At 40.8% G+C, this 72,089-nt stretch overlaps 5 protein-coding genes and 1 long non-coding RNA gene across 6 annotated transcripts in view; 5 read left to right on the top strand and 1 right to left on the bottom strand.

Annotated features, from left to right (window-relative positions):
- Positions 1 to 6,542, top strand: part of LOC119726054 — a 45,694-nt gene extending 39,152 nt beyond the window's left edge. Inside the window, exons 12-15 of the mRNA XM_038197670.1 lie at positions 4,862 to 5,045; positions 5,496 to 5,598; positions 5,884 to 6,144; positions 6,379 to 6,542. Of these exons, the coding sequence (XP_038053598.1) occupies positions 4,862 to 5,045; positions 5,496 to 5,598; positions 5,884 to 6,144; positions 6,379 to 6,542 (712 nt within the window). The remainder of the gene's footprint in view (positions 1 to 4,861; positions 5,046 to 5,495; positions 5,599 to 5,883; positions 6,145 to 6,378) is intronic.
- A 335-nt stretch (positions 6,543 to 6,877) lies between these two features.
- On the top strand, positions 6,878 to 8,041 carry LOC119725348. Its single transcript, XR_005270707.1, has 3 exons — positions 6,878 to 6,955; positions 7,331 to 7,430; positions 7,903 to 8,041. It is a non-coding gene; the product is annotated as an uncharacterized LOC119725348 (long non-coding RNA).
- Positions 8,042 to 8,153: 112 nt separating this feature from the next.
- LOC119726053 (repetin-like) lies at positions 8,154 to 9,956 on the top strand. Its single transcript, XM_038197669.1, has one exon. It carries the CDS (start codon positions 8,154 to 8,156, stop codon positions 9,954 to 9,956), a length of 1,803 nt encoding a protein of 600 aa, XP_038053597.1.
- Positions 9,957 to 21,163: 11,207 nt separating this feature from the next.
- LOC119726052 lies at positions 21,164 to 27,043 on the top strand. Its single transcript, XM_038197668.1, has 3 exons — positions 21,164 to 21,329; positions 23,323 to 23,523; positions 26,934 to 27,043. Exons 1-3 carry the CDS (start codon positions 21,164 to 21,166, stop codon positions 27,041 to 27,043), a joined length of 477 nt encoding a protein of 158 aa, XP_038053596.1.
- A 2,202-nt stretch (positions 27,044 to 29,245) lies between these two features.
- On the top strand, positions 29,246 to 47,803 carry LOC119726051 (trichohyalin-like). The gene is made up of 12 exons (XM_038197667.1): positions 29,246 to 29,481; positions 36,120 to 36,312; positions 36,599 to 36,701; positions 36,886 to 37,146; positions 37,387 to 37,514; positions 38,222 to 38,321; positions 38,755 to 42,660; positions 43,190 to 43,450; positions 44,485 to 44,723; positions 45,906 to 46,004; positions 47,112 to 47,428; positions 47,725 to 47,803. Exons 1-12 carry the CDS (start codon positions 29,246 to 29,248, stop codon positions 47,801 to 47,803), a joined length of 5,922 nt encoding a protein of 1,973 aa, XP_038053595.1.
- Positions 47,804 to 49,657: 1,854 nt separating this feature from the next.
- Positions 49,658 to 56,189, bottom strand: LOC119725350. The gene is made up of 2 exons (XM_038196748.1): positions 55,781 to 56,189; positions 49,658 to 51,684 (listed from the first exon to the last, which is right to left on the bottom strand). The coding sequence occupies exon 2, from the start codon at positions 51,512 to 51,514 to the stop codon at positions 50,546 to 50,548; it is 969 nt and encodes a 322-aa protein (XP_038052676.1). The 5' UTR covers positions 51,515 to 51,684; positions 55,781 to 56,189; the 3' UTR covers positions 49,658 to 50,545.
- Between the last annotated feature and the right edge of the window lie 15,900 nt (positions 56,190 to 72,089).

The raw sequence follows: 72,089 nt of genomic DNA, 5'->3' as shown, positions 1-72,089 counted from the left end.
AAATAGGGTACGTTGCAATTGCAACATCATCTGTCTTCGATTTTGTGATTTTTCCACGGCTGTTCTTTTTTTCGATCGACATCGTGAAGTCGTAATAATTTGTTTCTTCTGAATAATAACATGTGGATGTAGTTAACTCGTAAAGTCTGGTAGGGATAAAATGGAGATGGAACTTTACAAGGCATGGTGATGATTTATCGCTACAAAGAGTGCAGTTTTGCTGTGAAAGTGACCGAAAGAGAGATAGCAGGTAAATGTCATAAACAAGGGTTTCAGCTTGTTGTGGGGCTGAGGTGGGCTGGGCTAGGCTGACGGTGGGGATGGGGAGGGGGACACTGCTCCTGAAGGGGTTTGTTTTTCTGAATTATTACTCGGACAGCTCTGAGTACACAGTACTCGTGTAATGACGGCAGTGAGGGGCAAAACCCAATGTGGAATTCTCTGATTTACGTGGCTTTGAAAGATATGTACATGATATGATGTAATTTTGTATTTCTTAATTGCAGTTCTTAACATGTATATACATGTACATGTACTTCAAATGCATACTTGTGTTAAATTTTACATTTTTATTTAAAATGGGGACTTTCCTGATTGATGTCGGGACGTTTTATTGCATGCTTATACGTTTGCATATTCATGAGCAAAACCATGATGTCATATTACGGCAGAGGCAACCAAGTTTGCATGGTGCCAAGCACTATTGAAAAGGAGTTTTCAAATAAATAATACAATGCTAACGAGGTTGAGGCAGAGGCCTCGGTGTCACAGCTGTTTACCCACCACAAATTGCCAGCATTTGGGATTTTGCCGCATCAACTTTCTGTTATTACTGTTTCATTTTTTTTTCTCAATATGTTCATGACAGTCGGATGTTTTCAATGAGGCACATCATAGATTCATAATTTGTGAACTTAAATCATAAAACGTGAACGGTCTATTCCCTGAAGTAACACCACAGAAACAACACTTAGAATGACAGTAATGAGGCACTTCCAAAGATAATAAAAACAATACAACAACAACAGACTGATAAAAAACAACAACAACAGACTGAAAAATGTTTCCAAAATTGCAAGGAAATACTTGAAATGACTCTCCAAAGACGTTGTACACAATTAAGCGCGGAAGTGGCGTCAGGTTGCAACATTGTTTCCTGGCGTGTTTAGCACGTATATCGCCACACCAGTGCAACCAAGTCATTTTGTGTGTATAGGCTCCAATGGATAGTTCAGACGACGATTTCTTTCTGACTAAAAGCAGATTTGCAGTCATGTTCAAAGTGTGGATTCGTAATTCCGAATCCACACTTTACTAAAGATTCGTCGTTCCGAATCCACACTTTGTGACCAGTGTAAGAGATTCGTAGATCCGAATCCACACTTTTTACAAAAGTGTGACGTCATAGCAATGGTTTAATTTTGAATAGAACATTTCCCCGATACATGAGGGCTTGATGACACTCTTTCGACTGTGGTCACAGAAGTCGTAGATTTGACAGTCAGTGGGTCATATGAATAAAAACTAGAATTTGCTTTTGCTGCCAATTTTAAAGTGTTCGCTTGCACCTGTATGAATAAAAATGAAGCGAACGCTTTTACTGGAGAGCATGAATTCAATGGAATGAATGATTCCGATGTGAAGCATTAACTGGTTAAAATATTATTTTTGGAGGTTGGGCAGGAGCCACCTTGAAAATACGAAGCAAAAACACTTCTGCGCTAAAACTTGCTGCATATATGATATGTTATCAGCGTAACATCATAATAAAATATGTTAAGTAAAATATTATTGATACCATATACTTTATTTCAATCACATTCAGCAAAAGTAATACAGTTTTTTTAAATAATTAATTATATCACTAGAAAAAAAAGTATTTCGTGATTTAAAGATCTGAGAAGTGTAATTTTGGAGTCAGAAGAATAAGGAGAAGTTTTTATCAAACAGCAATCAGGGAACTGAACAAACTGAAATAAGCGTCCGGTTTATTTCTGAATGAATAAATATTTTTCGGCAACCGTGACTTAGTCTACAGGACACTTGTGTTTTACATTTTTCGCGAAATTACTTTCGGCATTCTGCAAATGTCAAAAATATTTTGTATCATTTGAGTTTTATTGAAAACTCAAAGTAATCACAGCATTGTATGCATCACCTGCACCATGATGTTTTGGACTCGGTTAGCCTACATGTAAACCCCGTGTGTGTGTGAATTCGTGCACATACAAGAGAGCCTATTGTTGGCAACCACTCGTCCGTGCAATCGATCCAACAGTAAGGACGCATATCTGCCGCCTACTGTATAGTGAATGCCTAGCAGTAAAAAAAAATATCTGTTTGAAGAAGCGTCTGTACTAATGAAGTAACACTTTGTTTACATGTGCACCTTACTATGGTGCTCAGTGGACCGTGGGCCCCCACTGGCTCCATAGGAAAGTGCTCATGAAAACAAAGTGTGACGTCATTAGTACAGAAGCTTATTGATTCATTGCATTTGCTTTTCATAAATGAGCTTACTCCTCAGAATTTTTTTTCTGTGCTTGTGCTTCTAAGCATTTCCTAGTTTTGATTCATTCGACCCAAATATTGTTACTTTTCAAGCGGATTTCTCAGACTGTTCTTTTGTTTTCTAAACGTTCAGTCTTAATTTGCATTTTATTTACAACACGTGTTACTTCGATTTTTCTCACATATAAACATTGAAAAAAAAAGGAATCGTAAATAAATCACAATTCAAATGTATTTATTATAATTGACATTGGTTAAAAAGAATACTAATCAAACATCGATTTTCTATGCCTTGGGTTTAGAAATTGGTCTTGGGGTCCCAGAAGTTATTTGTGGACCTCATTATGCTGTAGCATAATGATTAAGACAATGGAAATGGTTTCTGAGGAAAATCTCTAGAATTACTGAAGGGAGTCCGTCTCGGGGTACCCCAAAAGTCTATTTGTTTTAGGCACGATAGGGTTAAAGGTCAAGGTCGTCATGGTTCAAAACGTTAGAAATACATTAAGCCGAATGTCCAACAATATACTTCGCATATAAACCTTAAAGTTGATATTAAACATAACATATCAACTTCGAAGAAGGTATATGTGGGGTGGTCTTTGGCATTGTTGTATTTGAGTCCCTGTAAGTATCCATAAGACCATCACAAGTTTATCACAGGTCCATCAGAAGTCCATCAAAAGCCCATCACAAGTCCATCACAAGCCCATCACAAGTCTGTCACAAGCCCATCACAAGTCTATCACAAGTCTATCACAAGTCCATCCCATGTCCATCCCGAGTCCACCCCAAGTCTATCACAAGTACATCCCAAGTCCATCACAAGTCCATTACAAGTCCATCACAAGTCCATCCCAAGTCCATCCCGAGTCCATCCCAAGTCCATAACAAGTCCGTCCCAAGTCCATCAAAAGTCCATCACAAGTCTATCACATGTCCATCCCAAGTCCATCCCGAGTCCATCCCAAGTTCATCACAAGTCCATCACAAGTCCATCCCAAGTCCAATCCAAGTCCATCCCAAGTCCATCCCAAGTCCATCCTTGGTTCATCACAAGTCCATACCAAGTCCATCACAATTCCATTACAAGTCTATTACAAGTCCATCCCAGATCTATCCCAAGTCCATCACAAGTCCGTCCCAAGTCCGTCCCAAGTCCATCACAAGTCTATCACAAGTCCATCACAAGTCCATCCCAAGTCCATCCCGAGTACATCCCAAGTCCATCACAAGTCCTTTACAAGTCCATCACAAGTCCATCCCAAGTCCATCCCAAGTCCATCCCAAGTCCAACCCAAGTCCATCCCAAGTCCATCCCAAGTCCATCCTTGGTTCATCCCAAGTCCATCCCAAGTCCATCACAAGTCCATCCTTGGTTCATCTTAAGTCCATTACAAGTCCACCACAAGTTCATCACAAGTACATCACAAGTCCATCCCAAGTCCAACCCAAGTCCATCCCAAGTCCATCCCAAGTCCATCACAAGTACATCCTTGGTTCATCATAAGTCCATCACAAGTCCATCCCAAGTCCATCACAAGTCCATCACAAGTCCATCACAAGTCCATCATAAGTCAGTTACAAGTCCATCATAAGCTGTGCATTCTCAAGTCAACTAACCTGCTATTAAAAGTCACCATCCTCGATGTACATCGTAGTATCTTCGATGTGATGGGATGCGTTGCTATATTGAATTGCCCCCTGAACACAAATTTAAAGATTGCGGTATTCGTGAAATGGCTTATATGTACAGCTCCTCAGAAACGGTGGATAGTATTGCACTGGTTTTAACTTGATTTTTTTTTCTATTCTTTCAGTAAGGATACTTTAACTCGTGCTGATCTCTACCAAGATGCCGCGAAAGACCGTTCAGCAGTTGAATGCATACATTAAGGCAACAGCCGTCGTGTGCGACCACTCCAACGCCAAGCTCATCAGCAGGAAGACTAAAGTCAAACCAAGGAGGAAACAAGCTTTCCTGTCTGTACTGCATTACAGGAAAACGTCATCGGATGATTGCTGTGCAAAGAGAAGACCATCGAAAAGATGGACTCGAAGACAATCAAAGCAGAGACATGAAAGTCAGAGGTAAACAGCAATGACATTATTCATTTAAAATGAGGGTTATAATTGTAAGTTAATATCGAAGGATTTGTTTGAATCATTGACTCTTTCCAGCTACTTGTGTAAAAGTTGAGTGAACTTGTGCAATTCTTCTAATTTTGCGAGACTCATGACCGTGGATGTAACTTTGGCTATAGCTTTAAAATAAATTATTCACTGATCCCATTCTATTTTAGAATAATGCATTTCTAAAACTACTCGGGATTTCCCCCTATTTTCACAGTAACACCAAAGACGTAAAACAGAAACTGCAGGTCTTTGTCCGGACTCCCTCCTCGCATAGATCCAAGACACTTTATTTCGAACTCCATCCTGAGACATCCGTCTCATCTCTCAAAAAAACAATCCAGAGGAAGATTGGTGTGGAGGCACGACATCAGCGTCTGTGCATCAGGGAAAACGTCCAGGTAGATATCAATTTCAAATATATCCAAATCTAATGTTCGCATTGTGGGAATATATATTTTCCAACTGGGGGCATCACGAAGGGGTACATTTATGTCCGCACTTGGGTAAATCTTAGGGGGGGAGTTCCCCGCCACCCCCTCCCATCGTGTTCCGCCGTCCCTGAAAATCAGTATCCATTCCTTCCTACTAGGCTTGAACGAACGTAATTTGATGGCTGTTTAAACAATGCACAACTAAAATGTTCTCACTTTCTCTTCTGATTGTGTAATTTACTTTTTTACATGATTTACTTTGTTAGCTCTGTGACTTGCTCACACTTGAGGAGAATGGCGTTCCTACTAGGCTTGAACGAACGTAATTTGATGGCTGTATAAACAATGCACAACTAAAATGTTCTCACTTTCTCTTCTGATTGTGTAATTTACGTTTTACATGATTTACTCTGTTAGCTCTGTGACTTGCTCACACTTGAGGAGAATGGCGTTGACGAGGATAAACTCATCTCTCTTCGTCTATCCTTAAATGACGCACATGACGACGATGTACTAAAAGGTAAATGGTAGAGGGTACGAGTAAATGTCCTAGTAAAAAAAAACAATCTCAATTTGAAAATATATGATGAAAATAAGTTCAAGCAGTGCTCACCAAGAATTTGTGTCGCTAAATTTTGGGCCTGACTAGGCCTTCATCGGAGCTGGGAGTCGGACTGTCGGTAAATGCAGAAAATTCAACATTCAGACCAAGAGTCTCTTCTTGTTGAATCTGTTGTTGATAACTTATAAACCGTGGCGGTCGTATTTGAAAATGTCTCACTGACGTTACTCTTGCTTTGGACAGACGAAGCCAGCATTGACGATGAGTACCTCAGGGACTTGTCATCAAAAATCGAATCATCGTGGAAGGAACTTGCCAAACACCTAGGATATGAAGAAGCGGAAATTGCAGACATCCAAACCACCAACGAAGGCAGCACTGAAGGGAGCCGTCACATGCTACTCACTTGGTGGGAAAAGACGACAGATCACGAAGACGCAGCTCAGAAGCTGAGACGAGCATTGGAGGCCATCGGGCTGACTGATTTGGCCCAAAATGTACCGGGTGAGCTAAAATGCAAAACAAGCAGATAACATTTAAGGAGTGATTAGAGATGAAACTGTACATTAGTCACTATAATTTAAGGATAAAAAAATATACGGTAACCTGCTCTCACTTCGGACTCTTTAAACAAATAAGCAACTAAAAATACCTAATTGTTAATTTTAGAAAACAAACCACCAAAACAGTAGAGATAGTTTAACATATATGATCGCTCTATATTTGTTTTTACATCAGTAACGGGCAAATCAAGAGACGAAGCAAATGGAGCCAAGCCAAACAGGCGTCAAGATGCAGGAGTAGACGAGGAGAGCAAACAAAACGGGGTGGCATCAACCGAGGAAAAGAAACTGAAAAAGGAACAAGTTGGCGATCAAGACAAACCTCAGCTAATCAGGTAAAAGACGATTAAACGCTGGCATACGTATTGCACCTCGTGTTTGAAAAATTACATAGGCATCAAATTTCGGTGGTTTTTTAGACAATTTAACTCCCTTGGAAAACAAAATTTCCTCAGTTTAAAAATAGCGAAGAGAGTGCTTACAGTGAAAGTTGATGGTCTTTACCTTTATTCATTTAATATGTCAATTCAAACTATTGAGAGACCCTTAGCATGCAGTACTGCTTTTTTGACAGTCGGAGATATGTGCAAGTCTTCATCCAAAGTCGTCGTTCACAAAAACCAAAGATAATGTGCTTGCAAGTGGATCCAGAGACACCTGTCTTGATCTTAAAAGTGATAATAAGTGAGAAAATTGCTGTGCAGCCTCAACAACAGCGACTGTTCATCCGAAGAAACTTTCGTAACTTTGAGGTAAAAATAGCTCTGTATTTTACAAAGTAACCGTGTTGTAAATTCCCAATCTACATTCCATCGAAGTAAAGACTATGCAGTGTGAGTTTTAGTGCCAACCTCTTCTGATTCTCATTACATTATTCGTGCATATTAAACCAGTGCTGCTTCTAATGTCGGTGCAGTGGCACTTAAGCACTCAAGTAATAGATTAACAACGATTATATATAGCCCCACCGATTCAGTCTCACATGATTTCATTGCACCCGGATGAAAGTTAATTTTACAACTTTTGTTTAGCCAGGTTGTGTAATCACATCCACCCAACTGGCATCGTTCAACTCTTTGTTTCAGAGAGTGCACTGTGTGTAACATCAGGATGTTATTTTTTTCCAGCTCCATAATTTGCTGACACTTCACGACTGTGGAATTCATCAGGACGAGAACATCTCACTCCGTCTGTGCACTGATGGCCTACTGGGTGGTGGACTAAAAGGTATATGCTTAAGAAAAAAACACTCTTTCGAGATGGTGATAAACCTGAGTAATTTAGATAGGTATTTAGATATTCCCTCGTAATTTAGGAGGGGATGCCACATCCACCTTAGTATCTATATTCATGTCACAAAAATGAACGACCTAAGCAACTTTAGCGAAGCCTTTGCACTGGTATATCAAATTTTCAGATCAGGATCCATGCTCTTGCATTCTGCTGTTTTGTGAGTCTGGTGAATAGCAAGTACTTGTAGTTTAAATTGTGTTGCGCCACCTCCGATGTTATTCTCAAAAGAGAAAAAAAATCATTGACATTGATATTTAAAGCGGCTGAATGAAATCCGATTAATTATTTGCTTTTTTTCAACCAAAGCATATGTATCGTCTAAAGTTATAATTGCCTTTCAATCTTAAAAGGCAATTACATGCTTTTAGTTACATACTGACGAAAAGGTTTCTTTTTGTTTTGGCAGACAAACACCCTGTCGATGATCAGTTCTTTCGGGACTTGGCTTCGAGCACTGAATCATCCTGGGAAGAACTGGCAAAACTACTGGGATTTGAAGAAGCAGAAATCAAGCAAATCCAAACCAACTCACAAGACAACAAAAAAAGGAGCCAACAAATGCTGCGTTCTTGGTGGAGAAAGCAAACATATCGAGAGGAAGGATTCCAACGTTTGCGAGATGCATTAAATTCGATCGGGCGTGCTGATTTGGTCTTAATGATTCCATCAGATGAGCAACAGAGGATGAAACAACTTGGTCATCGAGACAAGCCTCATCTAGAGGTACAATTGGGAGGGGCTAAAGAACAGAGCAAGCACAAGGTGGCTACGTCATCTGAAGACCAGAGACCGAGACATATGGTCGGTCACAGAGACAAACCTAAGCAAGAGGTTCAAGTGGGAGGGGCTAAAGGAGAAAGCAAACAGAAAGGGACTACATCATCGGAGGACCAGAGTCCAGGACAGGAGGAAGTTGTTCATCGAGGCACACCTCAATCAGAGGTACAAGTAGGAGGGGCCAAAGAACAAAGCAAGCAGAAAGAGTTTATATCATCGGAGGACCAGAGACTAGGACAGGAGAAAGTTGTATATTGCGACGAACCTCAATCAGAGATACAAGTGGAAGAGGAGAGCAAGCAGAAAGGGAGTACAGAAAGGGAGGAGCAGAGACCGAGACACGAGGTACACGGCCGACTTCACAGACATGAACCAGGAGCTGTTGAAGAGCAGGGCATACAGAAGCATATCAGACCATCAGATGAGGAACAGAGACCGAATCAGGAGGAAGTTGGTCATCGAGACAAACTTCAATCAGAGGTAAAAGTTACAGAGGTGAGCAGGCAGACAACGAGTACAACATCTGAGGGACAGAGACCGGAACATGAGGAACAAGATCATCTTCAGAGACATGATGAGGAACAGAGAGCGAGTCAGGAGGAAGTTGGTCATCTAGACAAACCTCAATCAGAGGTACAAGAGAAAGAGAAGAGCAGGCAGAAAGGGAGTACAACATGTAATCGACAGAGACAGGGACACGAGGAACAAGACAATCTTCAAAGACATGATGAGGAACAGAGACCGAGTCAGGAGGAGGTTGGTCATCGAGAGACGGTTGAGGTACAGAATCAAGTTGCAGGTGCCGGAGAAAAAAATTCCCCAAATGTTTCAATGACATCATCCCAATCACCCTCATTTAAATATCGTTTAAAAAGGTCTATTCTCTCATTATTGCCGAAAAGGAAGAAGGCAAGAGACCAAAAATTAGTACAAGAGCAGATGGGGGATGAACACAGTAGGCAGGCAGACAACCAAAGGGCTGGGTTTCACGAAGAGCGGAAAACGCAGGAAGGGACCTTATCATCTGATGGACTTTGTCCGAAACAGGAGTATGTTGTTCATCGAGATAAACTTCAACAAGACGTTTTAGTGGAAGGGGTTAAAGAACAGAGCAAGCAGAAGGGGACTTCATCAATTGGGGACCAGAGACTGAGTAGGGAGGAAGTCGGTCATGAAGCCAAACATGAACCAGAGGTAGAAGTGAGAGTGGCTAGAGAACAACGCCAGCAGAAAGGGACTACATCATCTGAGGGACAGATACAAAACCAGCGAGAGGGAGGCGGCACAGAGCCGAGTATTCAGAAAGAGAGGATACAATCATCCGAGGATTATGGACTCAAAAGGTTAACACACCAAAATCCAAGTCATGGGCAAGTGGATGTTGTACCTAGAAATCCTTCAGAGATACAAGAGACATTGGTCAGAGAAACGACATCACAAGTCGGACAGATAATGCAGAGTCCAAGTTCAGTTCAAGACATCGCACCTGTAGGACTCCAACTAGGAGCCTCATCCCCATCAGCTGCTGTACTCAGATGTGGACCTGTGCAAGTGCAACACGTTTCAGTGGATTCCATGCATATTGGCGGTGCAAATAATCCGACCTTCCTGGGACCCGTTAATGATCCTACTTTCACCATCATTCAGAACGTGGCTATGCCAGAAAGCAGTCCAGGTAAATAATGATACGCAGAGTCGTATCTTCTCTCGCTTGCCATTTTCACTGTTTTCCTCTATCATAAAGTCAAAAATTGTTTTCAAGATATACTGTCCGTGCCCAACAAATGTTCGCTGTTTCTCCAACCGAATACTCCACTAAAATGCTATAGATATTTTTTTAAATGCTATAATTAAAAGACAAAACAGGTTCGTAGCAAGGTCATTTTGATTGGGGTGGGGGGGGGGGTGGCATTGTAGACGTACACAAAGGGCACATTGTTCTTTTCCTTGGTAACCCGACCTCCGTAAAATAAAAAAAAAAAAGAATGGGGGGGGGGGGAGGGGGACTGGACACCATTTCCTATTGGGGCCATGTGCCAAGCGGACGACTATGGGAACTATTGGGCAATTTAATAGTCAGTGTTCTTCGTGCTGGCACAATTGCTGCGTTCATGGGACGATAAATATAAAGACAACTCGTGGACAATAAATTCTTAAAACTCTCCAGGGGGAGTAATAACCACCTTACCCACCCCAGATGCTACGCCACTGTACTCCAACAACTACTTTAATTCTATTTTAGGCAACAAGTAGACTTGTTCCCAGTCCTTACATTATCGACACTTAAAATACATTTTTCGATGAACGTGGGATTATTTTCGATGTCTAAAAATACTGTTTGTATTACAAGAAAAATGGCAATTTGCAAATAAAGTGTATTATATGGGATTAACTAGAATATAATACATCTTTAAATATTCGGCTACAAAAAGTGACGGAGACGCCAATTGTGCCACTAATTGATAATATGGTTGGGGAAAAAACGGCTAAAAGGGGTCATAGGAAAATCAACAACATGAAGTGCGATTGTATACAGTTGCTTCAAAGGAATTCTGGTTTAATAACGGAGGGGTGGGGACGCTGGATTTAAGTGCATCATTTATTTTTGTTACGCCGGTGCCGCTGCAAGATACACAAGTAATGTTGCATCTTTTCTTTTAATAGCCGAGATGGGAAGAGCTAAATCCAGTCCGAGTGATTCTGCTAGTCAGTGCAGGAGCGAATTGAAAGACCGGTATACTGCCACAGGTAGTTACGTTCAGTTAATACCCTGGGTCGATGACGACATGAAACATATTAGGGACATATATACAGAGTTACAATTCGGACAGGATGACCAGGATGACATAGAGGGGTTTGTTAAAGAGTATGGGGACATTTTTCTCGTTAAAACTAAAGACGGGAATGTGATTAAACGCGCCATTTTGTGTGGGTCAGCTGGGATGGGGAAGTCAACCATTATTGACAAAATGGCATACGACTGGGCTACAGGTGTTGCACTTGGAGAGTTTCCACTTGTGTTTGTATTAAAAATGTCCGCTCTCGAACAAAAGTCGGATCTTGTTGATTCAGTGTTTGACCAACTTTTATCAGATGACACAAAGGTTAACAAGCGTGATTTGGAAGCATTTATCAAAGACAATGGTAGTAGTGTGCTCATTCTGATAGATGGTTTTGATGAATTCGGGACAACTAGCCTGGAACCAGAGAAATTTGGGTCCATTCTAAGAATGCTCAATCGAAAATTTGGCAAAGAATGTTTTGTAGTTGTAACAACACGCACCTCACACTTTGCTAAATTGGCAAGCAAATCACTCATTTCCAAACCTTTCACCCATGTGAAAGTTTTGGGATTGAGGAAGGAAGATATTGGGCAGTATGTGAGAAGGTTTTTCTCTAAAAAGCTTGATATTGCTGAGGGACTTCTTGACAGGATTCAGTCATCAGATGTGCTGTCTGATTTGTCAAAAAGTCCCATGTTTCTTCTGCTGATGTGCTTATTATGGAGGGAAAAGTCAAAGCTACCCGAAACTTTATCGAGATTGTTCAGTCAGGCAATTGGATACATGTTTCGAAGAAAAATGCCTGAAATATCAGAAGAAGCAATATCGAAAGTACTAATTGCAATCGGCAAAACTGCATTCAAAGGGCTTGTTTCCCCAGAGCAAAGACTATCATTTCAAGAGGAAGAGTTTGAGAAGAGTGCACTTGATAAAGCAAAACAAGCGGGTATTCTCACTAGCCAGCGGGTCATGAATTGGCTTGAAACGCACAATAACGTGCAGTTCATTCATAAGACACTTCAAGAGTATTGCGCAGCTATGTACTTTCAGTGTCTTTTAAGCAAAGGAGACGGGACATTTCAGAAGATTCTTGATAAACTTGGAGATCCTATAAATTTTGAGTACTTGATGCGCTTCTGCTGTGGCGACAATGAGCATTGCACACGGCATGTACTGCGAATGCTGCATGATAAGGATATCGATAGCGGGAATCTGTATAAGGATATGAAGGAATTGGGCTTAAATTGCTACTTTGAAAGTCAAGCAAGAGATTTGTTATCAGTTGATTTCATTGAGTCTTTTTTGACTGGAGGCATAGAGTTAAGTGGCAACGACAGCGTAAACTCGTTTGTGTGGTTGCTGCAGCATGTTGCCGAGCAGACAGAGTTATCGGAAGTAGATTACTTCGATAAAGTAAGTGAAATTCACTTAGAGGCGTGTAACCTGTCAAGGTTGAGTGAAGTCGTAGCTTCGCATTTGATCCCAATGAGAAACGTGCGCGTTTTGCATTTCGAAGAATGCGCACTAACTGGTAGCAGTGCTAACAAACTTTTGTCATCATTTCGTAATGGAGGTAACTTGATTGAAATAAACCTTGGAGGAAATAATTTGGGCGGCTCAGCCAAAGACTGGGCGGTCCACTTGCGAGGGATGAAAACCTCGCGACACTTCGTTTGAATGAATGTTGCTTAGACTCGCGTGATGCAGTAGACATTGCATCATCGGTTGGGAATATGCCAAACTTGGCCGATCTTGGTCTTTCAGGCAATAAGGGATTGGGTGGTAACGTAGGAACGTGGGCGGCTAGTTTGCAGTCGATGATTCACTTAAAGAAGCTTGACATGAAACACTGTAGCATTTACAGTCGCGATTTGAAATATATCGCTGAATCAGTAAGTCGCATGCGGAATCTGGTGGATTGTGATTTCGGTAGTTTCTTTGAGGAGTGGCGGGTACAGTCAATGGGAAATGGCATAACGTTGATCATCAAGGGGTTAACACTCACTGTCAAGGATTTCGCGGATGTACTGCAGTCATTCAATAAGCGGAGCGATTTAGTCGGATTGACTATTCATGGCATTTGTGGTCTGGGTGGTTCTGCAGGTATCTGGACCCCACTCTTGCAAAACCTGACGGAACTTCAGGAGTTAGAGTTAAGTGATTGCGCACTGCAATGCGCTGACATTGAACACCTTGCTGCATCATTACGTCAAATGCCAAACCTGACCGATCTCAACATCTCAGAGAATTCGAACTTGGGTGGTCACGCAGGAACTTGGGCGGCTTGTTTGCAGGAAATGATTCACCTGAAATCACTCGATTTACGGGAATGCGACATCAATGAACAAGATCTATCACATATTGCATCATCAGTAGGGGACATGCCCAACTTGGCCCATCTTAGCCTTGCAGGCAATGAGGGATTGGGTGGTCACGCAGGAACGTGGGCGGCTTGTTTGCAGAAGATGATTCACCTGCAATCACTCGATTTATGGAAATGCGACATAAATGAACAAGATCTATCACATATTGCATCATCAGTTGGGGACATGCCCAACTTGGCCCATCTTAGATTTCCATGGAATGAGGGATTGGGTGGTAACGCTGAAACGTGGGCGACTAGTTTGCAGTCGATGATTCACTTAAAGAAGCTTGACATGAAACACTGTAGCATTTACAGTCGCGATTTGAAATATATCGCTGAATCAGCAAGTCGCATGCGGAATCTGGTGGATTGTGATTTCAGTAGTTACTTTGAAGTGTGGCGTGTACAGTCAAGGAGTAATGGCATAGAGTTGAGCCTTCGGGGGTTCTCACTCACTGCCAATGATTTGGCGGATGTACTGCAGCCATTCAATAATCGGAGCGATTTAGTCAGATTGACTATTCATGGCATTTGTGGTCTGGATGGTTCTGCATGTATCTGGACCCCACTCTTGCAAAACCTGACGGAACTTAAGGAGTTAGAGTTAAGTGATTGCTCACTGCAAAGCACTGACATTGGACACCTTGCTGGATCATTACATCAAATGCCAAACCTGACCGATCTCAACATTTCAAAGAATTCGAACTTGGGTGGTCACGCAGGAACGTGGGCGACTAGTTTGCAGTCGATGATTCACTTAAAGAAGCTTGACATGAATTACTGTAGCATTTACAGTCGCGATTTGAAATATATTGCTGAATCAGTAAGTCGCATGCGGAATCTGGTGGACTGTGATTTCAGTAGTTACCCTGAAGTTTGGTGTGTACAGTTATGGGGTAATGGCATAGAGTTGAGTATCAAGGGGTTCTCACTCATTGTCAAGGATTTGGCGGATGTACTGCAGCCATTCAATAATCGGAGCGATTTAGTCAGATTGACTATTCATGGCATTTGTGGTCTGGGTGGTTCTGCATGTATCTGGACCCCACTCTTGCAAAACCTGACGGAACTTCAGGAGTTAGAGTTAAGTGATTGCTCACTGCAAAACACTGACATTGAACACCTTGCTGCATCATTACGTCAAATGCCAAACTTGGCCGATCTCAACATTTCAGAGAATTCGAACTTGGGTGGTCACGCAGGAACGTGGGCGGCTAGTTTGCAGTCGATGATTCACTTAAAGAAGCTTGACATGAAACAGTGTAGCATTTACAGTCGCGATTTGAAATATATCGCTGAATCAGCAAGTCGCATGCGGAATCTGGTGGTTTGTGATTTCGGTAGTTATCCTGAAGTGTGGGGTGTACTTTCATGGAGTAATGGCATAGCGTTGCGCTTCGAGGGGTTCTCACTCACTGCCAAGGATTTGGCGGATGTACTGCAGCCATTCAATAATCGGAGCGATTTAGTCAGATTGACTATTCGTGACATTTGTGGTCTGGGTGGTTCTGCATGTATCTGGACCCCACTCTTGCAAAACCTGACGGAACTTAAGGAGTTAGAGTTAAGTGATTGCTCACTGCAAAGCACTGACATTGAACACTTTGCTGCATCATTACGTCAAATGCCAAATCTGACCGATCTCAACATTTCAAAGAATTCGAACTTGGGTGGTCACGCAGGAACGTGGGCGGCTTGTTTGCAGAACATGATTCACCTGAAATCACTCTATTTAGGGAAATGCGGTATAAATGAACAAGATCTATCACATATTGCATCATCAGTAGGGGACATGCCCAACTTGGCCCATCTTAGCCTTGCAGGCAATGAGGGATTGGGTGGTCACGCAGGAACGTGGGCGGCTTGTTTGCAGAAGATGATTCACCTGCAATCACTCAATTTATTAAATTGCGACATAAATGAACACGATCTATCACATATTGCATCATCAGTTGGGGACATGCCCAACTTAGCCGATCTTAACCTCTCACGCAATATGGAATTGGGTGGTAACGCTGAAACGTGGGCGACTAGTGTGCAGTCGATGATTCACTTAAAGAAGCTTGACATGAAACACTGTAGCATTTTCAGTCGCGATTTGAAATATATCGCTGAATCAGCAAGTCGCATGCGGAATCTGATGGATTGTGATTTCAGTAGTTACCCTGGGGAGTGGCGTGTACAGTTACTGGGTAATGGCATAGAGTTGAGCATCAAGAGGTTCTCACTTACTGGCAAGGATTTGGCGGATGTACTGCAGCCATTCAATAATCGAAGCGACTTAGTCGGATTGACTATTCATGGCATTTGCGGTCTGGGTGGTTCTGCAGGTATCTGGACCCCACTCTTGCAAAACCTGACGGAACTTCAGGAGTTAGAGTTAAGTGATTGCTCACTGCAAAGCACTGACATTGAACACCTTGCTGCATCATTACGTCAAATGCCAAACCTGACCGATCTCAACATTTCGGAGAATTCGAACTTGGGTGGTCACGCTGGAACGTGGGCGGCTTGTTTGCAGACGATGATTCACCTGAAATCACTCGATTTATCGGAATGTGGCGTCAATGGACAAGATATACCACATATTGTATCATCGGTTGGAAAGATGCCCAACTTAGCCGATTTTAACCTCTCACGCAATGAGAGATTGGGTGGTAACGCTGAAACGTGGGCGACTAATTTGCAGTCGATGATTCACTTAAAGAAGCTTGACATGAAACACTGTAGCATTTACAGTCGCGATTTGAAACATATCGCTGAATCAGCAAGTCGCATGTTGAATCTGGTGGATTGTGATTTCAGTAGTTACTCTGAAGTGTGGCGTGTACAGTCATGGAGTAATGGCATAGCGTTGAGAATCAAGAGGTTCTCACTCACTGTCAAGGATTTGGCGGATGTACTGCAGCCATTCAATAATCGGAGCGATTTAGTCGGATTGACTATTCATGGCATTTGTGGTCTGGGTGGTTCTGCATGTATCTGGACCCCACTCTTGCAAAACCTGACGGAACTTCAAGAGTTAGAGTTAAGTGATTGCTCACTGCAAAGCACTGACATCGAACACCTTGTTGCATCATTACGTCAAATGCCAAACCTGACCGATCTCAACATTTCAAAGAATTCGAACTTGGGTGGTCACGCAGGAACGTGGGCGGCTTGTTTGCAGAAGATGATTCACCTGAAATCACTCGATTTATGGGAATGCGTCATAAATGAACAAGATGTATCACACATTGCATCATCAGTTAAGGACATGCCCAACTTGGCCCATCTTGGCCTTTCATTCAATAAGGGATTGGGTGGTCACGCAGGAACGTGGGCGGCTTGTTTGAAGAAGATGATTCACCTGAAATCACTCGCTTTATGGAAATGCGTCATAAATGAACAAGATGTATCACACATTGCATCATCAGTTAAGGACATGCCCAACTTGGCCGATCTTGGCCTTTCAGGCAATGAGGGATTGGGTGGTCATGCAGGAACGTGGGCGGCTTCTTTGCTGAAAATGATTCACCTGAAATCACTCGATTTATGGAAATGCGACATAAATGGACAAGATCTATCACACATTGCATCAACAGTTGGGGAGATGCCGAACTTGGCCGATCTTAACCTTTCACACAATGAGGAATTGGGTGGTAACGCCAAGACGTGGGCGGCTGGTTTGCGGAAGATGATTTACCTGAAATCACTCAATTTATCGAAATGTGCCATATATGAACAAGAACTTCCACATATAGCTTCATCTGTTGGGGAGATGCCGAACTTGACCGATCTCAACCTTTCAAGAAATTGGGACTTGAGTCGTATCGTAAGAACGTTGCCAGCTAGTTTTCAGAGGATGATTGACATCAGCGTTTCTCATCGTTTGATGAGAAATTATGGCATTTACAGTCGCGATGGGTCCGATGAGGAGTGTGGTGTTGAGCCATGCGTTAATGGCATACAACTGAGCATTCAGAGTCTCTCAGTATTAACGGGCAAGGGTATGGCGGATATTTTACAGTCATTCAGTAATCGGAGAGATTTGGTCAGGTTGATCCTTTGTGACGTTGTTGGGTTAGGTGGTTCCGCAGAAATATGGACCCCACCCTTACAAAACATGACAGAACTTCGGGAGCTGAATTTAATTAAATGCTCATTGCAGAGCACTGACATTGAACACATTGCTGCAGCAGTAAGTAGAATGCCAACCGTAGAATCCCTCAGCCTTGTGGGAAATGATTCTTTGAGAGGCTTTGCACAAACATGGGCTCGCTGCCTGAATCAGATGAAACATGTAAGTAGCCTGAAATTGGGCGGATGTGCACTGACAAAAGAAGATAAGAAGCATATATCTGAGGCATGGGGAAGTGGAGTTGATTTTGAGTCTTCTGAAGATGACTAGATGTCCAATGTATATCTGCGCTGAGATCAGTTATGTGCATGCCCAAATAACCTATAAGATGAATGCGCACGAGTATATGATGCAATTTAAACGTCATTTGCTTCGAGTCAGTCTCGAACTCACATCTGTAATTCAAGTAAACCCCAAGTCCCACGTAATCTAGTTGGAGTCATAGTCACAGATAGGAGTCACTTGAATCGATGCCTGGGTCAATTCACGAATCACCTGGATCGAGTCAGGCTGCAAGTCACGAGTAGGGTCCCGAGTCACACGTAATCCAGTTGGAGTCATAGTCACGGAAACGATGAGTCACTTGAATCGATCAAACAATCCCAGGAAACGAAGCACTCTATTGGATCCAGTCATTTTGGAAACAAGCTGAGACATGACGCAATATTCTTTCGATATCAAGCTACCCAATATCTCACAATAAGTAATAGGTAAAATATAAAGCGGGTATTCTTATTGATATAAAAATACGCTTTAATGAAATTCACGCTAATCTGAAAGCGCTTGTCCTTATTTTTCAATGATTTGTAGAATTTTGGAAATAGTTGTTGCATCGGATCATTGAAAATTGTTCAGAGTTTATCATGTAGTTACTAAATCATCATAGCAACATTCAACTTCATGAGTCAAAATATTGAAACCTGTCATCTATTGATGAAGCATTTTTTTTTTCAAAAAAAATAATAAAATACAAGTAACAGTGAAAGAGACTTCCGCTGTTTGAATGGGCAAAGCCTTGTTGGTGAAGAGCCTAATAGAAATACTTTCAGCTGAATAAATGTATATGCATGTGTGTCTAATCACCGGGTCACGTCGCCGCTGACTTTTTGCAACTCTGGTAACTATATAACTCAGTATGGAATATATTAGAATATTAATCTGTGTCGCAATGACAGTATGACATGGAATCAGTAACGAAGCTCAAGATTTTCCTGATAATGGTTCATGCTGTTTATAACTTGTACATATCTTTGTGTTACCCATTTTTTTCATGAGAAATCGAACTGCAAGTTTGAAGTGTACATATTTTTACCTTTCATATTGTGCCACACGAGTTTATCACAGACATTAATTTTTGTATGCAACTGATTCTAACAAAACTGAGAAAAGTCTCTTGGATTGAAAAGTTTACATACCATTCAATGTGTGTATTTATTTATTGGACAGAAGCCACCTGATTAATACGGTCGGTATTAAATGTATTAAACTCCTTTGGACAGTACACCAAAATTGAAGCCAGTCCTTTTGGTAACTGCGATAACTGCGCATGTCATGTTTACCTGTGGCTTCACTTCATAAGTTATATAATATAATACTTATATCAGATATTTAATATTGATGATTCCAAATTTGTTTTCTGAAACATTTACTGTTAGAGTTCCACACTTACTGTGAAAGTAACCAATTGTGTTGTGTAAGTGCATCTTATGTCACTGGATTGTCTTATTTTCACTTCAGAACAAGTCAGATTTTGTTGGGTTAACACCAGGTTTTGTGAGAAATCGATATTGAAGAGAACTTGACATTGATTTTTTTAAACTGTTCCAAGTCATGAAGTTCTACAAAGATTTCAAGAAAGCTGTGTCAGAGTTGAAAGATATGCTTTCTTGGAAACTGATTAAAACAAAAACACTGTGTCTTTATGTATGGTAACAGTTTTTTTTTTATAAGCCTTGCTACTTTTACACGTTTGAACATGACATTATATTTAACATATGACTTGTATGATAGTGATCATATTTTCACTCACACAAGGTTTTAATTTTTGTTTTATCAATCGCTTAACTCGATCCATATTCAAAGTTATTAAGGGGACGAATGATGATGATAACTAAATATGAAGCACAAACCAAGTGAAAGTTGAGTCATGATTGTTGAGTCTGTAGATCATCCAACATGGCCCAGTAAGGTTAGATGCTGTGTGATACATGGAGAATATTTGCACTTAGTGTTTTAACTACGAAATACTGGGTTTATTGAATTTAAGTACCGGTAACATGTATTGATGAGAAACATTGGACGGGTATTTTTGACAGGTCAGATTAAGTGTTGTAATCGATTTTAATTGTGGAAAATATTTGTTCTTTTCCCCCTTATATCGGACACGAATAGCAAAGTGTAAAAAGGATCAATCCAGTTTAATACTGAAAATCATTAAATACAGTTGATTTTAATTTGATATCAATTTTTTCCAGTTCCAACTGTTTATCGCCCGAGAGTGAGTGTCAGTGCAGGAGTTATTGTAACAACAGGTTTCATTATCTTTTAATCAGTTGATGGACATATGTTTGAGGTACGAAATAAAGTTGTAATAAATATTTTGTATCCACTTTTGTCATCTTGCTTATTTATACAGTATTTGGTTGATGAAGTAGGGCTGTTTGAACCTTTTGTAAGAAAGTATTTGTTGTGTTGATTTCTGGTTAAAAATAAGATGCATGACCCGCGCGATTGCAGAAAGTACACCACTTGTCTGATCTGGGCATCCCCCTGGTTTCTTCTCCATAAATGTATAGTCAGACGGTTAAGGCGATCGGTCGTTGCAGCATGTTGTCGCAACATGACAGCTTGCTGCTTTATCAATTTGTCCAACATGGAAGTGAGGGCCTTTTGGCTTTCAACCAAGTTATTAAGTACCTTTATGGTAATCGAAGCCTTGGCTACCACCTTGTTAAGGTCATATTCAGCAAGCTCTACTTCTCCATAACTGTATAGTCAGACGGTTCAGGCGGTCGGTCGTTGCAACATGTTGTTGCAACATGACAGCTTGCTGCTGTATCGATTTGTCCAACATGGAAGTGGGGGTCTTTTGGCTTCAACCAAGTTATTAAGTACCTTTATGGTAATCGAATCCTTGGCTACCACCTCGTTAAGGTCATATTCAGCAAGCTCGACAAATCAAACCTGCTCATGCCAAACTTTATCTACAGAGGGTATATTCACATCTTGGAACAGCTTGAGGGCAAGGTTTCCAATTTCAAAGAAAGATGATTTAGGGTGATCGACCACTAACCTACGTAGTTCTCTGCGCACTGCCGCATCAGTAGCCCCCCCCCCGGCATCAACTGTTCTTTCAGGGCCCCCTCGACCGGCCTCTCGAAGTTGGGACAAGGCTTCCATTTTCTTTGGAAAAGTGGCTACGGCCTCCATCCATCATACCATCGGATGATGGATCTACTGAAATCAGTCAAACTGTATTAAACGCTCCCGCATGCCCCCCCCCCCCGCCCTGCCCCGCCGGTCTGCAAAATCATGAATACACCAAGCTACCATTATATTAGTCAAAGCGTTTAAACTAAGAGCTGAAGCTAGTGTATGGACTGGTTTCAACTTGAAAGACAAAATGAAGAGCATCCTAATGCGAAGATCGAAGAGGCAACTGAGACCGAAGGAATACCGTCTTGAAATGCTTCTCAAAAGCATTGTCATCATCTTTTATGCGATCTGGTCTGCCAGTGTAATCAATGACAATGAGTTGAGCATCTTGTCGAGTGAGCTATCTGATGAAGGTCAGTTTGTTTGTGTTTGTTTATGGTGTAAACATTGATCTCCATAATAGTAATACTAATGGAAATCAATGGGTGTAAATCTAGCCCAGGTTGGACGACGTCTTCATTGCATTACAACGGAGTCCAACCTGGGCTAGGTGTAAATCGGGGACACACACGTGCAACATAATCGGTGAATCGAGGATAGATACCAAATTGAGGACGACCTCGATTAGAAAAAGTGTACAAAACAGTGGCGTAGCACGGTCATTTTTATTTGGGGGTAGCCTAAAAATAGTTTGAAAAGGGCACTTGCACATCCGTCGATGGGGGCGCTGTTCAAAACTGACGATTATGTACACTAACGGACAATATTGAATTTTAAATTCAAAGGCAACGTTTATTTCCATACTTTCCACAAATAAGTCAAACTAAGTTTTCAAATAAAAAGAAGGTAATTGTATGGTTGAAATAAATAATCATACAACAATGTAATACAACAAATAAATATATTAAATTAGGGTGAAGAGTATGGGGCTTTTCATATAAACCGAAGCTTGTAGAGAACAGCCTAACACGTAAATGTAGAGAACAGGATCAGGGAAAGACAGGTGTGAAATAAAAAAAACAGGCACCCAAAACGAAATATGCCTTAAAAAAGGGCCCCACTTCTTTATAAAAAGGGCACTTGTTTTGAAAAAAGGCACTTCTCAAAAAAGAGGACACTCTCCACAAATTATTGAGGGGGGGGGGGGGGGGGGTTAAGCGGTGGTGAAAAAAGGCATTTGAATGGAAAAAGGGCAGTCTTTACAAAACATTTGGGGGTGAATACCCCCCTTACCTCCCCCTCCTTGTTCAGTAAAAAAGGGCACTTCTTAAAAAAAAGGGCACTCTTTACAAATTATTGGGGGGGGGGGGGGTGGGGGGGGGGGGTAAAGCGGTTGTGAAAAAAATGCATTTGAATGGAAAAGGGCAGTCTTTGCAAAATATTGTGGGGGGGGTATAAATGCCCCCCCCCCCACCGCTGGCTACGCCTATGTAAAACCAAAAACAGCTGTTGCGAAAACGTTAGGGTACAAACAAAGGAAAAAAAGGGAAAAGGAACAAAAGAATATCCTTGATTTACACCATAAACGAACGTGCAAGTGCTCTTACACATTGGCACTTATGGGGTACCGGGGGCAACAATAGGGACAATAGTACCCCACAAGTCTGTCTTTAGAAATTGAAGTACCCCATATCCATAACACTATGTGTTTTGAGATTTCTAAGGGGACAAAGGAAAACAAAAGAAGGAAATAAGGGTAGAGCAATAGTGGTACCCCATAAACCCCAAGGTGCTAGAGACGTGTACGTGTATAAACACTGCCTTATGGGGTACCGGAACAATGGGAGGTACCCCACAAGTCCATTTTGTGACCTTGTGGGGTACTACAGTGGTACCCCACAAGTTTTTCACGAAATAGATATATGGATTTTACTCCAAAACTAGAAATTTCCAAGGTGGGTTGATGTGTCGCGAATGGACGAGTTTAAGAAAAGGGATAATAAGTCCGAATTTCAGCCCAGGAAATTAATTCTAGTAAAATTAAGAGCATTTTGAAATTAGTGCCATCGCCAAACATTGCACAAATTTAGTACACGAACAAAGGAAGTACCCCACTTCTATGCCTGTGTAAGGTGTGTGCGTGCTGGTGAGCGGGCCGTCGTCGGGTCGTTGAGAGGTGGTTTTTTTTTTTATTGATAAGGCAATGAAGACCAAGTTATGGGGACTTTCTGTTGCCCCATAGCGTCTTTGGTCCCCATATTACCATTTGACAGCACGTGTGTAGTCCCCATAGTAACGGAACAAGAATTTTTATTTTCTTTTTAAGGTTTTACGTTTAATCTGGCAGAAGTTAATTAAACCAAAAGTCAGCATTGGACCCGTTCAGAAATGCGTCACCGCATGCGTTTGCCTGCTTTCAATGGTGCTTTTCAAACCAATTTGTAATTACTGCCAAATCTTTGACAGAATGTCGGAATCTGTTGTCCGTTCTTTACGAGCGTCGTCAGTCACTGCCAGCGAGGAGTCGTCTCCAGCGCACCCAGGACATCACGGGGCGATGTGTGCTGGACCTGGAGCGATGGTTGGACAGCGAGGCCAAGGAGGGTCTAGCGCTCACCGAGCTGGATGAAGCCCTCCGTGACATCGCCAAACCAGCACTCGGTCACCGTGAGCAGTAGAACCTTTCTTTTATAATTTATCAGCATCATCGCAGTCGCAAGCGAGATCTCGTTCACAACGCCATGTCAGGTGTCTTTATCCCTCATTATTTATAAAAGGTCTTCAATAATCTGGTGTCTCTGTCAATCACAAAAATGTAGTTGAACGGTCTTCGTTCTCTATTACTAGGGCATGGAAGTCTCCCACATAATACATCACGTATGGCCTGGTCTACAGCACGGTAGCCAGGCCCAGATTAAGTGTTTCGTAGGCCCTAGGCACCTGCGTTCCGAAGAATGGAGAAGGAAGGGGAAAGGAAGAGGGAATAAGAACAAAGTTGAGAATGTAAATAATAAACACTGTTGCTCAAAATCTCCGCGTAGCTGAAATCAGTTTCTGAAACCCATGGCAAAAGTTTGTACATTCTGTCATATCGGCACTAGCTACCGCGCGAAGTCGCTTCATATACGGGGGTTAGCAACTACAGCTGTGCAAAACACAAGCACGTGCTCGCTCGCACGCAGTTACGAATTGAGCTGATTCTTATATTAGTGACGACTCAAAATAACGAGGGCGTATTTCGATAGAGAGTCAAGCTACAATTTTTATATTTGCGCTACGGAGCATCTGCAATCCACAAATTTCCCGGGGCTCTTAAGCGTTCCCGTAACCCACGCCTTCAGGGCTTCGCGGTCGCATATGAAAAAAAAATCCACAAAAAAGGATTTATAGAACCCCCCCCCCCCGCAGTCAGGGATTAGGAAACAGGCCTGAACAAGGTATGCGCAAAGGTAATGAGCATGTACATGCAGTTTTGCGACAATGAAATAAAAATATTATAGCTGGATTGATATGATTGGTATGATTGGATTGAATTTCGTATTTTCGAGCAATTTTAAAAAATCAATTTCGAACGATTACAGTACAAGCTCTCAATATAACAAATTAACCATTCTTAGAAAAGACAGAAAATAAAACAAAAAGTTATGTGGCGATGGCCAAGTCTTCAGGAGTCGGACTTATGACCCTAACTCAATGAGCCCCTTACCGACTTCCATATAGAACTCTTCCGGGACTCGGTACCCGGCCCACCACACCTCCTTCCCTGTCCATCCATGTAACTCGAAAGTCAGGCACCATAAAGGGAGGAAACGAGGTGGCACCCTAAGCCTTGCTGCCGAGTCAGCAAAAGAACCCCGTACCTATACGCAGACGCCAACCTGGACTTCGCAGACAGTCCCAACTTGTGAGTCAGCTTACCGACCGACCGAGCTAACTGCTGTTGGTAAATGACGACGGGAAATTAATACTCTTAAATGACAGAACAGCGGGCATCGAAACCCAAAAAATGACACCAAGTGGATTCGAACCCCTAACCCTGGGTCCGCTGTCAGACAGCTTAACAACTAGGCTGGTTCAGTAGGTGCTTTTCTCTTTGCGTTCAAAACATAATCATTATTTCCACAGTGGGAGAGTTACTTTGTGTTTCAAAGATGCACGAAAGACGCACCAGCATAGCGCTATACACATGAATGCTGTTACGTAATTCTTTTCAACAATCATTCTTATGTACGGAGCAGTTGACTATTCAGAGTCAGTGCGAGCAATTAACCTTTATATACCAAGCTCGTCCTTATTCTGTCTCATCAATTGTTTCGCGTCACGCGTCTTTCGGCCTGCACTGACATATCGCGCTGATTGAGTGAAATTCTAGCAAGTTTCCACCACCTCATTATATTTATATCAAACTATACTGACCCGTTTACAAAAAAATTACGAGGGAATATTGTTTGTCTGATTCAAATTCAGCTCCTTTAGCTAGCTTGGGAAAATGCATCTTTTCTTGTACTTACGCTAAGTCTAGGAAATGATGCCAATATAATACAATATCACATTTACGTCAGCCGGTGGCATGATTAGAATCGTGACCATGCGAGTGCAATGACGGCCAGTGGTGTAAATCCGTGCTGGCGAGTGGGGGGGGGGGGGGGGGGGGGGGGAGATGACCCAAATCCCACAATGCAGAGCGCCAGTAAGAGTTAGACATGGAGAGTCAGTTTTTTTTTTCAAATTACGGTCGACAAAACCAGGCCCATTTGAATGAGAGTCATTAAACAACTTTAGCTAAGTGGTTATAAAGTCGGGTATAGCGTTCTGCCGCCTTAAAAAAAACCATATTGATACAAGGAAAAGAAAAAGCCAAATTTATAGTCGAATCATACGATTACGAAACTACTCACGGGAACAATTTCAAATGTCCCGCTCTGCGAATTTGTCGACCATCTCTCATAATGCACTATGAACAATGAACTCTCCGTGGCAAACTCCTGGTGGCACATGAAACGCCCGAATTGCCCGGCCGTGGACATTCGAAAAAAAGGGGGGGCTGGACACCACATTATACTGGGACGCTCTTTATCAATGTGTATACTCGCGCTTACATGTTTAACCGTGAGCAGTATATCCTTTCTTTTCTTACTGGGGGAACAGAGCTAGCCCAGGTGGACTCCCCTACCGCACTACGTACGGAGGGAGAATGCAATGAAGTCTGGGCGTCCAACCTGGGCTACGAGCACACCATAATGCCCCGAGGCACACACAATAAATCTTCCTCTTAAAAAAAAAAAAAAAAAAAAAAAAAAAAACCTTACTCTCACAGGTGATCAAGGCATTCATCAAATTCAAGTTCGATTCATCCACTTTCACAAATTTCTGTTCAAAGTTTTGTTGGTTATCAAATCCCTCACAACATTATCACCCCTGAAAGCAATCTTGACGCCCATCGCCATAGCCGAAATGATGCCTCCACTCCATTGCAACATAGAGCAACTTTCAGGAGGACGTCGCTATACCACTTTCAATTCGCTCTTTTCACACTCCGCCATTGGGCATTCACAGCCTCGCTCTGGCAACTTTACACAATAACAATAGCTGGTTCAGTGATCTGAACCCCGACACGGGAATCACTGAACCGGCTATATTTATTGCGTAAAGTTGCCAGATCGAGGCTCTGCATGCCCATGGCGGAAGTGTGAAAAGAGCGAATGGGGGGGGGGGGGTTGACTACAAATTTGCCGACAAGACATGCCTGTTGAATGGTACAAAGGATTGTTCACCCGGTCACCCTGGCCTCTTTAAAATCGAAAAGTGTCTTCCTGATCCTATAAGGTGCGCTGTTCAAAGCGGACAGTCATGGGCATTAGATCAGACAATAGATCATCCCTGCAAATTTGCCGACGGACGCATTACTTTTCCCGACAGGAGGACAATGCAGCCGACAACATCGATTTATGTGGGGGTTCACACCCCATCTGTGCATGGACGAACACGGCGAATGTCCAATCTAATTTAATTCCTGCGATACTTATCATTGGATTCATGTCTGCTTGTTTTCATCTGTCTTTCTTTTTTTCCCCCAGAGATTGCAAACGAAGTTTTCGCAGAGAAGACCCACAACCTCCGGGATTTGTTTGGCCGAGACGGGCTTCTGGCCTCCAAAGATTTTTTTTTCCAAAAACGCCATCATTAACAGGAGCTTCCCCAGAATTCATCAGACAATGCATCGTTTGTTGTGAGGATGATAGATAGGATACGACTTGGGCCCTACAATGTCACGGACAGGTGTTAACACAGAAACTAACTATGAGCACTGTCCGACACTCGTGGCGCTGTTCATTGCAGACACCCGAATACAACCAAGTTCGGCAGACGACTATGAGCTCCGTGCAACAGCACCCACTCAACGGTTAGACTTCGCCCAAGTCTGAGTTACAAGTGGTATGTCAGTAAACGCACTAGTGACTACTGCACGGTTAACAACCTTAACGCGCAGAGCTTCAGGGCCGCCTTGCTCCACCCACATGTGGAGCAGTAGCACCCACCCGGGGTCACGCCTCATATTCCTTGCCCCTATACAATAGCATCTCGCTACATTTAGGTTTACGTATAGGCTAGTTTCATGTGAGTTCAGAAACCCAGAGTTGGTCAATCTTACCTGGTGCTTGAGCACAGTCGATGAGCTTTGCATAATATTCATTCTTAACACTCAATCAGCGTTGTTTGCCCATTCGCACAGATAGAGCGTGATTCGTCCTACATGTATCTTACAACTCATCTTAGGACATATAAAGCGATAAACAAAACCAAGACTTGGGACAAGTCTAGAGATAGGATATGATAGGATATGATAGGATAGGATAATCTATGACAGATATATTAAAACGAGTCCGACCGTGTTGCAAAAAAAAGTTATGACGCATTGAACACATTTTACGTTTGATACAATTGTTCCTTGGACAAGTACAATTGTTCCTTAGACAAGTTGCGATTTAAGACGCGTTTTAGCATTTCCTGAAATCGCCCCAGGTTTTGCGTTCGGGAGGGGAGCAGAATTGGAACTTTTGTTTTAATTGAAAAGGGTCCCCAATTTTTTATGTCGTTCATACAAATACTTGGCTGGTGCATAATTAAAATGGGGGTGGTAAGACAGGTGGTGAAAACATCTGAGAATTGGGGGCGCTGTTCAAGTAGGATGCTTTTGGACCCCCCACCCCTCTTCGACGGTAGTGTTTGAAGGGGATTACTATTATATGTATTGTCGGTTGTGAAATTTTGATTTCCCTACAAAATGTCACATGTGGACCATCAAAATTACCCAGAATCCCTTTGGGGTAACATGTATATATTACGTAATCAAGATGGCCGACTATAATTTATATTGCCCCCTGAATATACCACTAATTTCACTACATGTAATAAATATTTAAAAAAAGAAAAGAAAATATGTCTCTTTGAAAACGTTGAATTCATATTATTTCACCTATGATCATTTCCCACTGTATTTAGCACGGACCTGCTGACACAGTCGTTTCGACTTTGTTAATGCCATTGCGGTCTTCCAAACGTTTTACCTGATACACAGGTTTTTTTTAAGCTATTCCTCTTTGATTTTTTTTTTAATGAAGTGCTCTCCCGACATGTTCTACAAATACATGTCAGGGTATAGTGTCTGGTAATATAGTGTCTGGCTCTAGTGGTTCATGTATAAAGCAGCATACGTGCGGTCTGACAACGCCAATATTTTTCATGGCCGCTTATCTATTCACGCCATGTTCCAAAAGTCCAATTCTGAAGTGTTTACGGCACTCACAAGTTTACTGATGCACCTATCTAGATAAAGTCAAATACTCATGGGTTTCCAGTGCACAGCTTCGGTTCTGCTTTGGTTTCGGGAGAGTTTGAGGCCCCTGACTTAGGGGAATCAGCCTCTATCCGGGCCCTTGTTCTGTTTCATCAACAGCATGAAATATTATAATATGAAACCAAACTTGGAAGAATATCCATTTGCTGTTGACATTAAAAATACACTCCTAGAATGATCCTCAAGTCAGAGACGAAGCCAAAGCTGGAGACGAATCCGTGGCTTGGAAAGCATCCAAAGATAAACCAATGATCTGGTGTCCTACCTCGTCATGTACTAACCAGTTCAAACAAGACCAGGTCATGTATAGTCTGTTCTACCTTGAAAGGGTTCATTACCGACACGAGAATTATGCGCATTTTGCATAGCTAGTTAAAGTCCATGTTTACTTATGGGGCGTATAGCTGATTTACATACAATCCATTGCAGTAGGGCATATTGCCAGTACACGGACGGCTTCTGACAACGTCTGGTTGATTTTCCTTTCTGTGAGTTAATCTTCACTTCTTTCTTCACCGTCAACACGGCAAGATGCCGCAAAAGACCATTCAGGATTTGGATGCCTACATCAAGGCAACAGCCGTCGTGTACGACCACTCTAACGCCAAACTCGTCAGCAGGAAGACTAAAGTCAGCAGGCGTAGGAAGGAGGCGTTTCTTTCTGTGCTTCCATACAGAAAACCGTCGTCTCAGTACCACTCCCATGAGAGAAGGACATCATCATCATTAAATACCCGCAAAACAAGAAGTAAACCTGCGACAGAAAGGTAAGAGAATTCCCGCAAACGATCTACATTAAAACAACTTTAGCCCCCAAAACAAATGCATTTTGTGATCAAATTTTACCAAGGCAAGTTTGAATTGAGTTACATTTTTAAAATCATTCAGAGGCCTATACTCAATTTCCATCTCCAGGCTTGGCCAACTCCCAAGGGATTGATCGTCGGTAGTTCCACCAAAACATGAACTGAAGAGCACTCAGAAAACAAATTGGAAGGTGATGCTGCATTTCCCAGTATGGCTACAGTATTTACAATTTATTTACAAAATGTCCGCCAAAATCAGCGCATCTTCCATGTTTGTTTTCGAATTGTGTATAACAACCAATTTGTACTGCCACTATAGTTTGATTCAAGCAATCATATCAAAAGAGCAAAACATTATTCTCTTAAAATCGCTCGAAAACCAATTTTCTTAAATGCTGTTAAAGTTCCTTGATGCTTTGTAACTTCAAAAGGATCAAAGACAGTTATTATTATCTCAATAACTTAGCAAATGTGTTTGGATGAGAGTTTGCAAAAATCTCCTTTTCCATTTGATTTTAAAGTCTACAGAATTTAAAAAAAACTTCCGTTACCGTTGTTAATAGTCCGGGATCCAGAATGCCAAAATCGCTTTAAAAAGTTTGACCCTACACCATCTCCTCCCCTTCATTTCTTGTTTGTATACGATTCGTGTATTTTTTCTTATTAAGAATCGGGACGGTGGAAGAAAAATTAACCCGGCGAAAGTGTTTTTTTCAGAACAAAATCGTAGTGAAAATCCAACGTAAACGATAAGGAATAAAATGGTCCGGTACCCCTATTACAAAGGCTCGTTTAACAACGCGTTATTTTGGGTACCAGACTCTGTGAATGCATGCGGCCAACCTCGTTGTTATAGTCAGCGCGGCGAGCGCGCCGTACGTGTCTCTTCCCCTACCGAGTAGCGCAGTGGGGTCAAATGAATGGGAAGGAGGTTAATTTGAAAATGGCAGTGTAGCAGAAGCAGTTCTACAACAGACGACCGAGAAATTGGATTCTGTTTTGAGATGTATTAAGTATTAAGTTGATCCTGTATTATGTCACTTTGAACCATGACTTATTAAATCATTATAAATCTTCAAGAAAATGTCTTTTGTAGGAAAACTGTGTTGAAAGAACACTACAGATGAATAAAAATTGCTCCACGTTACACGTGCGAGCTGACCGTGAATCTGTCATTTCTGGTCGGGGTTTCCGCAGCGACAATCGGTATGGTTATCGTGTCCACGCGGTGCGCGCAGAGTTCGTATCCGATAGTCATACTTTGTATCGTCTTGTGAATATCAAACTTAAGTGACAAGAACAACTTTCTCCAAAGAGTGAAGACCACATCTTACAGCAAATATGGTAAGAAATTATTGTCATGAATTAACTAAGGCCTATATGGCTAGGCTTAGTTTAGTTATTTCCTTTAGTTTAGGCCTAACTTGTCAAATCTGCATTGCGATTGTGTAGTTTAGGACACCTTTTTCATTTTCAGTTCTTATCATTCCAAACTTACTTTTGCAATCTCAAGTAATCTTCATTAAACTCTAATAAGCCTAGTTTTCATTTTTTTTTTTATCAATGCCATACGTTCGTTTAGTAGTAGACCCAGATAAAGTTGAGTTGTTAGGGCCTACATAACACTGGAGTGACAACCATTTGGGTGAGTTTTATTTTCCAAAAATGGGGGAAAATAGGGGAAATTGAAAAAAAAAAGGAAATGTAGTTGCCAGCCAGCCTTGAAATATTTTCATACGAAGTAATTTTTATTAAATTAGGCCTATATGTATTTTTGTTGCCGTTCTTTTTATTTAATTTCATTGCTCAAACAATCCAATGCTTTCGTGTGGGGGTCGATATGGTTATAAATCGTGTTAGTATTTCTGCACATTCTTTTTGTAAATAAAGCTGATTCATTTTTCAGAATGAATATCTGGTTCAGTGCTAAAATAGAATTGTATATCAATGATAATTCTCACTAAGACAGGGTGGGACTAGATAGACTCCTGCAGCGGCTGTTTAATTTTCTTGTTTGTTATTTAGGTTTTTGCTTAGTTAGAACGCTATTAATGCTCGTCATAAATTCTGAACAATGGCTCCACCACCAACGGGGGAACTTTATTTAATGTTTAATCATTCTATTTGTTCATCTTGCCTGCAGTGGTTTTGCTATTGTGTATATCAATGGGTTAAGGATAGGCGTGACAGGAGAACCCCTGGCCTTTTTTTTGTCATGGAGATTTCTACAATGATCTCATTCCTACTTTTGTAACCTATGCATGTGTTTTTTTCCTTTTAGTACATCTATGGGTTAGCCACCCATAGGAAAACCCTGGCCATTTTTGTTCACGGTGATGTATTCAATTATAGTTTCAATATAATTTTAGCACTGCCAAAAATGTTTTTTTTAACATCCTTTTATCACAATGGGTTACCTACCAATAAGGGAAACCCTGGCCATGTTTTTCTTCCTTGGTGATGTCCATGTATACAAAATGTACACTTATCTTAATTTTGTCTAACCTCTGCACATAGTTGGGTTTTTTTGGGTTTTTTTGTAAACTTATTCCGTCCATTATTTTTTTTCCAAGTGATGTATCCAGTAATCTTATTTCTACTAACTGGAGTGGGTTTGCTTTGTAACATCATTCTGTATCACACTGGGTTGGGACCCCTGGCCAAGTTTTAACATCATGGTGATCTACGTGAATAGTAACCTTATTTCTTTTTTTCTATTTTTCTTTACAGGTGCGCGCTTTATAAAGACTTTCTTTATTATACGGTGCCACTCTGTATGGATATAAAGCATCAACATTTTGGGAAAGTCGTGACTTAAATTTAAAAGCCGCAGAGTTTTCGCAGCGGAAGGATCTTTGTTCACTTTGTTCACCCCAGTCTTACATGATTCTCCCCGTACATCATTATATAAACATATAGGAATAACTACATGAATCTCCCAATTCATGACAAAATCTCCATGATTATGCCGTAAATGTATGCATGTCAAGTCTTTACTTAGAATGGAACACACACAGCAGTCACTCAGGATGAGGCTTTTTACGAAATAAGTTATGCTCTGCGACTTAAATAACCAAACAGATTTAACAATCGAATACAGTGTGAGTAACAAATTTGATTGTTTTATTAAAAAGCAATCAAATTTGAAACATCATTAAAATTTGTTTTAAGCATTTTCTTTATAGAGCATGTTCTTGAACACATGATTTGAAAAAAAAAGAGTTACTGAAATTGACCAATGCTCTCCGAGGTTATGCATGGCTTACTAAACTTACCCATTTTCATAGCTGCCCATGGAATGCCATTGGAAGCTGTTGAGCTTATTTTGAATTACAGATTAAAAATAAGCATTCATATAGGCAAACCTTATTTTTACCGTCATGTGAGTTTCGAATATGACGAACAAGTAAACTTTTCCCACCGAAATATTGAAGTCGAATTTTGTATGTTTTCCTTTACAAGTCCTCGTTCATGCATGAAGGTGGAGGAAAATGTCAATGTTTCAACTACTCAACGGGTATTCATCAGTTTCTAGAACGGGGTCCGCTCATAAGTCCAACGCCTCATAGGTCCGACAGAATCGCATCCCCTAACCAAATAAAGGCCCCTAAGTCCGACGCCTCATAGTTCCGACGCCTCATAAGTCCGACGCCTCATAGGTCCGACGCCGCATAGCTCCGACGCTTCGTAAGTCCGACAAATTAAACGCTTCGTTTTTCCGTTGTCGGACTTATAAGCCGTCGGACTTATGAGGCGTCGGACCTATGAGGCGGAATAAATAAATTGTATGCCTCATAAGTCCGACGCCTCATAAGTCCGAAATTTCGGACTTATGAGGCGTCGGACCTATGAGGCGTCGGACTTATGATACGGCCCCTCTAGAACGGTAAATGATCATTTGGGGGACAGCCTACTTTTGTGATCTTTTTATTGAAATAGGTATAAAGTGGTAATAGAGTATGCAATTACGTGAAGTTTTTCACAGTTAAAAGTTGATAAGATGTACTTTATTTCAATTTTTTTAAATTAAAATGGGGCCAAATATTTTTAAAATATTTTTTTGAATTCGGTCAATTCTTTTAGACCCACCCTGTATAGCAGCTTTGTGGCTTCCGTCTCATGAACTGCTTGAGTTGTTGGAAAGCTCATGTGTGGAACCAGATTGAAAGAGTTATTTGTCGAAGGGAAGTTGTCGGTATCTCGCTTGTTTCCTCTTGAGTGAGTTAATCTGCTATTGCATTTGGACCTACTCCGTCTGGTGTTGCTCAATCAACAGTTTCAATTCCCAAGTTCCAACATCCAGCCTCCGACTCAATTGTGACGTTTGCGGTCTAAATTTGTATGTTAATTGACCCCAGGTGCAACATACAATTTGACCGCAATTGTGGTTTCATTGTTGGCACATTTTGAAAAACGAATAATCATGAACGTTATATTACGTTTATGAATATTTTCATAAGGATAATGTAATATTTAAATATTAAAAGTCTGAAAGAAACAAATTTGCCAGGGAAAAGTATCCAGGTAATCATAAGAAAAGCCAATTCGAATACCCTATATAAGGTGTAAACTTTCCAAAAATCCACTTAACACTCAGTGATTTCTGTTGTAGATTAATTGTTTGTAGGTTAATCAGGTTGTTGTTTGGAATGAAGCTTGTTGTTAGGCAACGAACATAATTATTATTATGATCACATAGTCCTGGAGATAGGCTACCTTATTGAAATTACCCAAAGATCTCCTCTTTTTGGGTTCTTTTATTTATGTGAACTCATTAAGGAAATTATTCTTGAACATGGGCAGTTTTCACAATGCTGCGCATAGGCCATATTTTTTTCATTTGCTTGTGTGACGTCACGTAATTACTTCTGGCATCAAGGTCCACCACCAGGTAACCGTAAGACCTACCCATTTCAATATCCCGAAAGGTTACCTTTTTGGGACAAGAAATACCAACAATTACTTGGTCATTTTCGTTGTAGATTCATTTTCAGTAAGTTAATCAGGCTCCAAAGGGTTGTTGCTAAGGAGGATGCGGTTGCTAGGCAACAAACATTTAAACAAATATGATTAAATGATCCTTGGTGTCTTATATTCTATCCAAATTATCCAAATTACACATTGCTTCTAAATGTTAATCCGTTGATCTGAATTCATTTAAAAGTAAGTAATCTTTAACATAGCTTGCGTTCTTAATGTTGTGCATCAGCCGTAATTTTCATCTAATTCTTGCGTGAGTCGCATATCTGCCCCTGGTATCCAGGTACACCACCAGACTACTGTAAGACTAGCCAATTCGAATACCCCAAGGTGTAACTTTTCATAAATAACCCCAAATACTTTGTCATTCCCATTGTAGGTTCGTTTTTAGTAAGTTAATCAGGCACCAAATGGACGTTGCTAAGGAGGATGTGGTTGCTAGGCAACAAAAACCTAAACTACATGTAGCATTATCAAATGGTCCTTGGAGTCAAAAAGACCCATCCTATTCAAATTACTTGGACATCTATTCTAAATGCTCATATTGACATGAACTCCTTTGAAATGGAATTAAATCTCAAACATGGCACATAATCTTCTCAGTAATGCACATTGGCCATATTTTGTATTTCCTTGTGTGACGTCACATATCTGCTCCTGGTAACCAGGTCCACCACAAGGTGACCATAAGACTAGCCACTTCGAATTCCCCATGGTGTATCCAAGGTGTTTCCCAACATACCCACCAAACACTTGGTCATTCCCGAAAACGTAAAGGACCCCTGGGTCTTGGACTATAACCGCAAGTGTTCTTTTTGCTCGTTTTTTAAGGGAGGGGGGGGGGGGCAAAAATGGCCGCTATATTGGATTTTACTAAAATTCTGAATTTTGTACACATGATTATCTACCGCGAGTCACATTCTGAGCAAAATTTGGCTTCAATTGGTCGATTATTGATGAATTTATTTTAAAAAAAATTGGAGAAAATGGCGGCCATATTGGATTTTGACCTAAAAATGCGTTTTCGCCGGGTCAAATTTGAATCCACCGTCCAGATTCTGAATCAGCAGGTCTTACTGCATTAAAAAATGTAAAAATATTGTGGGGAGGAAATTGTGAAGGGTTAACTCATTTTTTGGGTTCTGGATCCGGGACTATAAATGGTATACTAGGATACTACTGAGCCCCATGTCGACCAGCTACAAAGTTTTCTTCTGCTTCAAATTCACCCCTAGTATTAAATACCAGTTATCGAGGCTGAGGATATTAAAGCAATGCTGAACAAATCCAGTAGGTGTATTAAACTCATTCAATATACCTATATTGTTGAAACTTTACTCGACCCCATCATTTATTGGATGATTCAACAGTTTCTAGGAAAGGTTGGGCGTGGCAACGTTTCTCTCAACTTTTACGTTAGACCGAAAATAGAAAGTGTATTGCCACATCAAATGAGTCGATGTTTATGTCTTCATTTCAAAAGTAATGTCTTTTAAAATCAATCACTGTACCGACCAAAGATGACCCCAAAACGAATACTTTCAGTGTATTTTGCTGGATCTCAATTGAAACATTTACCAAAGAGAAAAAACATATTGTACGATCCTTTTTTATTACAGTGTCATCAATAATCTGAAACAGAAGCTCAAATTCTCCGTCAAGACTCCCGAAAATGCCAACGATGATGCACCTCAGAGACTTAGCTTCCAACTTGATCTAGGAACATCCGTTCAATCGCTAAAAGAGCTCATAGAAAAGCAGATTGGTCTTGAGGCGCGGCGTCAGCGTCTGTACATCCGGCGGAACTTTCAGGTCGGTATGTTTCAATTTACAATATACGGACGCCTACATTAGATTTGCGCGTAGGGCTATTGTTAAAATGGATATATGCAGGGTACAAAAACTTCAAAATAATGTTCATGATTAACATAACTGTCTATTTATGTATACTGTATAAGAGGTAAATCACAAGTTATCTAAACCAAACATGGTCAAAACGAAGGTAAATTTGATAGTCGTTTAAACGAATACAAAACAATCCATAAATTCCGTAAATATTTTGTAACGTAGTTATATTTGTAACTTATTTTTATGTTAGCTCTGTGACCTACTCACACTTGAAGAGAATGGAGTCAACAATGATGAAATCATCTCTCTTCGACTATCAAAAGACGATCAGACTTGCGACGATGTACCAAAAGGTAAATGACAACTGCATAAACTACCTCCTACGGTGATTTTGCTTTCTTTAGTTGAGCCGTGGATATAGAAAAAATGTATCTTTTTGTTGTGGATGTAGTTAATAAGCTTACGTTGGTAACAATACGGACTTTGGCGCGCAAAGAAATGTTTCAATGAAGGCCAAGTTGAAATTCCTTTTGGCAGATAAAAGCATTATTAATGATGAGTACCTCAAGAACTTGTCCTCGAAAATTGAATCGTCGTGGAAGGAAGTGGCCAAACACCTAGGATATGAAGAAGCGGACATTGCAGACATCCAAACCACCAACGAAGGCAGCATTGAAGAGAGCCGTAACATGCTACGTACTTGGTGGGAAAAGACGACAGATCGCGACGAAGCAGCTCAGAAGCTGAGACGAGCATTGGAGGTCATCGGGTTGACTGATTTGGCACAAAATGTACCAGGTGAGCTAAAATGCGAACGAGCAAATTTCTTATACTCAGGAGTAATTTTAGACTAAACTTTACACTAGACGCTATAATTGTGGGAGAGAAAAAATACGTGGTACCCCGCTGTTTTACCGAACTCTTTAACAAATAAGCGATTAAAATCTCCCTGATTGATAAAAAAAACTGTTTATTTAGAACGTAAATTTCAAAACATAAGAGATAGTTTAAAACAATCTGTTTTCCTCCTTACATCAGCAACTAGCGAATCGAGAGACGAGACAGTTGGACCTGAGCCTGAAAGGCGTCAAGATGCAGGAGTTGACGAGGAGAGCAAACAGAGCGGGACGGCATCAACCGAGGAGGGGAAATTGAAGAAGGAACAAGTTGGTGATCAAGACAAACCTCGGCTTATCAGGTAAAACACGATTAAACGCTCCTGTTCGTAATGCACTTCGTGTTTCAATTACCTAAGCCAATAAAACTCATCAATATTTGCATTGTGTAAAACTGTACTCCGTTTGAAAACAATCATCTTTCGTCACTTTAAAATTTGTGTTAATAGAGAACGTTTTAAGACTAATTCATGGATTTAATTTTTAAAAAAATATTTAAAAGCCTTTAAAATGCAAAACCTCCATTCTAACAGTTTCAGATATGTGGCACTGCAGGTCTTCATTCGAAGTCACCTCCTGCAAAAACCAACTACGCTTTGTTTACAAACGGATCAACAGACATCTGTCTCATCCTTGAAACAGGAAATACAGGAGAAACTCGGTGTCCAGTCTCAACTACAGAGACTGTTCATTCGAAGAAAATTTCGTAATTTAGAGGTAAGGTTGGCTTCATATTTTAAAAGTACCCATAACGAAAAGACCATTACAATCCATCGAATTAAAGGCATGCATTGTGGGTTTTAGTGATAACCTCTTCTGATACATCATTCGTGTATGTTAAATAGTGCTACCTCTGATGTCAGTGTAATGGTGTTTTAGCACTAAAGTTTGCTGGTTTTAGCACTACCGATTTAGTCTCATGATGAAAATGGTTCCAAAGAGTGTGTTAAATCAGGATATTAAAAATTGTTTTACAGCTCTGTAACTTGCTGACACTTCACGACTATGGAATTCAACAGGACGAGAACATCTCACTTCGTCTGTGTACCGATGGCCTCCTGGGCGGTGGACTTAAAGGTAAATGCTCATGGAAAACATGTACAGTATCTTTCTAGATGGGGAACAACCTGCGGGCTTTTTACCTTCACGGGCCGGAGATACCGCATCCTCCTCTGTAAGTCACGGGGGGAAAGGCATAAGCAACTGCATTTGAAAATGTATCCTAGAAAGTGCAATGATGAGAACATGATTGACCCTGTAGCCTCTTCTTTTTTAGGGGGGGGGGGGAGGGGGTTTTGCATTATGAGGAGCACAGGTGCAAAAACCGATCTAACTTAATGTGAAAAAGAGCGATCTAACTTAATGTGCCACCTCCTCTGCTGTAATGTCTCACCTTACCCTGCATTTGCCTCCCAAAAAGATAGACAACTCAATGAAAGTGAAATAATAAATAAAATGATAAATGCATTGTACTTTTGTCCTTACGAAAAGGTTTCTTTTTGTTTGGCAGGCAAACATTTTGCTGATGATCCGTTCTTCCGGGATTTGGCTTCAAAAACCGAATCATGCTGGAATAAGTTGGCCAAATCCCTGGGATATGAAGAAGCAGAAATCAAGGAAATCCAAACCACCTTTCAAAACGACAAAGAAAGGAGCCTTCAGATGCTGCTTTCTTGGTGGAGAAAGCAAACAAATCGCGAGGAAGGATTTCAAAGTTTGAGAGACGCGTTAAATTCAATCGGGCGTGAAGAGCTGGCTTTTATGATTCCATCAGATATGCGACAGAGGATGAAACAGGAAGAAATTGTTAACCAAGAGAAAGCCAGAACATCAATACAAACAGGAGGGACTAAAGAACAAGACAAACAGAAAGGCACTACATCATCAGAGGGTCAGAGACCGCGTCAGGAGGAAGTTGGTCATCTAGTCAATCCTAACACAATGGGGCAAATGGAGGGTGTTAAGAAACAGAACATGCAGAAAGGGCCTACATCCTGTGGACAGAGACCAAGACAGAAGGAAATTACTGAACAGGACAAACCTCAGATACCTGAACAAGGGGTATTTGTGAAAGAACAGGGCAAGCAGAAACGAACATGGCAATCTATTGAGAAACAGAGACCGAGTAAAGAGCTTCCACAAAAAAAGCAGAAACTAGAAGAATTTGAAAAGAATGTTCAAAATGTAATGACATCAGCTGAAGAACACGGAACGAGGCATGGACAATTTCAGCTTCATCCAGACAAATCCGGACAAGAAGTTCAGATGGGAGGGGCTAAAGAACAGGCTAAGCAGAAAGATACTGCATGTAGGCCTACATCATCTGAGAGACAGGGACAGGAGGCAGTTGGGTATCGAGACGAACCTGAACAAGAGATGAAAGTGGGACGGGCTAAAACAAGGAGAAAGCGGAAAATGAATTCAATATCTAAGGAGCGGAGATTGAGACAGGAGGAAATTGGCCATCTAGAGAAAGCCAAACCATCACTACAAGAGAAAGGGACCAAAGAACAGAGAGAGCAGAAAGGGGCTTCAACATCTGAGGAACAGAGATTGAGACAGGAGGAATGTGGATATCGAGACAAACCTGAGCCAGATGTGACAGTTGGACGGGCTAAAAAACGAAGAAAGCGGAAAAGGACTTCAACATTTAAGGCACAAAGATCGAGACAGGAGGAACTTGGTCATCTAGAGAAAGCCAAACCATCAATACAAGAAAGAGAGGCGAAGAAACAGAGAGAGCGAAAAGGGACCTTAACATCTGAAGAACAGAGACCAAGACGGGAGGAAGTAAGTCTTGTAGAGAAACCCAAACCATCAGTACAAAAGAGAAGGACTGAAGAACAGAGCACGCAGAAATGGACTTCAATATCTACGGGACAGCGATTGAGACAGGAGAAAGTTGGCCATCTAGAGAAATCTAAACCATTAGTACAAGGGAGAGAGGCTAAAGAACAGAGAGAGCAGAAAGGGACTTCAACATCTGATGAACAGAAATTGAGACAGGAGGAATGTGGGTATCGAGACAAACCTGCACAAGAGATGAAAGTGGGATGGGCTAAAAAAAGGAGGAAGCGGAAACGATCTTCAACATCTGAGGAACAGAGACCAAGTCAGGAGAAAGTTTGGTATGGAGACAAACCTGAACAAGACATGAAAGTGGGACAGCCTAAAACACGGAGAAAGCGGAAAAGCATATCACCATCTAAGGAACAGAGACAAAGCCAGAAGGAACTTTGTCATCTAGAGAAACCCAAACCATCAGTACAAGACAGAGAGACTAAGGAACAGAGAGAGCGGAAAGGGACTTCAACATCTGAGAAACAGAGATTAAGACAGGAGGAAGTTGGTCATGTAGAGAAACCCAAACAATCAGTACAAAAGAGAGGGGCTGAAAAACAGAGCACGCAGAAATTGACTTCAATATCTGCGGGACAGCGATTGAGACAGGAGGAAGTTGGGTATCAAGACGAACCTGAACAAGAAATGAAAGTGGGACGGGCTAAAAAACGGAAAAAGCGGAAAAGGACTTTAACATCTGAAGAGCAGAGACCAAGACTGGAGGAAGTTGGTCACCTAGAGAAACCCAAACCATCAGTACAGGAGAGAGCGACTACATCATCTGAGGTTCAGAGATGGAGAAAGGTGAAAGTTGGTCATCAAGACAAACGTCAACAACAGGTTCAAGTGGGAGGGGCGAATAAACGGAGCGATGAGAAAGAGACTGCAGTCCCTGAGGGAAAGAGATCAAGAGAGGAGAGACTTGCTAAACAAGACAAACCTCAGATACACGAACAAGGAGAACTTATTAAAAAACAGGTCAAACAAAAACGGACACCGAGTCACGAGCTTCCACAGAAAAAGCAGAAACTACAGGTATTTGAGAAGAACGCTCAGAAGGAGATGACTTCATCCAAAGAATGCGGATTGAGGCATGGCCAATTAGATGATTATCGAGATAAACCGCAACAAGTTGAAAAGGTTAAATATCACAGCAAACAGAAAGGGTATATGTCACTTGAGGGACAGAACAGACGACATGAGGAGGAGTTTTGTGGTAATCAAGACAAAACTAGCAAGAAGACAGGGATTACATCATCTGAGGGACAGAGAACGGGACAAAAGGAAGTTAGTCAACGAAAAAAACCTCAAACAGAGATTCTTGTGGCTCCAACTAAAGAAAGGAGCACGCAGAAAGGGACTAAATCATCTCAGGCACAGAGACCGAGGCAGGATGAAGGTGGTCATCGAGACACGTGCAAACCATCAGTACAAGCAGCAGAGGCTAAAGAACAGAGCAAGCAGAAAATGACTACATCATCTGAGGACCTGAAACCTAGACAGGAGGAAGTAAGTAATCAGGACAAACCTGAATCGGAGGTAGATGTGGAGGGAGCTCAAAAACAAAGCAAGCAGAAAGTAAGTACATCAACTGAGAGACCTAGACCGGGACAGGAGGAAGTTGCTGAACAAGAAAAACCTCAGCTACATGAACAAGGAGTAGTTTTTCAAGAACAGGGCAAGCAGAAACAGACAAAACAATCTAATGAGGAACATAGACAGATTCAGGAGCTTCAACAGACAAAGCTGAAAATGAGGGAATTCGAGAAGAACGCTCAAAAGGGGACAACGTCATCGGAAGTACATGGACCGAGGCATGGGCAATTAGAGAGTTATCAAGATAAACATCAACCAGAGATACAAGTGGGAGGGGCCAAAGAAAACAAAACAGAAAAGAAACAGAGAAAGCAGAACGAGGCTTCATTATCTCAGGACCAGAGACCGAGGCAGGAGGAAGGTGGTCATCAAGACACACGCAAACCATCAGTACAAGCAGCAGAGGCTAAAGAACAGAGCAAGCAGAAAATGACTACATCATCTGGGGACCTGAAACCTAGACAGGAGGAAGTAAGTAATCTTGACAAACCTGAATCGGAGGTAGATGTGGAGGGGGCTCAAAAACAGAACAAGCAGAAAGTAAGTACATCAACTGAGAGACCTAGACCGGGACAGGAGGAAGTTGCTGAACAAGAAAAACCTCAGCTACATGAACAAGGAGTAGTTTTTCAAGAACAGGGCAAGCAGAAACAGACAAAACAATCTAATGAGGAACATAGACAGAGTCAGGAGCTTCAACAGACAAAGCTGAAAATGAGGGAATTCGAGAAGAACGCTCAAAAGGGGACGACGTCATCGGAAGTACATGGACCGAGGCATGGGCAATTAGAGAGTTATCAAGATAAACATCAACCAGAGATACAAGTGGGAAGGGCCAAAGAACAGAGAAAGCAGAACGAGGCTTCATTATCTCAGGACCAGAGACCGAAACGGGATGAAATTGGTCATCGAGACGACTCTCAACCAGAGGTACAAATGGGAGGGGCTGTGGGAGTGACTGATACAGAAAGCAGATCAGGTAACTAATTACACGGAATCCAATATTTTGTATGTTCTCTCCCCTGAATTTCATTCGTTGTTTCCCTTTGTACTGTTAGGTATACATTTTTGTTAAAATGTATTGCTCGTTTCATCTAAAGTGTAAAGTAAGATGTAACGACTTTATTTGGGCTGCTGCAAACGGCTAATTCATGGTTCCTTTTGCGCGCGAACGTATCCGGTCTGCGAGTGGACTTGTTCTCGATTCCTAAACATTGACTGAAATGTGGCAGGAAGATTTTTTTCTGTGTCAGACTGGTAAAAATCCTTAACATTAATATAAATATATGCGTGAATGAGACATCATGAAACTGAACTATTTAGTATGTCAGATGATTTCAAATAGCGTCATAAAAATTCCATGTCTCTTGCAGTACAGTTGGAAGGTTACAACCTGTTTTTTCAGGATTATCTCAGTCTTTCCAAGAGAATACATTCTAACAATAATAATGACTTCTAAAGCTGTACGCGTTTTATTTATGGTGTACTTGCATTTTATTCATTGATAGATACTCGACCTGACGACAGAGCCATCCGGAAACAATCTGAGAAGATTGCAACAGACTGGGAAAAATTGGCCTTATGCTTGAAATGTTCAAAAGAACACATTGGCATCATTAGGGCTAATCACTCCAACGATGTTGTAAGGCAGTGCTTTGAGATGTTAAGCACATGGTGGAGAAAGCAGGACAATTACACGGAAGCATGGCGGACGTTGGAGAAGGCTCTGATTGATTCAGGCAGGAACGACTTGGTTCGGGGCACATCAGGTACGCTCAGTAACTGAAGAAAGTTTTGCAAATCGTACACTTCCATTTCATACAAATTTCACAAATTTTTGGTGCACGAAGAAAAAGTACCAAAAGGATTTTGACAGGAACGCAGCCTTATCGAGTGTGTTAAAACTAATGAAACTAATGAAATAGTGGCAAGAGGAACTCAATAAATTAGTTGTGATTCGATTGGCAGAATGAGATCCTATTAAATCAGTTTTTGTATCGGAATTTCGCATGACGATTTCTGTTAATGAATTAACCTAAACAGCACGCTTTTACAAGGGACCCAATTTGCAAAGATTTTTCAGGAAAATCTTACATTCAAGATTTTTGGGTTCGGGCAGACCTCTAAATTAATAGCACTTTTGTCTAGTTTATGGTGTTACATGTGGAACCACCAGTTTATTATTGGTGTTACATAACCACCAACTCGACATACGTGTATATTGAAGGCGAACTGGGCACAGGAAACTGCAGTCTACGAGATCCTACTGGGATACGACACAAATAACTGCATCCAACAATAACTACATCCAACAAGACTTACTTTTACTAACATACTAAGATACTGACTAAACAGATCCTTTGTATAACATCCATCATGGCGGTGCATTAATTTCTTCCTTAGAGATGCGCATGTGTAGCCTGTAGTATAATACATACCAATACATAGTTGCTAGTAGATAATCAAAAAGTCAGTGTCCTTTTATCTTCTGCCAGAAGACACAGTTCGGTAAATTAGTTCTTTGTAGACCACCCTCGCACTTTGCTTAATTGGCAAGCAAATTTGACTGATCGGAAGAAAAAATATTCACTAAGAGCACTTTCGGGAAAGAGGGAAATCAAGACATAACATTTTTGTATACCCGTTGCCAGAACAATTGCATTTTACCAAAAAAAAACCATATCAAGCCAATAAAATACCCTTAAGAAACATCAACAGGAAGAAAAATCATGAATCCATTTGAACCCATTGCAAGTGCCGCCGCTGACATACACTCCTAACGTTGCCTCTTTTCTTTTAACAGCCGAGACGGGAAGAGCGCAATCCAATCCGAGTGATGCTGCTGATCAGTGCAGGAGTGAATTAGAAGACCGGTATACCACCACAGGTAGCTACGTTCAGTTAATACCCTGGGTCGATGACGACATGAAACATATTATGGATATATATACAGAGTTGCAATTAGAAAAGGGTGACCAGGATGACATTGAGGGGTATGTTAATGAGTACGGGGACATTTTCCTCATACAAAAAGACAGGAAAGTGATTAAACGCGTCATTTTGTGTGGATTACCTGGCTTGGGCAAGTCCACTATTATTGACAAAATTGCATACGATTGGGCAAAAGGTATTGCACTCAAAACGTTCACACTTTTGTTTGTTTTGAAAATGTCCGCTCTCGACCAAACTTCGCATCTTGTTAAGTCAGTCTTTGATCAACTTTTATCAGACGACACAAAAGTTAACAAGCGTGATTTGAAAGGATTCATTCAAAACAATGGTAGTAGAGTGCTCATTCTTATAGACGGTTTTGATGAATTTAGGACAACTAAACTCGAACCAAAGAAATTTGGTCCCATTTTAAGAATGCTCAATCGAAAAGTTGGCAAAGAATGTTTTGTAGTCGTAACAACACGACCATCCCACCTTGTTAAGTTGACAAGCAAATCACTCATTACTAAACCTTTCACACACGTGAATGTTCTCGGCTTTAGGATGGAAGATATTGAAGAGTATGTGAACAAATTTTTTTCTAAAAAACGTCACATGGTTGGGGGACTTCTTGAAAGGATTCAATCATCCGATGTCCTGTCTGAATTAGCAAGGAGTCCTATGCTACTCCTGCTAATGTGTGTTTTATGGAGGGCAGAGGCAACACTACCCGATACTTTATCAAGGTTGTTCAGTGAGGCAATTAGATACATATTTCGAAGAAAGATGTCTGAAGTATCAGAAGAAGCAATATCGGAAGTAGTGATTGCAATCGGAAAAATTGCATTACAAGGGCTTGTTTCTCCAGAGCAGAGACTTACATTTCAAGAGGGAGAGTTTGAGAAGAGTGTACTTAACAAAGCGTTACAAGCGGGTATTCTCACTAGTAAGAGGGTCATGAAGTGGCTTGAAAAACACAACAACGTGCAGTTTATTCATAAGACAATTCAAGAGTACTGCGCAGCTATGTACTGTCAGAGTCTTTTAAGCAAAGGCGATGGGAACTTTCAGAAGATTCTCGATAAAATTCGGGATCCTATGAATTTTGAGTACGTGTTTCGCTTCTGCTGCGGTGACAATCAACAATGTGCAATTCGTATACTTCAGATGCTGCACGAAAATCCAGATCACGATGGAGTGAAGAAATTGGCCCTAAGTTGCTACTTTGAAAGTCAATCATCAGATTTGTTATCAAACGATTTCATTGAATCGTTTTTCACTGAATCTATGCAGATAGATAGCTATAGCAACGACTCAATGAACTCTCTCGTGTGGTTGATGCAGCATGTGGCCGAGCAGACAGAGCTCTTGGAAGTGGATTACCTCAATGCAGTATGTCGCGTTAAATTTTCTAGGTGTGACCTGTCAAGTTTGAGTAATGTCCTTGCTTCACGTTTGACCGCAATAAAAAATCTGCACGAATTGCGTTTTGATTCATGCACACTAAGTGGTAGCAATGTTTACCAGCTTTTATCATCATATCAGAATGCAGGTGACTTGACTGCCAAAGACTGGGCAGTCCTCAAAACACTCCGTTTAGTGGAATGTGGCTTTAAACCGCGCGATGTAATCGACATTGCATCATTGGTTGGAAAGATGCCAAACCTAGCCGTTCTTGATCTATCATACAATGTAGACTTAGGTGATAACGCAGATACGTGGGCGTATAGTTTACATTCGATGAGTCATTTAAAATCTCTTGATTTGAAATCATGCAACATAAATGAACAAGACATACCACATATTGCATCAGGGGTTGGCGAAATGCAAAACCTGGCTGATCTTAACCTTTCAGACAATAATGGATTGTGTGGTAACGCCGAAACGTGGGCGCCTAGTTTGCAGTCAATGATTCATCTAAAGAAGCTCGAAATGAGTGATTGTGACATTCGAGATATGAAATATGTTGCTCAGTCAGTCAGTCGCATGGGGAATCTCGTGGATTGTAATTTCGGTAGTTTTTCTGTACAGCCATGCGATGATGGCATACAACTGAGCATTAAGGGCTTCTCACTAACCGGCGAGGATATGACGGATATTTTACAGTCATTCAGTGATCGGGAAGATTTAGTTAGTTTGATCCTTGTTGGCACTCATGGTCTGGGTGGTTCCGCAGGTATCTTGCCCCCACCCTTAAAAGACCTGACGGAACTTTGTGACTATGATTTCACAGATTTCTCACTGCAAAGCACTGACATTAAAGACCCTGCAGCATCGTTAGGTCAAATACCAAGATTAACTGATATTAACCTTTTAAAGAATTCGAACTTGGGTGGTAATGCAGGAACTTGGGCGGCTAGTTTGAAGAAGATGATTCACCTGAAAAAGCTCAAAATGACAGATTGTGACTTAAACAGTCGCGATGTAAATTGCGTCGCTCAATCAGTAAGTTGCATGGGGAATCTGGTTGATTGTGATGTTGGTATTTTCTCTGTACAGCCATGCGATGATGGCATACAACTGAGCATTCAGAGCTCCTCACTAACCGGCAAGGATATGGTGGATACTTTACAGTCATTCAGTAATCGGGGAGATTTAGTCAGTTTGATCCTTGATGGCATTCATGGTCCTGGTGGTTCCCAGAAAATATGGCCCCCACCCTTACCAAACCGGACGGAACTTTGTGAGTTGGGTTTGAGAGATTTCTCATTGCAGAGGATTGACATGGAAGACCCTGCTGAAGCATTAAGTCAAATACCAAGCTTGGATGATCTTGACATTTCAAAGAATTTGAACCTGAGTGGCAACGCAGGAACGTGGGCGGCTAGTTTGCAGTCGATGATTCACCTGAAAAAGCTCAAAATGAGAGATTGTGACTTAGACAATCGGGATGTAAAATGCGTCGCTCAATCAGTCAGTCGCATGCGGAATCTGGTGGATTGTGATTTTGGTAGTTTATCTGTACATTCACGCTATGATGGCATACAACTGAGCATTAACATGTCCTCATTAACCGTTGAGGATATGGCGGATATTTTACAGTCATTCGGTAAATGGAGAAATTTAGTCAGTTTGATCGTTGATGGCATTCATGGTTTGGGTGGTTTCGCAGATATCTGGGCTCCACCCTTACAAAACATGACGAAACTTCGGAAGTTGAATTTAAGACGTTGTTCACTGCAAAGTTCTGACATTGAACACATTGCTGGTCAAATACCAAACCTGACTGATCTTAACCTTTCAAACAATAAGGGATTGGGTGGTAACGCAGGAACGTGGGCGGCTAGTTTACAGTCGATGATTCACCTGGAAAAGCTCAAAATGAGGGGTTGTGACTTAGACAGTCGGGATGTAAAATGTCTCGCTAAATCAGTCAGTTGCATAGGGAATCTTGTGGATTGTGATATTGGTAGGTTCTCTGTAAAAACATGCGATGATGGCATACAACTGAGCATTAAGAGGTCCTCACTAACCGGTGAGGACATGGCGGATATTTTACAGTCATTCAGTATTAGGAGAGATTTAGTCAGTTTGATCCTTGTACAGAATCCCAACCTTGGTGGGAACGCAGGAACGTGGGCGGCTAGTTTACAGTCGATGATTCACCTGAAAAAGCTCAAAATGAGGGGTTGTGACTTAGACAGTCGGGATGTAAAATGTCTCGCTAAATCAGTCAGTTGCATAGGGAATCTTGTGGATTGTGATGTTGGTAGGTTCTCCGTAAAAACATGCGATGATGGCATACAACTGAGCATTAAGAGGTCCTCACTAACCGGTGAGGACATGGCGGATATTTTACAGTCATTCAGTAATAGAAGAGAATTAGTCAGTTTGATCTTTGATCGCATTGATGGTCTGGGTGGTTCCGCGGATATCTGGATACCACCCTTTCAAAAACTGACGGGACTTCGGAAGTTGAATGTAATAGAATGCTATCTGCAAAGCACTGACATTGAACACATTGCTGGTCAAATACCAAACCTGACCGATCTCGACCTTTCATTCAATGATGGATTTGGTGGTAACGCAGGAACATGGGCAGCTAGCTTGCAGTCGATGATTCACCTGAAATCACTCGGGTTAATATCATGCGGCATAAGTAAACAAGATATACCACATATTGCATCATCAGTTGGGGAGATGCCCCACTTGGCCGATCTTGATCTTTCATTCAATAAGGGATTGGGTGGTAACGCAGGAACGTGGGCGGCTAGTTTACAGTCGATGATTCACCTGGAAAAGCTCAAAATGAGGGGTTGTGACTTAGACAGTCGGGATGTAAAATGTCTCGCTAAATCAGTCAGTTGCATAGGGAATCTTGTGGATTGTGATATTGGTAGGTTCTCTGTAAAAACATGCGATGATGGCATACAACTGAGCATTAAGAGGTCCTCACTAACCGGTGAGGACATGGCGGATATTTTACAGTCATTCAGTATTAGGAGAGATTTAGTCAGTTTGATCCTTGTACAGAATCCCAACCTTGGTGGGAACGCAGAAACGTGGGCGGCTAGTTTACAGTCGATGATTTACCTGAAAAAGCTCAAAATGAGGGGTTGTGACTTAGACAGTCGGGATGTAAAATGTCTCGCTAAATCAGTCAGTTGCATAGGGAATCTTGTGGATTGTGATGTTGGTAGGTTCTCCGTAAAAACATGCGATGATGGCATACAACTGAGCATTAAGAGGTCCTCACTAACCGGTGAGGACATGGCGGATATTTTACAGTCATTCAGTAATAGAAGAGAATTAGTCAGTTTGATCTTTGATCGCATTGATGGTCTGGGTGGTTCCGCGGATATCTGGATACCACCCTTTCAAAAACTGACGGGACTTCGGAAGTTGAATGTAATAGAATGCTATCTGCAAAGCACTGACATTGAACACATTGCTGGTCAAATACCAAACCTGACCGATCTCGACCTTTCATTCAATGATGGATTTGGTGGTAATCTTATGATGCTTTTGATGTAGCGAATTAGGAATTTATAGAGGCTTAAAAATAGACATTGGACAACTCAAATCCAAACACAGGAAACTTAAACTCCGCTTCCAAATAATTTAATATGACTACAGAAAATGGTACAGAAAGTCATGATGAAGCCAACGCCCTGAAGCCAACTGCAACGAACAATGAATACGGGCGTGCTTATATAGCCACACAAGATTAGGAGGGTATTACAAGAATTTGTATAAGAGCGCCACGTCTGGTATTACATAAGAGCGCCACGTCTGGTATTACATAAGAGCGCCACAACATACGCCACCCCTAACTGAATTGGCTCCCGACAATTTAATTACAAAATATAAACAAAATTCGAGCTATTCAAAATTACATTATTATTATTTTATTTTTTTAAGTTATAATATCAGCTAATTTATTCCATACTGGGTCGATCGTTGCGGGTCGTAAATGGTGTTCATAGTCGTCTCCATTAACCGCGTAGGACCTCCACACGTTCTCCCATCTCGTCATTCATCACATCACACACAGTCACTCATCAGGCTGATCAGGCCGCAGGTTCCTCACGTGGTCCGACATCCTCAACAATCCCATCCAGGGCGCCACTGGAAGCTGAATTATCACTTAAGCATCGTAAACTAAATAAAATTCATAATTTATTTATTTTATAAAGTCGACTTTTATTTGCTACAGCTTTTACTCTTTTTAACAACTTAACACTTCTTTTTATGCAAGAGTAAAATACAATTATAGTGACATCAGCAGTAAGTTTCATAAATTAATTTGATTCTTCTAATAATCAAAATGGCATAAAAATGAGAAAGTCGATCACAAAATCAAGACAGCAATATCAAGGCCACAACATATGCAATCAAAACAATTACAATGCTAATTGATTACACAATTATATATTTTAATCTCTTTTTTTTTCTCTTTTTTCTCTTTTTTTTTTTTTTTTTTTAATTTTATTTTACATTTTACCTGAAATCTTCACTGGATGTGTTTTAAGGAACTCTAATGCCGCAGCATTCAAATTTGTTTCGGGTTCCCAAGTATTCTTTGAGTGAGGAAAACCTTTCCACTTGATCAGGTACACAAGTCGCTTATTCTTATACCTGCCTCTGATTATGCGCTCAATTTCATATTCTTTGGGTTTCTCTGAAATCTGCGGTAATCCTGGAACAAAGGGAATTCCAGAAGATTCCGACTCACTGGACTGATGTACTGCCGTGAGAGGATGGAAAATGTTTTGTGGGCAGTCATCTTCTTGCAAACCTAGTATTGATGTATTCTGCTTTGGATCAAATGGAACAGAATCATTACTTGGGCGAACATATCTGTTATATGCAAATTTCATTCGGTTCACGTGTACTGGGGAAGACAGTAATTTATTATTTTCAAGATTTCTAACTCGAAAATTTACTGGAGATGTCTGTTCTACTAAAAGATACGGTCCAGCCCAAAACTTCATAAGTTTACGGGATAGTCCTTTTTGGAATGCAGGAATATAAATCCAAACTGTGTCTCCAATTTGATATGGTACCTTTTGTGCTTTTTCATCAAAACGCTCTTTCATTTTGGCTTGATTGAGCTCTGCATGACGCTTGGATACATCTCGAAAAACTTCAAGTTGGGAAACCAAGTGATGCATGTGCTCTCTAAGTGTTTTCTCTGGATAATTGGAATTTGTAAGGAGTGTCACATCTAAGGGTAACCTTGCTTCTCTACCATATAAAAGGAAGAAGGGGCTGAATCCCACAGAATTTTCAGCAGGTGTAGTGCGATAAGCGAACTGTACGGAGGTTAAGTATTGATCCCAATCATTATGACATGTATTTACATAGTGAGAAATGGTATCAAGGATAACTGAGTTGAACCTTTCTTGAATAGCATTACATTGAGGATGATAGGAACTGGTATTCAATTTGTGAGTTCGCATGATTCGACACACCTCTAATACCACCTTGCTAAGAAAGTTTGATCCTCTGTCACTTAGTAGAGTCTCTGGACACCCATGTTCACAAATAACATTGTCGTAGAGTGCTCTAGCTACTGTGGATGCATCTATGTTCTTCAATGGAACCAAAATAGGCCATCTCGTACAGTGATCTGTGAAACAGAGAACATAACGGTTAGCATTTGTTGTAACAGGTAATGGCCCCAGAATATCAACACTTACTCGTTCAAAAGGCCCAGGGACTTTCATTGTAATCAACGGTGCTAAAACCTTGTGTCTATGCGTTTTTCTCTGAGCACATGAAATACAACTACGCACCCAATTATCTACATCTTTGTACATTCCTTTCCAATAGTAACGTTGACGGATTTTGCTATAAGTTCTATGAAATCCAAAATGAGCGGCAAGGACACTGTCATGACAATTATCAAGTACTGTGCCTACAAACAGTTGGGGTACATACAACTGATATATATTCCGTTCTGGCATGTGTCGATTTGACGGAGTATGCCAAATATGATATAATAAACCATCCTTGGCAAAATATTGATCGGCTTGTAGTATCAGATTTCTGGCCTTTTTGTCATCGTCTGGTAATTCGTTTCTTTCTAAAAACTTTAGCATCGTACCAGAAAAGTCATCTACTGCTAATGCTTGTTTGAAATTTTCAAGATTAATTCCAGTTGGAAATTGAGGAGCCTCTTTTTCAACACAGTCGTTACTCGGTATCCTCTTTCCATGCTGATATCTTAAATTCTTTACAACATTAACATTCGGACTGGATGACTTAACTTCATCAGCAGAACACAAAACTTCATCATCAATATCATCAAAATCTGTTTCTACCCAACTGGTATCCATTTGTGTCGGAACAGTATTGTTAGAAACATGACACCGACTACATTCAGTACAGGATCTATCATAGTCAATTCTACTAAGTGTATCTACATGACAATTTCGGCCTTTGACGTGTACAACTTGAAAGTTATATGACTGTAATTTAAGTGCCCAACGTGCTAATCTACCAGTAGCATGTTTACTGTCAAATAACCACTTTAATGCGCAATGGTCAGTAACAACAGTAAATTTTACTCCCTGGAGATACTGTGCATATTTCTTTACACCTTCGACAACTGCAAGAGCCTCTAATTCAGTCGTAGTGTAGTTGCGTTCTGCATTATGTAATGCTCTACCACCATAGGCAATGACCCTTTCTTTATCGTCTTGGACTTGGGCTAGAATAAAGCCGAGTCCTTTTCCAGACGCATCTGTTTGAAGGTAAAATTCTGTACCGTCAAATCTGGGAAACGCTAAAATAGGTGGTTCAACCAGGTGTTGTTTGAGAGTCTCAAATGCAGTTTGGCAACTTTCACTCCAAATAAATGGCACATCTTTTCTAGTCAAGTTAGTGAGAGGTTCTGCAATCCTACAGAAGTCCTTGATAAATTTACGGTAATACCCTACAAATTCAAGGTATGATCTTACTTCTGAAACTTTCTTTGGTGTAGGATAATTTTTGACAACTTCTACCTTGTCAGGATCGGTTTCAATCCCTTCACTGCTCAGAACCATGCCCAAATATTTGATCTTTTGTTGGGCAAAAACACATTTTTTGGGCTGTAATTTACGACCAGAGTTACGAAAACGATCAAACACCTGCTTCAAATGATGTAAATGTTCTGCAAATGTATTTGAGATTATTACATCATCTAGATAACACAGCACAAATTTCCAATTTAGACCTCTCAACACTTCTTGCATAGCTCTTTGGAATGTGGCAGGGGCAGAGTGCAAACCAAATGGAAGTACCTGGAATTCATACAGAGAATCTTGCGTAATGAAGCAAGCCTTGGATTTGGATGATTCTTCAAGTTCTATTTGCCAATATCCAGCTGCTAGGTCTAGAGTTGAAAAATACTGTGGTTTCATGATGCCTAGGCTATCAAGTGCATCAGATATGTTCGGTAATGGAAAATTATCCATAATACTGATCTTATTTAGCTTACGAAAATCTACACAAAAACGATATGAACCCTGCTCTTTCTTTGGTACCATACATACTGGGAAACTCCATGGGCTAGTGGATTCTCTAATAATGCCTTCGTTCAACATACTCTTGACATGTTTTTGTATTTCCTGTTGGATGTGAGGTGGTTGTCTATAGGGCCGAGACTTAATCGAGGGGTGATCTCCTGTGTTAATAGTATGTTTAACTCCTGAATATCGGCCTCTAGGTCCTCCATGAACTTGGAAAATGTCAGAATAATCTGATATTAGCTGAGTTATCGCAGCTGTTTCTGAATTAGACATGTGATCTGTATTCAACATGACTTTGGAGAGAATTTCTTCTGTCCGTTTTCCAGAAATCACTGTTTTCTCACAACAAGCTTCACTCAAACTTGGGTTGTTACTGTCAGAAGAAGTTTTAACTTCTGCTACGTATGCCTCATGTTCCTTAAGATCTATCGTTGTCATTGGTACTAACTCACAGGGATCGATTAAATTGAACGTTCCCAGTTTGGTACGTGGATACAAAGTAATTGGATCTTCAGAAATATTCATGACCAATACATTTGCTTGACCCTTGACATTTGTAACTTGACTTGCGGTGCGTGCCACCATTACACCTAGTGACGTAATATGTCTACCTCCAAGGCATAAACCAACAGTGTTTACAGGAAGTTGATTTGAAACTTTTGCACAAACTACGGTTTGAGAGCGTGGTGGGATTGTTTGCTTCTTAAGAACACGCAACTGGTTTTTCTTAGTGAGTCGTAGTTTACGTGACCTATAATCTATGTTAGCACACTGTTCGCTTAGAAAATGTGAACCAAGAATCATATGTGAGGTAAGACTACACACAACATGGAATTCTATTTGAAAACAGGTGTCACACATAGCCACTGGTAAGGTAATAAACCCTGTAATGTCTAAGTCAGAATTATTAGCCGTTTTAGCACTCATCAAACGTGGTTTTTCGATTAAATGGTGCATGGCAGGAAGATGTTTTAAAAGCCAGTCATTATCGATAAGATTAATGGAAGCACCAGTATCAATAAGGGCTTCAACTTGTATATGATAAATCCTTACATCAATTGTACTTGAAGAACTCAAATTAATTTCAACACAATCAGAATTACTGTTTACTTGTGAATTCACAAGGCCTTCTTTTTGTTTGTCTGAGGCTTCCCCACCTGTCGGTGTTTGAATTTTTGAAGTTTTGACATTAACAGGTGGGCTCCTTAGTTTAAAGGATTACCTAAGACATCGAAAGTAGCTCGGCAATAGCGCCATTTGTGACCTGTGCGTCCACATCTGTGACAAGTAAATGGATAACGATTGGATTGCTGAGGATTAGCTCTACCAGGTGAAATTGGTTTCTTTGGACTTTGTTCCTTCTGTTGTTCCAACCTATCCAACCTATTCGCAATTGAATTCATGGTTACTGTAAGGGATTGCAGAGTGGAATGGATGGCATTTACGGAAACACTAGGATTAGTATCATTTGCTTTCAATCTATCCGGCTCGTGAGCCGTTTGTTGCACAGAAATAGCCAGTCTAGCATAATCAAGAGCATCATGGAATGATTTCGGTTGTTTGGAAAATACAAATGCCCGAATGGATGGTAATAATCCACGTACAAATATGGAAAGACACTCTGCACTTGATTTCTTAACTTGTTGACACATGTGCATAATATCTGAAGCATAATCATCCAATGTTTCGGAAGGTAGTTGTTTTCGTTCAAGCAATTTTGTTTCAACTTGCCACACCCAAGAGTCACCTTGAAAATGTTTCTTCAAAATCGTTTGGATACTCTCTACTGAATTTTTGTCTTCATTCGGCACACTTTCTAGAAAAATTCGGGCGTGGCCAAATATTCGAGACTGTAAAGCCAAGACTTTTTTGGCATCTGCAAAATCTCTTAATGAGGCCAAAGTCCTAAATCTAGAAATAAATTCGTCTACGTCCTCTTCGGGAAGACCTGAATATTTTAGTCCACTAGAGGCTAAATCATATTTGGTGCCCGACATTGTTGGTTTTTCTTCTAGATCGACTTCCATAAACATTGAAGGATTGATACTTGAACACAGAAATCAAATGAAATTAATTTGGACAATCCGCCACTTTATATCATTTACTGTATAATTCTACAACTGTGTCCAGTATAACCTTTAATACTTTATTTACAAAAGAAAATGAAACCTACGAAACTGATGCCACTTTGAAAAATAAAAAAAAACTTACCGTGCCCGGCAAGGGCAGCTGACCGGGGCGTTGGCCGTCAGAGTCCGGAATGAAGGACCGGGAAAGCTCGGTGTAGAAACACAGAGTTGGTGCGGATCTTCCACCATTTCTTATGATGCTTTTGATGTAGCGAATTAGGAATTTATAGAGGCTTAAAAATAGACATTGGACAACTCAAATCCAAACACAGGAAACTTAAACTCCGCTTCCAAATAATTTAATATGACTACAGAAAATGGTACAGAAAGTCATGATGAAGCCAACGCCCTGAAGCCAACTGCAACGAACAATGAATACGGGCGTGCTTATATAGCCACACAAGATTAGGAGGGTATTACAAGAATTTGTATAAGAGCGCCACGTCTGGTATTACATAAGAGCGCCACGTCTGGTATTACATAAGAGCGCCACAACAGTAACGCAGGAACATGGGCAGCTAGCTTGCAGTCGATGATTCACCTGAAATCACTCGGGTTAATATCATGCGGCATAAGTAAACAAGATATACCACATATTGCATCATCAGTTGGGGAGATGCCCCACTTGGCCGATCTTGATCTTTCATTCAATAAGGGATTGGGTGGTAACGCAGAAACGTGGGCGGCTAGTTTGTTGTCTATGATTCACATAAAGAAGCTTGATATGCGTAGTTGTAACATTAACAGTCGCGAAGTGAAATATATCGCTGAATCAGTAAGTCGCATTGAGAATCTGGTGGATTGTAATTTCGGTAGATTTTTTGAGAATCATGTAAAACCACTCGATAATGGCATAGGACTGAGCATTAAGAGGTACTCATTAACCGGTGAGGATATGGCGGATATTTTACAGTCATTCAGTAATCGCAGAGATTTAGTCAGTTTGAGCCTTGATCACATTGATGGTCTGGGTGGTTCCACAGATTTATGGACCATACCGTTACATAACCTGACGCGCCTGACAGAGATAAGATTAACTCATTGCTCATTGAAGAGTACTGACATTGAACCCATTGCTACAGCACTAAGTGGAATGTCAAGAGTACAATCCCTCAGCCTTGTGGGAAATCGTTCATTGGGTGGCTCTGCAAAAACGTGGGCTCCCAGCCTGAAACAAATGAAACATGTCAGTAGCCTAAAATTGGGCGGATGTGCACTGACAGAAGAAGATAAGAAACACATATCTGAGTCACGGGGAAGTGGAGTGGATTTTGAGTTCGATGACGAATGGGGGAGTGACTTTTCTCCTGAAGAGGACCTTTCTTCTGAAGCGGACTCTTCTTCTGATGAAAAGCTTTCCTCTGAAGAGGACCTTAATTCTTCTGAAGAGGACTCTTCTTCTGAAGAGGACTCTTCTGAAGAGGACTCTTCTCCTGATGAGGATTCTTCCTCTGAAGAGGACCCTTCTTCTAAGGATGATTTCTCGCGAGAGGACGTGTACGATTTATAACTGCGCTGAGATCTGCGATGAGCATGCTTAAGTACAAGATGAGCGAGCACGAGTGTGATCATTTGGATCGAGTCAGTCTCAGAGTCGCGAGTATGGTCTTGCAGTAAGATCAAGTTGTGCTCCAATCCACAAGCAAGGTCAAAAGTTTCACGCCACTTGCCCAAAATCCAGCAAACAAACGCAGGGAACGAGGTTTTCTATATTTATTGAATCCAGACATTTTGTTTGAATGCAGTGAATAACATCGAAACATTGGAGGGGGGGGGGAGGAACATGCTGTAAACTGAATCATTTTCTGCAAAATCATTCGACCGAATATATTTAGCAATAACTAATAGGTACACGATTTTAGTGAAAGGCGGATATTCTGATTGATGTAAATATGCGCTTATAGTAAAATTCACGGTAAACTGAAAACGTTTCTCTTTTTTAATAATTGTAAGAATTTCGGAAATAGCGCTGACATAATACATGTATATCCGATAAATAAAATGTCTCAGAACGTATCATTTGGTTGCTGAATAATAGCAGCAACCTTGAACTTCATAAGTCAAAATATCGCAGCCCGCCATCCACGGATGAAGTATTTGTGGTAACGGAGTTTCTCCAGTATTTTGTTTTGGAGCTCAAATAAAATGGTTGGAATGTAGGGAGGGGCCGTGTGCAGGTCGTGAAAGAATTGATTGCTCTGAACACATTATACAGACACATGGAGTGAATATCATTCAACACTGTCTCCTGAACAATCCTCTGTGTATAACAAAGAAAAGTGGACCTCTGATAATTCTGGGGAAGGGGATCGTAAAGCATTCTCCGCTGTCCTTTTTATATGGGTCGAATTATTTTTGTACCCGCTTCACAGATTGATAGCAATGAATGTCCAACGCGCATCGACATTGTGACAATTTAATATCAGTGTAATTGAGAGTTTAAAAGCAGGCTCAGTGTAATTGACATCGTAATAGAATCGAGGACAGCTTAACAGTGGTTCTGTTGCTTGCCAAAAATGTGAAACATGAGATAAATAATTATTAACTTCAGAAATCCTGAAAATAAATTGGAAAGATTGTAGATATATATTTGATTTTACGTACTGTCTCGAACGACATCATCTCATTAAAGTAAGATACAGTAACAGTGAAAAGAGACTGCGGCTGTATGAATAGGTAAATCCACGTTAATTGGTGAACAGCCCAATAGAAATATTTTCAGCTAAATATTTGCGTATACAATGTATGTGTCTATATATACTCAACGGGTTATTTCGCTGTTTAAAAATTAGTTTTGTATGCCTGGTAAAGATTGTTCTCAGTATGGAATATATGAGAATATTAATCTATGGAACAATGAGAGTATGACATGCAATCAGTTAGCCAAATTTAAATTTGAGGATGTGCCATGCCTGTAAATAACTTTTATAACCTGTATATTAACTGTTTATAACTTGTACATATCTTTGCTTAACCCAACCTTGTGTAAGAGAAATCGAACTGAAATCTGAAAGTGTGCATTTTCTATACGTTTCATACTGTGGTACTGCAAAGTCTTAGCATAACTATGTATGTCTTGTATGTGGCTGATTCTGTCGTTGATTTTAATGCTTACAAAAATCAAAATGTGCATTTAATTCATTGTTTAAGAGGTCACCTGATTAATACAGTTGGTCTTAACTGTATTATTAGTCAACTGTTGTAGACAGTATAACCATATTGCAGCCAGTCTTTTAGGAAGTCCTGCTGATGCGCATGTCAAGCATAACGTATGACTACACTCACAGTCGCAATAATAATTCTATTTGATATTAGATTTTAAATACTGATGATACCAAATTTGTTCTCTGATTTTTATTTACTGTTAAAGTGACCAATTGTTATTGGTAAGTGCATATTATGTCACTGCGATGTCTCGTTTTTACTTCATAAAAAGTCAGATTTTTGTTTGGTCAACGCCAGAGTTTGTTATACATCGATATTGAAGAGAAACTTAATTTGAGTTTGAAGATATTGCGAGTTAAGAAGATTCTACAAAGATTTCTCGACAGCTGTGTCAGTGTGTAAAGTGTTGCTTTCTGAGAGGTTGATTGAAATAAAATGTTGTATGAATACATGTATATCGCTATCTTTCGGTAAGCCCGGCTATTTTTACATGACTTAATATTGTATTTATCGTTTATCACTGGGTTAGTTTAAAATTATAGTGATCATATTTCATTCTTAAAAGAAGTTTGAAATATTTTTTTAATCAATCGCTGTTCGCTTTAAAACTTGTCATGTGAATGCCAGTTCATTCCATCTATGTTTTAAAGTTATTAAAGTGAAATACTGGGTTTATTGAGTCGGAGTACATAATTATGATAGACAAAACACAATGTAAATGTACTTTAAACAGGTATATTTCTTGTAACATTTTTTATTTTCATTATGGGAAATATTTATTCCTTTTCCCTTTATATCAGATGCGAAAAGCAAAGTGGAAAAGCGGTCTATACGGTTTACAGAAAATCATCAAGACTGTAGTTGATTTTCATTTGACTAGATTGTGTATTTTTTCAGTTGCCACGCCGGGTTGTTTATCTCGGAGTCCCGAGAATCTGGGAATTGTTGTTACAACATGTTTCATTATGCTTTAATTATTTGACGAACATATGTTTTAGTAACGAAATAAAGTTTTAACATACTGCGCTCACGTGTTTGTCATCATGCTTATTTATATAGTATTAGGCTGTTGAAGTGAAGGTGTTCGAACCTTTTGCGTGTTCATTTCTGGTTACACTGATAAATTTTCAATCTTACTATTTTTTTCGTAACCCTCCATCCATATGAAGAGTTTTGATTTACATCGTTTATATCAGAGCGGAAACTTGATTGGATGATCTGTGTTCATAATCAGCATTTTTACAAGTTAAAATACGCTGTTCATTAATGTGATTTATTGCTGTCCCCCTAATTAGCAGACAATGATTGTACCGAAACGTGAGAAGTGCAGACTTGCTAATCGACTCCCAGAGACCTCAGTAAAAATTACGAGTACTTCCGAAAATTATTAAAAAACACTCACAACTCTTTAAGGTGTTTGAGACACCCAGGAAATTAATGCTTATTTCATTATCTTTCAATTCCATTCAAAGATGATCAACTTGAAAAGTAGTCCGTTGGCCCATCGCCATTTTGAAAATGATGCCTGCGCTCCTTTGCAAAAAAGTAAAAATTTCGGGGCCCAGTTTCATGCAAATTTCACAGAAATACGAAATTAAGCTATTAGTTTGTGCACGGCTTCCACCTATTTTTTTTTCTTTCAAACCTTCACGTTCGTGGCCCACAAAATGAAATTTTTCAGAGCATACAAATTGTGATTTGGTCTGGAGGGGCAATGCTGGGTCTTTATATTCAGGCATGCAACCTTTCCTCAGATCAGCTGATTTCCTCTTTTTTGACCTCCCATGTGCGTCATTAAAAATAGAGAAACACTGTACAAAGTCTTGGAAAGATTTGAATTTCCTCTTTTGGGGGACTTTCCAGTTGCATGCCTGTATATAGGTCTGCACGCTTGAGCTACGTCTGTGCCATAATCAATGTCATTGACTCTGTTTGACCGCTGCGGTAACGAGGTGACAGGTATAGACTGGTTCCCGCTCCGTTGAAGGTCAAAATCGACAAAGGGGAGCATGGGAACCAGTCTAGTTGAAAGGCGGGCATACACACGAGTGACGTTGCCCCTATTGTTAAACGACATTAGCATTACATGTGAATTCTAACATCGGTATGCGGAAGTATTCAACTTGGCCATTGCACTTGCAGTATATACGTCTACGATTTCGTGATTTGTTCCCCTTCCTTTTTCTTCCCTTCTTCGATCTGTGTGCAGTCTAAATAATGTGTCTCTTCTGAATAAAGTTATTCGGATGAAGTCAACTCACCACATCTGGTAGATGTAGAATGGAGATGGAACTTTACAAGACATGATGAGGATTTGTCGTTACACAGTGAAGGGTGCAGTTTTGCCGTGAACCTGGCCGAAAGAGAGATAACAGGTAAATGTTTTAAACAGGGGCATATCAGCTCGGGGGGGGGGGGATGAGAGAAACACTGTGTTTTTAAGTAATTTCTTAAAATTATTACTCCGATATCTCCGAGTTTACAGTGCTCATGAAATAACAGCAGTGAAAAGGCAAAACCAAGCGTTGTGTTGAGTTTTCTGAATTAGTTGCCGTTTGAATGATAATATAACGGGTTCTTGTATAGTGCTTTAACTAAGATTAAAGTGTCTTACATCATCATTACCTGTGAGTCTGATCATTGGGCCAATTAAGCATACCAAATCAGCTCCCTGGGGAGTATATAGCTCGATGCAGCAATTTCAGCGCAAAGCAGCTGCAATCAATCACAATAACCACAGGTACCCATTTGCTCCTGGGTGGGGAGAATCAATGAGTGACAAAATGCCTTGCCCAAGGGCACACGCACCATAACCCAAAGCTGGACTCGAACCCAAAACCTGCAGAATAAACTGCAGACCACGAGTTCCATGCCCCAGACCAATGTGCATGAATATGAAATGTGCATGAATATGGAAATTCAAACTTGTGTTAAATATCACTTTATTTGCACATTAGTGTCGACTTGCCTGATTTATGCCCTGAAGTGACATCACAGTAATGGCGCCCTCAATTGGCAGGGCCAACATGAAGCATTTTGAATGTCAAAACAATGTACTGTGACATCTCGATAAGGCAAACTCTGATAACTCAAAACATTTGTTAAGTCAAACAAAGAATCCATTCCCTTCAGTAGTAAAACTATGATATACAACCCTGCTTAAGTCAAAATCTGCTGAAGTCAAAATTTGAACCTGTCCCCTTGATTTTTTTTTTACTTTTAAATGTACTTTGAAAAGTAATATAAACAAAGATACTTTTATTGCGCCCTGATGTGAAAGTGCGTTTTATAGTGTCTTTTCAAAATGAGAGCTGGATGGCACAACTTCGTGAGTGAACAGCGAAGTCGCATATCTTACAATTGTTTGTATACAGCGAGATCCAAGTAAAAAAAAAAAAAAAAAATGTGAGACTGTCATTCTATTTCGAGACTTTAATTCGTTTTCTTAACTTTCGGGTGTTTTATAGGGGGAGGTGTTGAAATTATTAACTTTTTCTACCACTTATTTTGAAATTTTAAAATTTCTTACATAAATTAAATTAATCATCACAAGTCAAATTTCGTGCTCTACCACTTCATGCATTACCACATTCCTTTGCCCCCCCCCAGCTTAGCTGCATCATCCCTCCCTTCTCAACCCCCTTGCTCCTTCCTGACCCACTCCCTTTGATCTGCCAAACCGCCACCATCCATTGTCCAATCCCCTTAGTTGTTTAATTCCTCCTTTATGTTTCTCCTTCCACCCTTGCATGCTTGTGTGTCCCCCTGCATGTTTGTGTCTGGCCATGTCATTTGCCTCTGAAGCAAAGACCGAAATGCCACGGGCCAGCAAATTTTGTTGGCAAGTTAAATGTATTCAGTATTTGAAGGTGTTTTAAAAAAATTGAAAGAACACCAATACACACATTCGATATTTACGAAATTCAGGGTCATGCTGGTTCAAGCAACAGAAATGGTTTTAGAATAACTGTGAATATCAACTTTAATTTTGGTCTCGGGGTGCCCCAGAATTCTATTGGCTTTGGAACGATAGGTCTGAGGTCAAGGTCATCATGGTTCAAAAAATAAAGTGGATTCAGCAGAATGTATGAAGAATTATTTGGCACGTTAATTTCAAACTGGAAACCCCCAAATATCAAAGATCAATGTCATTCTGCACAAAAATAAAAATGGTTCAACAGAATATCTCTTGAATAACTTAGGCAGTATTGTTTTGTAATGCAAGTTGGCCTTAGGGTTCCTAAGATATTGATTTTTAGCCACGTAGGTTTAAGGTCATGGCCATTATGGTTCAACTAAACAACGGAAATGGTTTCAACAAGATATATCTCGTTATTACTGATAACGACTTTTACACTCTGAGAGCTTGCATTCTGTGCAACAAACGGGTCAACGAGTCTGTTGGACCGTAACGACGAGGAGGTGAACAGCTAGGCTGGTTCCCGCTCCGTTCGAAGTTATAATCGATGATGGAGGGCCCGGGAACCAGTCAAGTTTACAGGGCGGTACAGCGCACGCGCACTGTGACGTTGCCCCCATTGTTAAGTTATATTAATAGTAGTATTACATCAGGGGAATTCTGAAATCGGTATGCGGAAATATGAAGCTGGGCGTAAAATAGGGTACGTTGCACTTGCAACATTATATCTGTCTACCATTTTGTGATTGTTTCTATGACTGTTTCTTCCCTTCTTCGAGCGCCATCGTGCAGCTGTAATAGGTTGTTTCTTCTGAATAATGTAATGTGGATGAAGTAAATTCGTCCAGTCTGGTACAGGTGTAATGGCGATGGAACTTTACAAGACATGATGAGGATTTGTCGTTACAAAGTGTAGAGTGCGAGTTTGCCGTGAAACTGACCGAAAGAGAAATAAAAGGTACAAGGTATGAGCAGGGGTATATCGGTACGACACCTCAAATGACAGTAACTAATAGCATGAGGCACCTTCAAAAATAATAACACATTCTGCAGTGTATAGTGTAATATGCCGATATTTTCTTTTCAAAGTTCGCTCTCTTGTGTAAAAAGATGAGGTTTCATTTGATTTTGAATAGAGCATTTCCGCAATACATGAGGACTGGATGACTATCTTTCGTGTGTGATCCCAGAAGTCGTAGATTTGATCATTAGTGGGTCATACGACTAAAAACTAGAATTTGCTTCTGTTACCAATTTAAAAGTATTCACTCGCATCTGTATGAATGAAAATGAAGCAAACGCTTGAAAGCATGAATTAAATGGAATGGAATGCAATTCCAAAATCCGTATGCTGAAATATCAAACTGGGCGTAAATAGGGTGAATTGCAATTGCAGCATTATATCCGTCCATTGTTCGTGATTTTTTCAAAGCTGTTTCCTTTTTTCCTTCTATCACCGTCGTAATTATCTGTTTCTTATGAATAATGTAATTTGGATAAAGTAAACTCACCAAGTCTGGTAGAGTTAGAATGGAGATAGAACTTTACAAGACATGATGAGGATTTGTCGTTACAAAGTGTAGAGTGCGAGTTTGCCGTGAAACTGACCGAAAGAGAGATAGGCCTAACAGTTAAATATTTTAAACAGAGGTTTTCGGTGTGGGGTTGGGGTGGGGATGGGGGGGGGGGGACACTGCTCCTGAAGGGATTTCTTTTTCTGAATTATTACTTGGACACCTCTGAGTACACAATACTCGTGTAATGACGGCAGTGATGGGCAAAACCCAATGTTGACATTTCTGATTCACATGGCTTTGAAAGATATGTACATGAAAGATGATGTAATTTTGTACTTTGTAATTGCAGTTCTTAACATGTATATACGTGAACATGTACTTCAAATGCATATTCATGAGCTAAACCGTGATGTATTACTACGGCTGAGGCAAACAAGTTTGCATGATGTCAAGCACCACGTTTGAAAAGAAGTTTTCAAATAAATTAGACACTGGTAACGAGGTTGAGGGAGAGACCTTGGTGTCACAGATGTTTACGCACCAGCAAAACTTTCTGATATTACTGTTTCATTTTTTTCTTAATATGTACATGGCGGTCGGATGTTTTTAATGAGCATGGATTCATAATTTGTGAACTTAATTCCGTAAACTTGAGCGGCAGTGAAGGGCAAAACCCAATGTTGAATTTTCTGATGTAGGCCTACGTGGCGTTTGAACCAATGTCCATGATATGATGTAATTTTGTATTTTCTAAAATGTATGTACATGTACATGTACTTCAAATGCATACTTGTGTTAATTTCACATTTTAATTTAAAATGTGGACTTTTCTGATTGATGTCGGGCCTTTTTTATTGCATGCTAATACGTTTGCATATTCATGAGCAAAACCATGATGTCATATTACGGCATAGGCAACCAAGTTTGCATGATGCCAAGCACTATTGAAAAGGAGTTTTCAAATAAATAATACAATGCTAACGAGGTTGAGGCAGAGGCCTCGGTGTCACAGCTGTTTATGCACCACAAATTGCCGGCATTTGGGGATTTTGCCGTATCAACTTTCTGACATTACTGTTACATTTTTTTTCTCAATTGTACATGACAGTCGGATGTTTTCAATGAGCCACATCATGGATTCATAATCTGTGAACTTAAATCATAAAACGTGAACGGTCTATTCCCTGAAGTAACACCACAGAAACGACACTTAGAATGACAGTAATGAGGCACTTCCAAAGATAATAAAACAAACTACTTTGCAGTGTAAAATGTAATACATTTTCTTTTCAAAGTGCACTCTCACGAGGTGATGTTTTCATTTCATTTTGAATAGAACATTCCCCCCGATACATGGGGGCTTGATGACACTCTTTCGTCTGTGGTCACAGAAGTCGTAGATTTGACAGTCAGTGGGTCATATGAATAAAAACTAGAATTTGCTTTTGCTGCCAATTTTAAAGTGTTAGCTTGCACCTGTATGAATAAAAATGAAGCGAACGCTTTTACTGGAGAGCATGAATTCAATGGAATGAATGCTTCCGATGTGAAGCATTAACTGGTCGAAATATTATTTTTGGAGGTTGGGCAGGAGCCACCTTGAAAATACGAAGCAAAAACACTTCTGCGCTAAAACTTGCTGCATATATGATATGTTATCAGCGTAACATCATAAAATAATATGTTAAGTAAAATATTATTGATACCATATACTTTATTTCAATCACATTCAGCAAAAGTAATACACTGTTTTTTAATAATTAATTACATCACTAGAAAAAAAAAACTGTTTTGTGACTTAAAGATCTGAGAAGTGTAATTTTGGAGTCAGGGGAATAAGGAGAAGTTTTTATCAAACAGCAATCAGAACTGAACAAACTGGAGTAAGCGTCCGGTTTATTTCTGGATGAATTAATATTTTTCGGCAACTGTGACTTAGTCTACAGGACACTTGTGTTTTACATTTTTCGCGAAATTACTTTCGGCATTCTGCAAATGTCGAAAATATTCTGTATCATTCGAGTTTAATTGAAAACTCAAAGTAATCGCAGCATTGTATGCATCACCTGCACCATGATGTTTTGCACTCGGTTACCCTACATGTAAACCCCGTGTGTGTGCGAATTCGTGCACATACAAGAGAGCCTATTGTTGGCAACCACTCGTCCGTGCAATCGATCCAACAGTAAGGACGCGTATCTGCTGCCTACAGTATTGTGAATGCCTAGCAGTAAAAAAAAAATCTGTTTGAAGAAGCCTCTGTACTAATGAAGTCACACTTTGTTTACATGTGCACCTTACTATGGTGCTCAGTGGACCGTGGGCCCCCACTGGCTCCCTAGGGAAATGCTCATGTAAACAAAGTGTGACGTCATTAGTACAGAGGCTTATTGATTCATTGCATTTGCTTTTCATAAATGAGCTTACTCCACAGAATTTTTTTTCTGTGCTTGTGCTTCTAAGCATTTCCTAGTTTTGATTCATTCGACCCAAAATATTGTTACTTTTCCAGCGGATTTCTCAGACTGTTCTTTTGTTTTCTAAACGTTCAGTCTTAATTTGCATTTTATTTACAACACGTGTTATTTCGATTTTTCTCACATATAAACATTGAAAAAAAAAGAATCACAAATAAATCACAATTCAAATGTATTTATTATAATTGACATTGGTTGAAAAGAATACTAATCAAACATCGATTTTCTATGCCTTGTGTTAAGAAATTGGTCTTGGGGTCCCCAGAAGCTATTTGTGGACCTCATTATGCTGTAGCATAATGGTTAAGACAATGAAAATGGTTTCAGAGGAAAATCTCTAGAATTGCTGAACGTATTAACTTCAGACGGTGTGGGAGTCCGTCTCGGGGTACCCCAAAGTCTATTTGTTTTAGGCACGATAGGTTAAAGGTCAAGGTCGTCATGGTTCAAACATTAGAAATACATTAAGCCGAATGTCCAACAAAATATTTCGTATATAAACCGTTAAGTTGATATTAAACATTACATATCAACTTCAAAGATGGTATATGTGGGGTGGTCTTTGGCATTGTTGTTTTCGTGTCCCTGTAAGTATCCATAAGACCATCACAAGTCTATCACAGGTCCATCAGAAGTCCATCCAAAGTCCATCACAAGTCCATCACAAGCCCATCACAAGTCCATCACCAGCCATCACAAGTCTATCACAAGTCTATCGAAAGCCCATCACAAGTCCATCACAAGTCTATCACAAGTCCATCCCAAGTCCATCCCGAGTCCATCCCAAGTCCATCACATGTCCTTTACAAGTCCATTACAAGTCCATCACAAGTCCATCACAAGTCCATCCCAAGTCCATCCTTGGCTCATCACAAGTCCATCCCAAGTCCATCACAATTCCATTACAAGTCTATTACAAGTCCATCCCAAGTCTATCACAAGTCCATCCCAAGTCCATCCCGAGTCCACCCCAAGTCTATCACACGTCCATCCCAAGTCTATCCCAAGTCCATCACTGGTCCGTCCCAAGTCCATCACAAGTTTATCACAAGTCTATCACAAGTCCATCACAAGTCCATCACAAGTCCATCCCAAGTCCATCCCGAGTCCATCCTTGGCTCATCACAAGTCCATCCCAAGTCCATCACAATTCCATTACAAGTCTACTACAAGTCCATCCCAAGTCCATCCCAATTCCATCCCGAGTCCATCCCAAGTCCATCACAAGTCCTTTACAAGTCCATCACAAGTCCATCACAAGTCAATCACAAGTCCATCCCAAGTCCAACCCATGTCCATCCCAAGTCCATCCCAAGTCTATCCTTGGTTCATCACAAGTCCATCCCAAGTCCATTACAAGTCTATTTCAAGTCCATCCCAAGTCCATCCCAAGTCCATCACTGGTCCGTCCCAAGTCCATCACAAGTTTATCACAAGTCTATCACAAGTCCATCACAAGTCCATCCCAAGTCCATCCCAAGTCCATCCCAAGTCCATCCTAAGTCCATCACAAGTCCATCACAAGTCCATCCCAAGTCCATCCCGAGTCCATCCTTGGCTCATCACAAGTCCATCCCAAGTCCATCACAATTCCATTACAAGTCTACTACAAGTCCATCCCAAGTCCATCCCAATTCCATCCCGAGTCCATCCCAAGTCCATCACAAGTCCTTTACAAGTCCATCACAAGTCCATCACAATTCCATCACAAGTCCATCCCAAGTCCATCACAAGTCCATCCTTGGTTCATCAAAAGTCAAACACAAGTCCACCACAAGTCCATAACAAGTCCATCACAAGTCCATCACAAGTCCATCACAAGTCCATCACAAGTCCATCACAAGTCCATCCCAAGTCCATCACAAGTCCATCACAAGTCCATCACAAGTCAGTTACAAGTCCATCATAAGCTGTGCATTCTCAAGTCAACTCCTAAGTCCATCACATGTCCTTTACAAGTCCATCACAAGTCCATCACAAGTCCATCACAAGTCCATCACCTAAGTCCATCACATGTCCTTTACAAGTCCATCACAAGTCCATCACAAGTCCATCCCAAGTCCAACCCAAGTCCATCCCAAGTCCATCCCAAGTCCATCACAAGTCCATCCTTGGTTCATCAAAAGTCAAACACAAGTCCACCACAAGTTCATCACAAGTCCATCACAAGTCCTTCACAAGTCCATCACAAGTCCATCACAAATCCATAACAAGTCCATCCCAAGTCCATCACAAGTCCATCACAAGTCCATCACAAGTCAGTTACAAGTCCATCATAAGCTGTGCATTCTCAAGTCAACTCACCTATTATTCAAAGTCACCATCCTCGATGTACATCGTAGTATCCTCGCTTATATGTACAGCTCCTCAGAAACGGTGGATAGTATTGCACTGGTTTTAACTTGATTTGTTTTTTTTTCTATTCTTTCACTAAGGATGCATTAACTCGTGCTGATCTCTACCAAGATGCCGCGAAAGACCGTTCAGCAGTTGAATGCATACATTAAGGCAACAGCCGTCGTGTACGACCACTCCAACGCCAAACTCATCAGCAGGAGGACTAAAGTCAAACCAAGGAGGAAACAAGCTTTCCTGTCTGTACTGCATTACAGGAAAACGTCATCGGATGATTGCTGTGCAAAGAGGAGACCATCGAAACGATGGACTCGAAGACAATCAACGCAGACACATGAAAGTCAGAGGTAAACAGCAATGACATTATGCATTTAAAATGAGGGTTATAATTGTAAGCTAATATCGAAGGATTTGTTTGAATCATTGACTCTTTCCAGCGACTTGTGTAAAAGTTGAGTGAACTTGTGCAATTCTTCTAATTTTGCGAGACTCGTGACAGTGGATGTAACTTTGGCTATAGCTTCAAAATAAATTATTCACTGATCCCATTCTATTTAAGAATAATGCATTTCTAAAACTACTCGGGAATTCCCCCTATTTTCACAGTAACACCAAAGACGTACAACAGAAACTGCAGGTCTTTGTCCGGACTCCATCCTCACATAGATCCAAGACACTTTATTTCGAACTCCATCCTGAGACATCCGTCTCATCTCTCAAAAAAACAATCCAGAAGAAGATCGGTGTGGAGGCACGACATCAGCGTCTGTACATCAGGGAAAACGTCCAGGTCGGTATCAATTTCAAATATATCCAAATCTAAAGTTCACATTGTGGATTATATATTTTCCAACTGGGGGCATCACGAAGGGGTTACATTTATGTCCGCAAGAGGCGCACTTGGGTAAATCGTAGCGCGAGGTCTGACTACAATGAAAAATCTTCAAGAAGTCTGTTTAAAGAACTGTAATTTAAACCCGCGTAATTGGGTAGATATTTCCTCATCTGTTGGAGAGATGGCGAATGTAACAAACCTTGACCTCTCAGGCAATAAGGGATTGGGTGGTAAGGCAGAAACGTGGGCGGCTAGTTTGCAGTCGATGATTCACCTCAGGAAGCTTGACATGAGTAACTGTGGCATTAAAGGTCGCGATGTGAAATATATCGCTGAATCAGTTGGTCGAATGCGGAATCTGGTGGAATTTGGTCGTTTGTCTGAGGGGTTGCGTGTTCAGCCATGCGATAATGGCATAACACTGAGCATTAAGGGGTTGTCACTAACCGGCGAGGATATGGCGGATACATTACAATCATTCAGTAATCGGAGAGATTTAGTCAGTTTGACCCTTGATCGCATTGGTGGTCTGGGTGGTTCTGCATGTATCTGGACCACACCCTTACGAAACATGACGGGGCTTCAGAAGTTAAATATACAAAATTGCTCACTGCAAAGCCTTGACATTGAACACCTTGCTGCTGAATTAAATCAAATACCAACTTCAACGGTTGGAGAGATGCACAGCTTGGGTGAACTTAAGCTTTCAGGCAATAAGGACTTGGGTGGAAACGCGGGAACGTGGGCGGCTAGTTTGCATAGGATGATGCACCTTAAATCACTAGATTTATCGGAATGTGGCATAAATGAACAAGATATACCACATATGGCATCATCGATTGGGAAAAAGCCAAACCTGGCCGATCTTATCCTTTCAGGCAATATGGGCTTGGGTGGTAACGCCGGAACGTGGGCGGCTAGTTTGCAGCCGATGATTCACCTAAAAAAGCTTGACATGAGTCATTGTGGCATTAAAGGTAGCGATGTGAAATATATCGCTGAATCAGTAAGTCGAATGCAGAATCTGGTGGATTGTGTTTTGGGTGATTGGTCTGAGGAGTTGCGTGTTCAGCCATGCGATAATGGCATACAACTGAGCATTACCGGGTTCTCACTAACCGGCGAGGATATGGCGGAGAGTTTAAAGTCATTCAGTAATCGGAGAGATGTAGTCTGTTTGATCCTTGATGGCATTGATGGTCTGAGTGGTTCCGCATGTATCTGGACCCCACCCGTACGAAACATGACGAAACTTCAGAAGTTAAATATAAAATGTTGCTCACTGCAAAGCATTGACGTTGAACACCTTGCTGCAGCATTAAGTCAAATACCAACGTCAACGGTTGGAGGGATGCACAACTTCGGTGAAATTAACCTTTCAGGCAATGAGGACTTAGGTGGTAAAGCAGGAAAGTGGGCCGCTAGTTGGCAGTCGATGATTCACCTAAAGAAGCTTGACATGAGTGATTGTGGCATTAAAGGTAGCGATGTGAAATATATAGCTGAATCAGTCAGTCACATGCGGAATCTGGTGGATTGCAGTTTTTATGGTTTGTCTGAGAATTTGTGTATTCACCCATGCGATACAGGCATACGAATGAGAATTACCGGGTTGTCACTAACCGGTGAGGATATGGCGAATGTATTGCAGTCATTCAATAATCGGAGGGATTTAGTCAGTTTGACAATTGGTGGCGTTTGCGGTCTGGGTGGTTCCGCAATTATCTGGACTCCACTCTTGCAAAACCTGACGGAACTTCAGGAGTTAGAGTTAAGTGATTGCTCCCTGCAAAGTGCTGACATTGAACACCTTGCTGCAGCATTAGCTCAAGTACCAAAGTTGGCCGATCTCAATCTTTCAAAGAATTCGAACTTGGATGGTAACGCAGGAACGTGGGCGGCTAGTTTGCAGAGGATGATGCACCTTAAATCACTCGATTTATCGAAATGTGGCATAAATGAACAAGATATACCATATATTGCATCATCAGTTGGACAGATGCCCAACTTGGCCTATCTTAATCTTTCAGGCAATGAAGGTTTGGGTGGAAACGCCGGAACGTGGGCGCCTAGTTTGCAGAGGATGGTTCATCTGAAATCACTCAATTTGCATTCATGTGGCA

Source organism: Patiria miniata, unplaced genomic scaffold (genome assembly GCF_015706575.1).
Source record: "Patiria miniata isolate m_02_andy unplaced genomic scaffold, ASM1570657v1 HiC_scaffold_19, whole genome shotgun sequence".
Taxonomy (NCBI): Eukaryota; Metazoa; Echinodermata; class Asteroidea; order Valvatida; family Asterinidae; genus Patiria; species Patiria miniata.
This window is presented reverse-complemented; position numbering and strand designations above follow the sequence as displayed.

Excerpts from the sequence above, each read along its gene's own strand:
- LOC119726053 (XM_038197669.1), top strand. The coding sequence starts at position 8,154 with ATGATTCCATCAGATGAGCAACAGAGGATGAAACAACTTGGTCATCGA.
- LOC119726052 (XM_038197668.1), top strand. The coding sequence starts at position 21,164 with ATGAAGAGCATCCTAATGCGAAGATCGAAGAGGCAACTGAGACCGAAG. Across the intron at positions 21,330-23,322 it reads GAGTGAGCTATCTGATGAAG|AATGTCGGAATCTGTTGTCC; the intron begins GTCAGTTTGTTT and ends AATCTTTGACAG. Across the intron at positions 23,524-26,933 it reads CAAACCAGCACTCGGTCACC|AGATTGCAAACGAAGTTTTC; the intron begins GTGAGCAGTAGA and ends TTTTTCCCCCAG.
- LOC119726051 (XM_038197667.1), top strand. The coding sequence starts at position 29,246 with ATGCCGCAAAAGACCATTCAGGATTTGGATGCCTACATCAAGGCAACA. Across the intron at positions 29,482-36,119 it reads AGTAAACCTGCGACAGAAAG|TGTCATCAATAATCTGAAAC; the intron begins GTAAGAGAATTC and ends TTTTTATTACAG. Across the intron at positions 36,313-36,598 it reads ACATCCGGCGGAACTTTCAG|CTCTGTGACCTACTCACACT; the intron begins GTCGGTATGTTT and ends TTTTTATGTTAG.
- LOC119725350 (XM_038196748.1), bottom strand. The coding sequence starts at position 51,514 with ATGCGAACTCACAAATTGAATACCAGTTCCTATCATCCTCAATGTAAT.